The sequence below is a fragment of the Lepeophtheirus salmonis genome, chromosome 14, assembly GCF_016086655.4.
Source record: "Lepeophtheirus salmonis chromosome 14, UVic_Lsal_1.4, whole genome shotgun sequence".
In the NCBI taxonomy this organism is placed as follows: Eukaryota; Metazoa; Arthropoda; class Copepoda; order Siphonostomatoida; family Caligidae; genus Lepeophtheirus; species Lepeophtheirus salmonis.
In genome coordinates, this window is record NC_052144.2 from 11,023,041 (window position 1) to 11,095,129 (window position 72,089).

The following is a 72,089-nucleotide window of genomic DNA, read 5'->3' on the forward strand; positions in this document are numbered from 1 at the left end:
CCCTGCTAGTTATTCAAATATACAGTATAAAATATGTCCTGCTGTTATGTAAAAATAAAAAAAAATAAAAAAATTAACGTGACAATCCTGACAATTTGAATAATGTTTAAGTAGAGAGCACCTTAAATGTCATAATGTTTTAAATTAGACTGAAGAGATGTGTAAGAATTGATCCAGCACGTTTGAAATTTGTGAAGTACATTTATAAATCAGTTATCTTTCAAGTTTCATAAGTTAATAGTACATAGTACCTAGCTAAAATTTACCTCAAACTATTTAGAAAAAAATAATGTAACAAACTGATGATGAATATGTTTTATTCACATAAATTATAATAATTTTTGTAGCCAGAGTCTGAGTCGGTACAATTTTTCTGACACCTGACTCAATCAAAACGGGTAGCCCTGCTCCAGAGCAAAACCTTAATGTGACTCTCTGTCATTCATGATTCTGTTCAGATTGAAGCTACAATAAGTGTTCCCACTTTCTAGGACATATTTTATACGCCTCTACCCACGAAACTTGATATCTTCCACAAAATTGAAGGAACACCCACAGACACCCTTTTTACGTCTTTGTATATACAGTGTGGACAAGGTAAATCCGGGATAAATTTAACGGCTAACTAGGAGACATGTATAAGAGATAAAAAGATCATTTTTTATACATTTGAAGGCTACATTAAATGTAAAATTATTATTTTTAGTGAAGACCTTCGTTCTCGATAATGATCTGTACACGGCGTCTGAATGCGAAGTATCCCTTTGCTACATCGTGGGGATCCATGTCATTCATTCTATTGACGATTGGGGCCTTCAAGGCCTCAACTGAGGCATGAATATTCTTGCAAGCAATCCTCTCTACCCTGTCCGACAGGTAATAAACATAGAGATTGAGATACGATCCGTTGGCGGGCCGATAAAATGGAGGTCAAAAATCCGGCATATTTTGTCCAAAGAACTCTTGGATAATCTTGCCTTTTTGAGCAGGTGCTGAGTCTTGCTAGAATGTATATGGTTTCTCATCAGTGTTTTCATTCATTCATGGGATGTCCATTTCCTTGAGAACATCCTTGTATACATACATACAGTAAAGATATTTCTCTTCAGAATATCAGATTTGTGCTTTTAAATTAGTTTATCAAAAACAAAGAACTTTTTATCAAATTATATCATTAACAAAAAATAATTAAATATAATTAATTTAGTCAATATGGAACAAAAAAAGTATTCATTAGGATATTTTAATTAGATTTATCCAATGAATAATTATGATAAAATAAAATATTAATATAATATAATCAATTCAAACGTATAAAAATACTAATTCAGGTAATCAATTTATCAATTTGCTTGTTTGTTTTCTTTTGGGGGGGGGGGACGAATGAATCTGATATTGTTTTTTTAAGGACTTCAAATAGAGCTTTTAAATCTAGAGTTATCATACTTGAAGTTGGTTCCATTGAAGATCTAAACAAAAAAAAATCAATAAAAATAAATACATACGGCCTGACTAAAAACTTGTTATCATAATTTTTGCAATTAAAAGCATTTTGGATTCCAAATTTTGTCGTCTCTAAAAATTTTTATTGGTTAAGTTATTTTAATTTGACTTTTCTAAAAAAGAAAGTTTAAAAATACAAACTTGTCTATTTTAAAATAATTTATTTAAAAAGTTTGTTGTTAAATTTGTCTTTCTTAAAACAAATTGGCAAAATTCAGCTGTTAACTTTGGTATGCTCAGGGGAAAACATTTCGCCGAAACTGTCATTTTACGATTAATTGTGTTAATTATTTTGGAGAGGGGGGGGAGGTCAATTTACACAGTTTTTCAGCTTATGAGAGAAATTGATCGATTCCACTCATGTTTGTCTTATTCCTCTCTTATATAAGTGTTCAGATTTCAACTACACCCCGGTAAGTCTTAAAAAAGTTATTCAGGATGTTTATCCAAGCCATAAATACTCTAAAAGACATTAAACCATTTGCAGATTAAAAATGGGAATTATGTAATCCCTATACCAGGTGTAAACTTGAAACTTACACTCTGGGAAAGAAAAAAGAAAATAACCTGTCATTCTTTAATTATACATTTAAAAAATATATATTTATCAATCTTTTTCTGAAACATATCCAATCTGAAATGGTTTTATTCTACTCAGCTGTATGAAGACAAGCATCTTACAAAAAGAGTTGCATGTATTGCAAATGAAGTTCGGGTCCATATCCCGTCGTCGACAGAGCCCTTCATCGCTTCAACTTTCGGTTGACGGATGCTACAGGCCCTCCCCGATGTGCAGCCAGATTGAAAAGTCGAGGGAATTAACATCTGGACTGTATTGTGGTCACATTATCTTGATACAGAAAGCGATGTTGTTAGCTAAGAAGATCTGATTAATTTTGATGTGAGAACGGGACTCATCTTGTTGAAAGAAAACGTTGCCGTCCGGAAAATTTGCATGGACCTAGGGGAGCAAGTTGACCTTAAAAACGTCGATGTACATGGCATGGGGGTGCAGATACTTAGTTGTGTCCTTTTTTATTGCGCCCTTGAGAACATTTGCATTAATTATAGACCTTTTTCGGACCCCTCCTTTGGAGTCGTTGTGGTCTAGCATCTTTTTAACATTGTAGAGGACTTCTGAGCCATTCCTGTCAGCCTGGCCACCTCTGTTGGAGTGAGGCCCGCACAAAGAAGAGTTTATGGCTCAAGCCTTGAATCTCACTGCGATGACCTTTCTCATCCGATTAAAAAAGCATAATCAAAAAGCAGCAAGTACTTGAGATACATGGCACAGATAGTTTTAATTTCCCTAAACCGGACCTTTCAAATCAATTTAATACTAGCGTGTACTTTTTAAGTTTCTACCCGGTATAGGGACGCAGGCTACAATGTAATGGCAATAAATTATGAGTCGTAAAGTTTAAGTTCTACAATTTTAATCATATACTTTATGTAAGCATTTACCATCAAAATATATTGCCTTTAGATGATTACATTTATGTATTATAATTGGTCGTAATTTACAGAGTCAATATTTTCATGTCGGAACATCAACCTTGTATTTAATTAATAAAATATTATTTTTCAAGTTAGAGCATGTTTAATAGGACATGCCATAAAAACTGCAAGGATTTATTTCATGTCTTCACTACAAACACATACATCAACGTATCCATGTGTGATAAAAACTTGTTTGATCAGTTATTTAGTATGCAATAATTAAATCTTCCAAAAATAAATAGACTTGTATTAGGGAGTGAGTAGTCCACGCCTGGGCGTTCAAAACAAGTTCATGTTGGGCACTTTTAATTTTTATCATCTTCAAAGTCATCATTATGAGGATCTGTAACCAGTTTAAGAGACGTTTTATTGGAATATGATGATGATTTTTGTTTGTATAATTACATCAGCTTTTAATAAATATATATATAACAACCTTGAGAAATGATTCATTCAAAATGTTGTTATAATAAGAATCACAAATCCTTTGTTTGTGAGTATTTTTCTATTTTTGTTGGTGGGAGGGGTCATGCAACATTTTTTAAAGGGCATTTATCTTCTCATAATCAACTCTCAATCACAATACTCATTATGCAATCATTATTTCTTGATGGACAATTACAATGGTTATGTATATAATTTTCAATAGAGCGTTTCATTGACATCATAATTGAAGGCGATGGCATCTTGAGGAATTATAATTCCTTTGATTATTTTATAAAATAAAATAACTTCCAATTAGACCTAGATGAAACTTCATCAAATGGCTTTAATAATAATAAAAATCTGCATTGATTACTATTTGATGCCAATGATTTTATAATTAAATCAAAGAGATAATCATAGGAAATTTTTATGATATGGCTAGATTTGCATAATTATTATTTTTTGGATAAATTAGGGACATGAAAAGTAGAATCATTCATAGTGATGCTAATCGGTTGCATATTTTACCCCGTATTGTGTGAGTCCTTAGTTATTAAGTACAATCCAGTCATAAAACTGGTCCTATCATACCTTAAAGACTGTCACAAGTGGCAACAGTTTTCTAAATCCGTGATTTGATCATCAGTTAAGGTAATCCTGGATGAGGAGCCTGACATCTTCAAACGATTTATATTGAGAAGAACATTTATTTCCCTCCCTTATATTTTATTTTTCATGAAATTTATCAATTTTTTTATTCTGACAATCGATTTCGGTTGCTTTAAGTGCAATTTTTAATAATTTCAAAAATAAATTGATGATAATTCGTCGAAGAATTCACATAATTATTATTTATCATGCTTAATTTTGAGAAAAATCATAGCAGCTTGCTATTTGTTGATGGTTCAAATATAAGCACATGACACTAATTTGATGAACCAAACAATTCATGATCAATTTTATTTTGTTTATTTTTGATAATTGTTATTGTTAATGCATTGGTATTTTCAAAAAATATATATTTTTTACAAGATATTAAGATCATAATCCTGTTTTAAAACATGATCCTTTCCTGTCCAAGGAAGCATTTATAATTGATAGATTCTCAAATGGATGTATAATACTCACTTATTTCTTCCATCAATGAAACTCTCTCCCCCCCAAAAAAAAAAAAAAATTAATCGAAATAATGATAAATGTTCATATCAGAAAGAACCATCCGTTTTTTGTAACCTGTCCTTCTAGGTGTTTCATTTACCTAAAGAGACAAAGAGACTCTAAGGAAAGAGGAACCAAGACATTTGAAATAATTACAATAGGAAAAAAAAGGTGTATATACGTACTTCAATTATGTTACTTTTCACGCAACCTTGATCAAAAAAATATAATAACCAGGAATAACAATGATTAGAGATTTTTCATCTATAAAAACTAAAAGAATATAAGAGTCAATATATGTATTGTTAAAAACTATTAGAAATTAATAAATGAGGAGTGGACATGCGTACCAAATGAACTTTTTTTAGTTCGTGGCAATCCTTTATCTTTTACGTCTAAGTTCAACCACATATATACAAGGTTGGTCAGCAAAACATGAGCTCTCGAGCCTCTTGGCCTTCATGGCCTTTGTCAGAAGATTATGCAGGGTAATTGTATATGAATGCAATCCCAAATTGTCCTTTACAGTACTCCAGATGGTCCTTGCAGGTACGAGGAAGTCATTGGAAATGCCATTCATCGACTTCGTGAGGTCTTCCTTGAACCTTTTCTCCGAGCTGAACTGGAACTCCGGATCTCTCTTTAAAGTGTTCCCTCCACTTTCTACTTTACTGGAGAGATCGTCTTCATCATTCTTCATCTTGACCATCTTGAAAACCAGGCACCTAGATCACTTCACAATGTCCATAATCCTAGCCACTTCAACTTCAGGATTTAAGGTTTTTATATTGACCACTGCCAGCAAATATGTCGTTTATCAAAATTACTAACGTATACTTTTCTTTTTGAAATTGTCTAACAAGGATTACACAATTTTCCCATCCCTGTCAATGAAATAAAATAAGATCAAAATATCATTTGTTATATTTTTATTGTAAAAAACGATCCAATATAAATAGGTGACCATATACCTATATTTAAAAATGAGGCATTTGATAACCTTGATATTGCATATAAATAATTTTGTAAAAATTGTGAGTTATGACTTTTAGATCCCTCTTTTTTTATATAGATATGTATTGGGGCATTTATATTTTAATAAATACATTTTTTGTTTTGCATAAAAATATGATAAATGACTATCTGAATGTTGTCATACTTTAAATGACATTTGAACACAAAAAAACACACTTTTTAATGCATTTTTATGAATGATATAATGTGACATCATTAATTTTTAATTACGACCAAAATAAATTGACAGCATAATTTCATTTTTTGACAAACACCGCAGTCTTTTAAATAAAATACTTCGATTTGATAAGATACTTAGATATCTAGGTATCTTGGAATTTTACAGCAATACATAGTCAAAGACTATGTTACTAGAACAAGGTTAGGAAACAAGAAAATGGCTGGGTAAGCACAGCAGATTTATTAAGTAAATATTTCTCTTTCTATTTCTGGTGACGTCATTGGGACAAGTTTTGGTTATTAGTAAAACATAAAATTTATACAGCAAAAATATGTGGTTACTCGATATTTCTTAAGCAATATTTTACTAAATATAATGCCAAAAGTTTAAATTTCATAAATTATTAAGACATAGACGCAACACATTTTGATAATGAATATTTTGAAATATTTTTTGATTTTTAAGATATTTAATTTAATTAGGTAAATAAAATTAAAAAAGTGCTGTCTCTGTTTGTAGAAACCCAAAAGGCGTTTCATACCACCGATTCCCGAAAGACCTTTCAACAGGGAAGACAAATTTAGTACTGATGAAGCCAAAATTTGTGCTCATCATTTGTGATCCTTGTTGTATGATCATTTATTAAATAGGAAGAGAGATATTTATTACATAAATCTACTGTGTTTGCCTTGCCATTTTCTTGTTTCCTAAATTTGTTCTAGTAACATCGTCTTTGACTATGTTTTGCTGTAAAATTCCAAGATACCTAGATCTCTAAGTTGCGATATTTTTTTGTACTTGGCAATTTCAAGAGTCTTTAATTTTATTATTAATGCTTCATTCTTGAAGAAAGAACATCTTAGAATTAAGTAATCACAAGTGCGTGTGATCATGAGAGACAGAGAGTAATATTAAGTATTTGTTGGAAAGTGATAAGTGTAAGACCCTTTTGGAATTAAGATTAGAATTGAGGATCGACAAGGGAGTAATTCCTACCTATACTATTGTTACGTACGGAGTTGAATTTGGGTGTATTTCCTTGTTCTGAGACACTTTTTCCGTTTAATTGTTTAGTTTTATTCCATTCATTCGTTCATTTTTGAACTGTAGAAAAAAATGCGAAATAATAAAGTGTTGTGGGAAGGATAAAACTAATATTCCCATGACATGGCAACAAATCCAGTCAAGTCAGATCTCGTCAATATAAGTGTACTAAAGCAGTGGCTTCCAATTTCCAATTCCAATTCCAAACGAACCTTAAAATATGTGGTTAGACAGTGTGCGACCTATATAACTATCATTGAGAGATGAATATGCAATTTGGAGTGCATATTATTCAAATAGATTACTTAAAGGCTATATCAGCCCTATAAAGTTTAACTCAGAGGTAAATAATATACGTTATTTGACTATGAAGAATTTAATTTTACTTATATAAGAAATAATGTCAACGACTAAATAATCGAATATATTATAAATATTAAATCGGCAATTTATGTCCAACTTGGAATCATTTCTATATATTAGTGGATGAGGAAATAAGTTTATAAACGAATCAAGGTCTTAATGTGACGGATGTGTTCTCTGTATTGAGCACAGCATGCAAGCTAAAATGAATTCGAAATTGAGGGCGGATTAAATTTATATTCAACAACAAATTATCGTCAATTTCTATCAATAAATTATTATTTTAAACTCTTTGGTTGTGCGGGAAATTGAAATTAAATTCCCTTAATTTAATTGCCATAATAAAGAAAGAAAAATTGATAGATTTTTACTCAAAAGTGGCTTTTACAATAATTCTTTGAAATTAAATAAATGTGTATTTTAATTCATCCAACAAATTTAAATACAAAGCCAATAATTGACCCAAATAAGTCGTTGTAATAATTGGTTGTCTTTACCCTTTACTGCTAAAAAATAATTAGGGATTTTTGGTATTCTTGGTAGGAATTCAAGATTATTTTAATGCTAATGTACCAAATAACTACTTTCCGTCTCTTTTTTTAATCTAAAACGCAATGCTTCATCTACCTACGATCTTCCAAATGTGTCCTTCACAGTCAGAGAGACAGACAAACTTTGGCTAATTTTAATATGGGTAGTATTAAAATTAATGATAGAGCCCCTGTTATAAGTTTTCTCTATAAATATATATATTTGTGTTCTGGGGCCTCTGAAGATGAGGTTCCTGTTCATAATGAATCCGACATGACAGTTTAATATCCTCTGATAATACGGCACTGCTGTAAATATTATAATTACTAAAGAGGAAACTTTGCTCTAATCAGAACTTTTTAACTAAAGAAATCACTCAGTAGAATGTTTTTTATCATTATCAAAACTTTATTCCAGACTTTAGAGGCACTTAAATAAGATCGGAAGTAAATGAACCAAAAAAAATATATGAGATTATTTAAAAATTTTGCGAACTTATTTATTACATCCTATTTATTTATAACATCTGCCCTGGTGATACATAATCTGTGACCAATCATTTTAGAGCACCCAAAAATGCTACTTTACATATTCACAAACATCTTTATTAATGTGTTAGATTTTACACTACAGTGTCCATCTTGTCTTGAATAAAACTCTAATTTTATTAAAGTATTTAGCGATAAAAATAAGGAATGAATGTATATGTAGAAAATTGCACTCTAAGCTTACATAGAATACCTATTTCATCAACGACATTTCCGTAGTCTAGTGGTTTGTAAAGGGTGTATTCTGAGACATTTCATAGGTAGTAGTCAAATACTAGCAAATAGTCAATATTATCATGCCAATACCAGAACTTCCTCCCCCCGTAAAAGGAAAATTGAGGCAATCGAAGGAAGATAGTTTTAATTTGATCATCCATATCATGAGATGTTCGAATTTGTCCTTCGAATTCCACGAGGCACGACGGGAGAAGAATTTATCTGAGGAAAACTTCCAGATCTTATAAGGGAGAAGAACAGAATCCTTCGGAATGGGATACCAGGATAGAAACAATAATGCGACCCATTCACGATGAGTAGAGAATGTTAATATTTCAAAATGGGATCACTTATAAAATCCAAAATAGGACAAAAATTCTTGGAGATGCATATTTTTTAAATAGATTTTTTTTTTTAAATTATACATTAAATATTTATCTATAATAAAAGTTATGATATTCTACATCACTATGTACCATGTATAAGGGACTAAAAGAAAGGTTCGTTTTTCATCATTTTTCAGCCTAAAAATGAAAATATATCGAGTTTAGAACAAGATACAGAATCAATCAAAACACTTTTTAATTATAAAAAAACACTTTGAGATACATAAGTTTTATTAATCCTACTTTTAATTTGGGGATTGTTTTAAGAGTAAAACATCACTCTGAACGATAGTAGTCCCGAATTAGTATAATCCCAGATATTTCAGAATTCCGATGAATGAGATAAAAAATGAGATCAGTTTTGGATTCTGCACTGAATGATTAATTCCTTTTTTGACATGAATTCTTTTATACAAAATGAGTTTTCCCATCTGTAATGATTTCCCGTTGTATATATTTATATATATTACCTGTATCTTCAAAGACAACAAAATGAAAGCCATATAAATCTTGTGTTGGAAATGTTTGCGCGCCAGAAGAACCCAACCGAGAAACCAATGACCTTAGGATCAGCCATACGGCCGTTTATGGCATTAAAAAGCGTTTTAAACCCAAGGAACGGTAGCCAGAAAGTATAAGCAAAGTCGGAAACGAACAATACGAACAAAGGCCATGATTACCTATGCGTCTCAAAAACTGCCTTTCGAGAAAATCATTGACAATTCGTGTTATGGCTTAGAAGTTGAATGGGAGAGAAGTTCAAAGGATCATTAAAGATGACTCGGGAGCAACATCAAGAGGAAGGAGTAAGAAGCATCTCATTACGACCACCACAAAGGAGAAGTGGCTGTGTGAGCCGAGCCTCTTTTGAATATGTCCAAGAACATGGTACCTTACAGGTCCCCCGATCTTAATCTTTTTGATTATTACATCAAGTCAAAGTTCGAGGGAGCTTTCTACAACATGCCTCACGAGTCAATGAGATCTATGAAGGTCACATGGGCTAGTTTGTCAGAAAACTATATCCGTAAGGTTTGTGTGGTCTTCAGGAAGAAGAACGAGGCTCTCATTGAGTCTGAGGGAGGCAATATTAAATTTAAAAAAAGTTGATTTCCGTTATAATTCACAGGAAATCATTTTAATTTTGTTTTCACTCTCTACAGGATCTAGTTTCTGATAAAGTTGAAAAACTATCTTCAGTTTAAACTTACATATGACGCATGGGGTATAAATTATAAAGTCATGCAACTTGACCATTCCTTTTATCCAAAAAAAAGAAAAAAAAAAAAGTGGAAATTTAACGTTGTACGATTTTTCATTTTTAAGAACAAATCTAACAAAAATACATTAATTCCTTTTTTTAAAAGCTTTTGATTAAAATTATATGTACACCTATAATCATGTGAGTTGCAATAAAATAAGTAACTGATTTCAAAACAGGGTTTGTACTACTTTTTAACATAAAATAGTAATTGATTTTATTTATCTCTGCTGATAAAAAAAGGATTAGGTATACAAGTAATCCTTAAAAAAACTGATGTCAATAAGGCTCTGTTTTGTTACATACAAATGTATTGAAAGGATTTACTCTTTGACAGGTTGACATTTAATAAACATAATACAGAAGAAAGTAGATCAAACAAACTATTCCTAAAATGTTGTACACTTCTATGATGCATAATCTAACGTTCTTTGATTGTAGGAAACACATCGGCTGAAGAGCTCCAGGCTTCACACGTAGATGTTGCTATTTTTTTTTTATTCATCTCATTTTCAGTGTGTGCCAGCCTTCAAAAGACAACTGGCAAAATTTCATAACAATAAGTTCTTTAGTCTTTGAGTTGTTATGCTGATTGTGACGTTACTTTTGTTATTTCCAAAAGAATGGATCCATAAAATTTCGTGTTTTAAGTACATACTCCTTCTTGATGTTAAAAGATACCTTTCAAGCTATACAATGGCTTAAAAAAATGTTATAGGGACTCACTTTGCTTCCTAAAGTGAATGAAATATATAAATAATAGTAATAATTGGAAAAAAGCCAATTTTGAAATTTAAAAAAACGTGTTTTATTCCTTGAGCCCGGGACTTTTTGACCCACGTGCTATACATATAATCACTAAACTTAGGGATTATGAGCCACTTCATTTGCTCGAAATGGCTTATTTTTTTAGATTGGTGTGAAAAATTAGATTCGAGTTAGATTACACAAGAACTTTGATGATTTTTTGAAGATATTTGTGGAGGGGAAATCCACTTGCAACAACCCTCACTCATTAGGCGGGAAAACCATAGAAAAAAAATCCTTTTTTTGGAGGTCAAGTTATGTATAAGTTGCAATATATTGATAAAGGGCCAAAGTCATCAATGAATGTTATAATTGTTTGGAGTAGTTTGTAGGCCAGACAATGCAATATACATGTTCGAATCGGTAAGTAAATATGAGTTTTATAAATCATCAAAATTGTAATACGAAAATGGAAAATTTACCTGATTGTTTCACCATCGGCATAACATAAGCTCTAATTAATATTTCTATTTAATTCCATTACAAAAATTGATTTTCAGTAAGTTATTTTATGCGATGATGAATTTATGGATCGATTTGTGAAGGAGTATGTCCATTATAAAAAAATGTTAAAATTAATTTTGAGAAGGAATTTTCAGATAACTCCTTAAATACGGTGAAATAGATCATAGATCATCCTAAAATGATCTTTTAGCACTTTACAAAAAGTTTATTCCTGTTTTACGATAAATTTAGACTTGAAACCTTTATTTTTCTCAGTTCTGTTTGTTCTCGAATAAATTAAATGTTTTTTGATATAATAAAAATAAGCATGCTTACATAATTAAAACACAGGGAATTTCAATCGAGTGTCGGCAGCTAAAAAAAATTATTTTCGGAACTGAAATTTTATATACCGTTTTTTAATAGTACGTATTAACTTTCCATCACTAGCCGTTTATCAATTTCCAAAAAAAGTAGGTTTTACACCTCAAAAAAGCCCGCCTGACTCTGGAGTAGCATAATTTCAAAATGTTGTAGTCAAATAATTTTCAATAGTGGGTGTCAGATTTGGAGTTGAATAATGCAAATAAGTCAAGTCGAAGTTGCACAAAAATCCTCCGATTCTACAACCTTGTTTTAAAACTTATATTTAATATAAATATTTATATTTACCCCTATACTGCCCCTCTTAATTAAAATCTTTCTATTTCTCAATTTTGTATAGTGACAATCAATTTAGTTATTTCAAGTACAATTTTCGAGACACCCAAAGGAGGAATATAAGAAGAATTTTTTTATAGAAATTGACGATAACTCTTTAAAGAATACAAATGTATATGATACGAAAAGAAAAGAAATATCATTGGACACAAATGAGTCCGTGAAAACTATATATTCTATAATATAATATATATATAACTATATATACTGTACTCAATATTTGCTTTTTTGAGGTTATCTATATTTCTTTTTGTTATGTATTTAATATGTCCTTTCTGGTTTTTATCTTCCTGTATATTCGTTTATGTATTTAAGTACTGAGTTTTATGTATTATAAATAGTGTCGTCTTATGTAAATATATTTAGAGTATAATTAGAATACACATGATCTAGTGTAACATTATTCCTCCACGTGAATTATTCTCCTCCTGTCTCTTGGTCATCCTGGATCTCTCCTATTATAAATAAGCTTGCGTCTCTGTCAAGACGCAACACTTTTGATAGTCTCGAGAGGTTTCATGAGTTACTTGACTCTGTAAGTACAAGAGTCGTTTGAAAAGTAAGTGCAAAGTCCGGCGCACAACTGGTGCGTAAAGAGGTTATGTTTAGTTAGGAGCATCTGTTGGAAGTACACACACATGTTTTCAACCAGATCGGTCTATCTCTTTATGTTTGGGATTCGTTTGAATCGAGGAATTGGTCGTACAGATTATGGCGACTGTCTTTTGGATTGGCAAGGAATAATCCTCATCGACTATCTGGAAAAGGGGAATACTATTACATGTGTCTTTTTTTAAGGATACTAAAAGGTCATGTCATCTACAACTTTCTTTATGAGCAGGCTTAGAAAAACGTGATAACACTTCCGATGTGCAAACAACAACTATACGTTATATGCAAAGGTCCAGTGGATCCAGTGTGGAATAGGCATATTAAAAAAAATAGAAACCGAAAATCAACATGACAACCCTATAATCTTTAAACTAAGTAGCGAAACGCAACCGTTAGCCTGAGAAAATAGTATGGTCAGCATTTTTCACATTTTTTTAGTAGATGTCGATTTTCCTGTGAATTCAATCCTTTATTTATACTGAAGACGGTAACACCTGTTTTTTGTTTATCAATATAATATCTTATATCCAAAGTTGATAATATTGTAGAGAAAAACGCGTGCAAGGGGAAGGGGGAAAAAGACATATGGTATCATTGTTTAAAGTACTGATGTGATTATCATCTGCCTGCTTTATTATGATTTTTGAGGGGGTATAACGAAAGTATTTTTTAGCAAAAATTTTAATGAAGATATACTACGTATAGTTGACTTAGACGTTTTTATCCGTTACAGTAGATTTGAAAACGTCACACTCCATGAAATTGTAATTCATTCTGAACCTTATTCTCAGAATAATAGCTAATGAAACGACAAAGTAATGTATTTCGAAATATATTTGAAGTTCAAAGTTTAAAAAAGATGGCTTTAATGAAGTATAATATACATACTAAAAATATACCATCATACATTTATCTTAAATATACAAAATTAAACAATTGGAATAATATAACTAATAACAATATATTACATATACAGAATATTGAAATAATAGATTGATCAAAATCATATTTTCTTGTTCTGACATCGGAAATTAAAAATCACCCTTACTTATATCTAAGGTTAATAATTTTGGTAAGAATACAAAAGCGTGCGAGGAGAAGGGAAAAAATACTTATGGCATCATTGATTAAATAATATACATCTTTTTCTATCAAGAACGTTATCATTCCCACCTTTATTATTCAATATTAATATAATATTAGATGCTGATAGTCGATAGAGAACTGAATAAAATACCTAAAATAACGTCGCCTTCTGTCTGGATTTATGAAAATGGAGGCCCAGGAATTTGAAAAATACTAATCGGATGAAAAACAGATGGATTGTCGGATTTGTCGATATAAATGTACCTTTAGGCCCCTGTCTATAATTACATGCCACTCATTATCCTCATCTCATATCAAGAGTATGGATATTCATCTATAAAATCAAGTCAACGATGAATACTTCAAGTCAGACTTTAACTTTTATCTCATAAAGATGCTTATTACATGTAATATAACCTTATCCATTGCTAGTCATCCTACGTTCAAAAAATGTATGGAGAAATACACGGGTACATTCTTCCCTTCCAGAGGAACAATCATTAATTAATGGAGGATGTTGGTAATAATGTCATTTATAAAAATACCCCCATTGTAAATTGTGAAATTAAAATAATTTTCAACATATTTAGAGTCATCCACACCAAATTACGAAATGGAATTCTGAATTTTGTACCATCTAACAGTAAATATTCATATTTTTTTAAAAATCTAATCATAAAATATGATTCTATTTTTGCTAAAATTATCAAGAATTATGATACACAACTCATTAAGTGGCAAAAACAAGTGCTTAAATGGTCACAGCAACGGTGGTAGTTGCATTGGGTGTAGTATTATAATTAGCAATTGTGTGTATCCTTCATAATAATAGTATGTTGTTATACAAGCATAAACGGCGGGGGGGAATATCTTTTTTGATGCCCTTAATGAGTAATATCGCTGGACATTACAACATAATTAGCTTCTGCACTAAATCTTTACGATGGATTTAATTCTAACATTTTTTTTATTAGTATATTTATTGTCGAATTTTATTATTATATCTATCCTGTTAATAATTGTAAATAACAACTTCCATATTAGGGAAAAAGGGTGATGATATTTTTGATTAAACTCCACGTCTGGCTTGCGTTCCGCAACTTAAAGTTATGACATATTTAACTGAATTCTAGGCTACACTAAGTTTTGCCAGTTGTAATTTGACATTTCCTTTGGTAAGTTTGACATTTTTGTAGCTTAATCGTATTCAGAAAGTTTTGGGGTTAAAGCCCTAGGTTTTACGTACGACCATCATTTGTGTTGTGTACGGTGACTTGAAAAAATTAATTTGGCAAAAAAAATGGAATTAACTTTTGATCATTTTCGTGCAATCATTTATCACAACATGAGTGCATTGATGAGCTTAAATCTTTGTATGGCGATGAAGCACCATACTGTAGAACTGTGAAAAACTGGTTTAATGAATTCAATCATGGCCGACGTTTGCTCAAAGACGAATTCCGTGAAGGTCGTCCAAAAACAATGATGCCGTGCGTGAAGTGATTATGCAAGATCGTCATGTAACATACCGTGAGATAGAAGCATACTTAGGCATTTTTTCAACCAGCATACACTCGATATTGCATGCACACCTGCCCGTAAAAAAGGTTTGTTCTCGTTGGATCCCGCACAATTTGACAATCGCCCAAAAAAAGGCTCATGTCGATTGGTGCAAAGAAATGTTGAAAAAATACGCTTGCGGTGTTTCAAAAGACGTTTATAAGATCGGCACAGGTGACGAATCATGGATCTATGACTATGAGGCCGAAAAACAAAAACATTCGACCGTGTTGTTCTTCGAAGACGAGCCAAATTAGCACATCGGCTCAAACCAGCTCCTTTTTTGACCGGCCAAAACGTCGAGTTGATAGGTCATCCGCCGTACAACCCTAACTTGGCACCAAATGAATTCTTTTTATTACTGCATATCAAGAAAAAAAATATGTGGTCAACGATTTTCGGCGTCAGAAGATGCTGTCGAAGGGTTTAACAACCATGTTTTAGAGGTGTCTCAATCGGAGTGGAAAAAGAGGTTCGACAATCGGTTTGAGCGCATGCAAAAGTGTATAAATCATGTTGAAGAATACTTTGAAAAACAATAAGACCATTTTTGATAATAAATATTGACATTTTCATTATCAGGCCAGAAATATATATATAGCAGCATACGTACGTACACATTATGCAGCCTTAACATTTTTTTAAATTTTATGTTCTTTATTTTATGTTGTATTCAGAAATAGTGGTTTTTTTAAAATAGAAAAACTCTATTTACAGGCCATCATGGCCTTGAAGACCAAATTTTTTGTTACCACAGCCGTTTTTGGAGCCTTATAAGCTACCTGAAAAAGTTCAGCAAAATCCATTTTTACGTTTGTGCGTAATTCGCGGACAAAGAAACCCACAGACATTCACGTTTAATATATAGATTAATGTGTATATAGACAAACCCCTCAATCAAAATCTTCTCTCTATAAAGATACCTTAAGTCTAAAAACTATTTTTATTGTTCTTCATGTAGATATAAACACTGGAAATCCAAAGCTAATAGGAAAAGAATCAATAAATGTAGTAAAACTCTGCAGATAGATGATTTAATACTGATATTGCTAGTCCATCAATAAGCTATGTTATTTAAAGGCTCCAAATATGGTGTCCGGTAAAATGATTGTGGTAAAAAGTTTACTTACAAAAACGTTGGGGTAATATTATTGTCTATATTACCATTGCGGACAAAAACGTTGTGGGTAATATCATCGTGAGCAATATGATTGTGAGTAATTTTATTGCAAGACAATATTATCGTATGCAATTTATATTATATTGGGACAACAACCTTTTTACTACAATAACTTTAGAGTTAACCTCCAAATAAACATCAATAATTATTTCTATAAATAAGTGCAATACTTAAGTACATTGATAAATACGTACTAAAAACTGTCTACTTTGAATGTCGAAAAGAACGCATTTTTATTTAAGAAAAAAGAACAATAAACATGATATTTGTTGAAAATTTGACGTTAATGATATTTATTAACCTATAAACTCTTTATTTTACTAAGTAATGAGTTACAGTTTCTTAAAAAAGATAAACAATTGATTTATTTAGAAATATTGTCCTCTGGATAAACAAAACCTTCTGAATGAATGTTTCCAACTGTTACCTTATTATAGAATACTGGTTTAATGTATATAGCTCCAGTAGAAGACTTGAAAAATACATTATCTCCATTGTATGGATTCCAACCCTGACTAAAACGCTCAGAATCAAGCGCGTCCAACACATGATCAATATTAATAATCTCCTCAGCCGAGATGATGAGATGTTCAGCATCCATACTATCCGTGATATTTCCAAAATTAAGAACATTTCTCAATTCATTAAAATTGGTTACTCGTCGACGAATCTTTTCGTATTTATCCTCCACCTTCAAATCCCAATCATTTTGCTGCAAATCACCAAAATTATGCCAATCTAAATCAAGCCTCTCCATATCCTCTACAATAATCTCATTTTCTCCAGGCTCATTCCAATCATATACAAGAACCAAGGAATGCTTTTTAGCTTCATTCAAATATTCTCTATTGAGTCCAAGGGATATATCATTCAAAAAGCTTAAATTATCCCAAACTGGGTCTTTGACAGCAACTTGTCCGGATCCATAGGTTTTTTTGAGTGTATCCGAGGTTTTCTTTGTATCAATGTCCAGATGAAGAATGACATTGGGTCGTAGGAGATCTCTATGCTTAATTTTAACAGTGTATTGGAATAGCTCTTTAGTAGAGGGACTGATGTAGTTGGAGCGAAGGGCGGCATTCATATGAGCAAATGAGGAGAAGGGATTCCCTTCCACCACAACTCCTTCTCCCGTGTTAAACATGTGTCTCATGGCAAAGACATAATTCGTGAACTTCACCAGGTAGTCCAAATAGAAGTAGCGATCTGCTGCTCCTTTGTACGATCCAAAAGGAGCGGCAAAGAATTCGGGTTCGGCATAGGGCCTATTGCGAGGCATAAAATGCTCATTATGTATACGAAAGTCCTGTCGATCCTGTGTGCGAAAGAAATATTCATCCACTGAAGGTGCTGGCATGTGCGCCATTCCAAATTCTCGAGCCAGGGCCTTGGCCAATTCCGTCTTTTCGGGGGATGAAGATCCACCTTCCACCATTATCAACTTGGTATTCTCGTCCCATCGTAGCGTTGTCTTGTCAATGAGTTGCCAAAACCAGTTATAGTTCCTTGTTAAGTAGGGGAAAGGACTTTTTCTCACGAATTTGGGATCACGGAAGGCTTTAGAAACCAAATTCCGACCAGGAACCCAGACGCAAGAAGCCATTTTCCCTTTTATTTACAATGTTCATCCATTGACGTCAAATCTGAAGGAAAATTCTTCTTTTCTTTTCCTTTCTAGCTATGAAACAGCTGATCATTTGTATTTAGCTACAAGCTAGTTGATATACTCTTCATTTTATATTTAATAATACGTCATTTGCTATTATGACATAGTAATACAACACATATTCTCCTTAATAAATCAAGTACTTGAACAATATTGCTTTAAAGGGAGCATTTTCACTTGAAGCAAAACTATATAATAATTAATAATACTCAGTGAAGAAATGAAAATGGCACTGTTAATGTCTACTATTAAATTAATATATTAATCATCATTCACCCCTTCGCTCGTCTATCTTTTTCTTGATTATATTAAAAGAATTACGTTATATATATGTATATCCTTTGAGAAAAAGATTATTCCTAAATTAATTAATCTATTTAATTTTGATAGTCAAGACTATTTCACCGTATTTAAGGAGTTATCCAGAAATCGCCTCTTTTATATTTATTATTATATCATCTACAATTCATATAATAAATTAATCTACTAAAACTCATTGTTATACAATTTTTTTTGTTATAGGATGATGAATCAATATACTATGAAAATTATTTGTAAGGCATAAGTCGAAACAGTTAGTCTATGTATTTATTTTAATTTGAGTATTTGGTAGAGATATGTATTTAAGAATTAAATAAATTGTAGATATTGAATAAGAATCTGCACTTAATTTTTTCATTAATTTTTATTAAAACTATCTATAAGGTTGCGCAGTAGATCCGGTGCCACTCCAGATATTTATGAACTCATTGCCACATTTAATAAGATCCAAAGTCTATTAACCTTGAGTAAAACCCAAGGTCTATTAACCTTGAGTAGTACCAAAGAATATATATTCTTTCAGTATAATTAAGTGAATATTACTTTACAATGATATTATAAATATTGGTGTCTTTATACAAAGATTGTTTTAACGTGCCGTGAGCATTGTTCATGTCTTCCATTTTTGGGCCTAAATGACCCAAGTTTTTTTAAACAATGAAAACTATTTTTCATTAATATTAAGGAAAATAGTGAACTAAAAAGGTTGTCAAAATTTTAGAGGCAGTGAAATGCTGTATTGAGCGAATTTACTTTACATTACAATTTTGATGTTGTCCATTTTGGGGGCCTAAACAACCAAGTTTAATAAGAATTAAGCCCTTTTTTTCAATTATATTAAGGAAAATAGTGAACTATTGGATGTCAAAATGGATCCAACAAATAGAAAAACTGAAATCTTACTGTCAAAAAAAAAAAATTGTCGTTCAATTGTCTTCTTATATATATATATATATATATACGTCTTAAGGTCACACATATATTATATCTATATATATATAATAGTATATATACAATTTAAACTTTTAAAAATGCTATTATAAAAGAGAGTAAATTAGTGTGATCAATAGCCTCATTCATCAATCATCAGAGCACATATAAGTTGAGTGTTCAAATTAAAACTTATTCTAATTTCAAATCCATTTAACTTTATGCGTAAATAAATGCAATTTACTTATCAATTGAATGCAATTACTTAAAATGCTTATTCTATACCAAAAACACAAAAAATGTTTTTGGGAGCTCAAAAAGACTAAATAAGAGGTTGTGAGCTGTAAATAAAAGGTGACTGGCGTCTCAAACAACAACTATACGAATAAGTACATCTGCTAAATTCATTCAAATCCAAAAAAGTGATGCGCAAAAAAAAAAAAAAATGAAATCGGTGAAAATTGTACTTTCGTTTTCTTCAGGTTAAAAAAGGGACTTTAAATGGAATATTGGATTTGGTGATAAAATAAAGTTTGTAGAAATTTGTCTTAATATTTATTTCTTTGTTTTGCAAAATTAGTGTAAAATAGCTTGTCCATTTTCTTCACGAATTTCGATTTGGTAATTTTTTCACAAAAGTCAAAGATGGACTTCTCATCGAGGCAATTTCTTTCATACATGAATATTGGTATGTTATTTGAAGTTTATAACACATTTTTTTTAAATTCATAATAATAAATATAATTTAATGAAAGATGAAAATTCTTTGCAGAATAGGCTATGAATAAAAAAAACCGAAATCAATATGCTAACCCAGCCAATTTGAATTATGTTTTGGACATAAAGAAATAAATTATGAATGGTTTCAGAGGGAGATAAAGAATAATGTTCCTGACTTTCATTTGATTATCTGTGACAAGAAGGAAATAAACAAGGATATTGGTAAGAATTACTCTGATATCGCACCCAATTCTACTCTGATTCCAAAAAGGACTTACAATTATAAATCTGCAACAAATCCACAGGGTTACACTCCGTCTTTTAGGAGCACACAGGAATGTTCAATCAGATTTTGAATATAATTGAATCTATTTAGGAAAGGAGGTTCACTACACAGGAATTAAATAATAATGACAACAGCGAAGGAAAAGAAAATTCATTCTTCAGATTACCAATTATAAAAAAACAAGCCAGCTAAAAAAATTCAGGCCTACATTACTGATTATAATGCTTACCCGCACCGAAGGGGACATACCCATAAGAAGAAATAATATTGTATTGACCAATATTAATATAATTTTCCGCTTTCTCCTTGGCCCGAGCAATTTAGGGTACCCTTTACTAGTATTTTATATTATTTGAATGAAACTTAACTTACTACATAATCATATACAAACACTATCTGAATTTGAATATGATTTATTTTTAAAGGGCAAATTCATCAGTACAAATGATTAGTTAAATAATTTTAACTAAAAGTTTACTTTTGAAAAACCTTTGACATAAATATACTTTGAAATTGAGTTGTATGCATTAGGTCAACTCATAACTTTTTTCCTAAAAAAAACAATTTTTTAGATTTTTAAATATTATACTAAATGTAAAAGTTCCTTAAAATACCAAGTCATATTGTATAAAATTACAACTACGCCAAATATTATATGCTTATTTTACCTATAGTTCAAAATTATATGAATTTATCAAGTTAAATTTATCATCAAAGATGATGGTTTTCTCTACAAAAGGTTGTGTGATTGGAGCTTGTGCTCCTCCAGAGTGTATTAGACCTAATTGATATTTAGTAACTATTTATTGCAGGCCTACAATGTCTTGAAAGAGATGAAAATAAAAAGGTGAGTATCCTATTCCGGGTATGCAAAAAAACACGAAACCAAAATTTACTCGGTAACCCTGACAATTAAAATAATATTTTGCAGAAGAGTAGCTTTGCTGTCCTAATGTTTTATTAGAATAGTTGGGAGCAGTCTGAAAGGGCTGAGAAGACCCATTCTCAATAAGGCCTCAAGAAGGTTCCATTCAAGTAAGCACATTCTTAGGTTGCTCATATTTAATATATTTGTAAGATGTTAAAAAGCTTGACAATAGAACAATTACAAGTATTGAAGTAAAAAGTCTTAAAAACGTTTTTGGCTCCAATTTCTTTGGGGAGATACTAAAGATTTTTATTATCGATGATGCAGCTGATTTTATAAAAACAGTCAAAAACTTTAAGCAACATTTTCCAATGATGTTGCCTGTCACTTGTCTCACTCATGGTCTTAACAGAACAACAACGCTTTGTCCTAATTACTAAGAAAATACCAATGCTTTTATCTCGGAAATAAAATTCTGTTCATTCATTCTCGTTATAGAAAATTTATTGAATACTATTCCGAGAAATTTAATTCAGTCTTAATGGTATGGATGAAAACGGTGATGCAATCAATAAATCAACAGCGGTAATATTATCGATCCATAACCAATATGGACCTTTTTTATAGGGAAATTTGAACACTCAACTTATGTATATGTGCTCTGATGATTGATGAATGAGGCCGTTGATAACACTAATTTACTCTCTTTCATAATAGCATTTTTTTTTTGTATCTGTAACTTTGTACAAGGGCGGGTTCCAGATGTTACCGGCCTGACTAAGAGATGGGTGTGGTTGTTTCATAAAAATTACTGTATTCAGGGGTGCACTCAGGCTTACGTAATGGAAAAGCCTGTGCCTCCCTCCCAAATCGAGAAATTTGCCTCAAAAAGAAAAAAAAGGTTATGCAGAATTATGTCTTCCAAAAAAACCCTCGATAACTGGTTCATTTTTGCAAATATTACAAAAAATATGTTAATAAAATGTTCCAGAAATTGACATTACTTTTTAAATTTCTAAGTTTGGGGTTAAGATTTTAATTTCAAAATACATCTTTTTGTGGCATTTCTTCTTAAAAATTGAAAATTGACAACTTTTTTTATTAGGAATCAGTCATAAAAACGTCCTTATTCGTATAGTTATTTATGTCAGTCACTTTGTATTTGTAATTCAACAGCCTTTAGATTAAAAAAACCACCCATGCAAAGTTCCTCGTAGGTACAACAATGGGGTCACTCATATAAATAGAACTATACTAAGACTCACTATCTTTTAAGGAAAAACTTACCCGCGAGAATTTATCTTTGGAACACTTATATTCTTCCAAAATTAGCACATTTTCTAGGAATGATCCGTATTAACAAAAGATCTCCTGGAATATGGTAAAAATTATTCCATAATATGGAATATGAAATATGATAAATATGGACAGAAAAATAACATGAAATCTTATAACTTCCCCGAAATAACACAAAGGCTTGGAACTGATATCCATCAAATTATTTAGAAGAATATTACTTTTTTTCCTGGTTTGGGAGACTTCTATGATAGTTCAGCAAGTTTGAAACGTTGGAGAGGAAGAAAGGATCTATCAAAAGGTCCAAACTGGACTTAGAGGAGTTAAAGAAAACATCCCAAGACAATCCCTGCATATCCATGAGAGTCCATACAAGATACCTTGGAGTTTCACAACAGACTGTCTAGAGAGCTATCAAAAAAGTGGATGGAAAGAGCCCTGCGAGGGTGCAGAGGCCACTGTTGACATCATCAATGAAAGAAACCCATCTCCTCTATTCCAAGAACCTTTTGAATAAGTATTTTGAGCTCTTTTTTGACACTTTTGGCCCCACTATAGCCATGATGCCAACCCCTTAACTACTTCTTCTGGGTGCATGCTGAGAGAAAAGACCTGGAGTCTCCGTCATCAAAAAAACTGATACCCTAAAAGCCACTGTCAGCCAGCATTAGGACGCCATGACATAGGACTATATCCGAAGTGGGTACCAGGCCTTCTGCTCCCATCCAGAAGTAATCATTGCCGCTAAGGCCAGCTACATTAATGAATAGAAGAGCTCAGACCCACATCTATTTATATTATTAATTTTGTTGAAATTCTATTGTTAATTCATAAATTATATCTTGTTGCATTTTTAAAATTCAAAGTGTTCAGATTTCGATGAACCACTCAGTATTTTCGTTAAAATCCATAATTGTTTCTTAATCATGTGTTTAATTAATGTAACTATTGGATACTCACAGTGATAATTTCTTTACACATGATAAGACGAAATTTATTTTCCAACAAATGGTTTTTTTTGTACGAAAATTATGAGACGACAAAATGAGAATTCTGTTTTGATTAATGATAGAAACATAGAAAGAACCGTGATATATTACATTATGAGTACGAGCCACTGAGAAGTGATATCCATTTACCCTTATCCCTTGCCCATGTATCGAGCCTGTATCCCCATCCCCTTGACGTGTCATAAGATTCAAAACTTCCTCCACATGTAAGTATATGTATATCTTTATTCTTAAAAGGTTGTTATAAAGAATTTCAACTTTTCCCTTTCTCAAATATTAAGATAGAAAAAGAAAATATGACGTTTAAGCAAACTTGTAAACCATACCCGGAAATGTAAGAAAATGAAATTGACACTGGCTACTTATAAAATATTCTCACCATAAATTTCTTAAATTGTTTCATGAAAATTATTTAGCAGTTGAATTTCAAATTCTTTTTTTGGCATGGGTATTATGTATTAACGTACACCACAATTGTTCTACAAAAATGTTGGTAGTTTTAACAACTTAATACATTTTTTAAATAATATATAGTAGTATTTTTTGGCATAGATGACACCATTGTAAAACCCACATTTCCTCTATCAAAGCTCCCCCTAATCCGAAATTAATATAGATACCGGGTGAAGAGTAAAAAATCCCACACTCAATCAATTAAAAATTTAAAAAATCCTATGCATTATAGTATCAATATAATATTGACTGTCAGGAATGTTTACTTATTTTTCAATTGAGATACGAGTGGAATCAAAGTTGTACGTAAAACTAAAGGTCACAGCTTTGATTCGTGCGAGTCACATACTCCAGCTGATATATCAAAGCTAATTGACCGAGAAGACTTTAAATAACGTAAAAATGAGGATGGAAGTGGATGGGAACGTTGGAAGATGGATTTCAGTTGGAGGAAACATATTATCAATGCAAATAACCTTAATAACATCATTGAGCATGACTTAAGCCTTAATACCTACAAGAAAACTCTTTGTTGGTGATTGAAAGTCTTTGGATTGAGTAAAGCGTGTGGGCCAGTGCAAAATCCGACTTAACAAGCTTACAGTACAAGACTCTTGGTCTGTTCGTAGTCCCCTCCCTCCTCACACTTTGGTTATTTTTGGGGAACTGAAGGGGAAGCTTTTGGGAGTGCGGTACACAATTAATGACCAACGAAAGGTCGCCATCATTACTACTTGAGCCGAGCATGGTAAAAAACTGCTGTGCAAACTTCCGAACCAGGCTGGAACTGGTCAAAAAGACAAAATGCTGCTGTATTGAGAATGTAAATAATGTTTCCCTTGATTGTATTTTTTTAAATATAACAATTTTTGTAATTTTCAAAAAGTGTTGTATTTTAGACAGAGGAGCCTGTATAAAACATTAAAGCATGAAGTACAATCTATGCATTTCTTTGTTGCCCACCCAGTATATGTAGGAATGAACATATGTGTGTTAAGTATCGAACTTAATGTTCATAATGCATGACCAAATTCGGCTCAAGTCTATAAAATTCAAAAGACGTATAGAGGCGGAAAACATATGTTATTTTGAAGGAAAATATAAGAATTTTTTGGTGTAATAAGCGATTTTTCTAAAAAAATATTGAAATTCTGCACATTCAATTTTTTTAGTATTCATTTTTTCCAAAAAATATTCATAAAATAAAACCTCCAAAAGGCTAACAATGGGGTTCGAGAAATTCTTATTCAACTATTTTAAATATATTTCATTTTTGATATATTTAGAGTTCCTCGAAATGGGCTGGTGTGTGAGTTATTTCTTCCTTCCATTTAGTTGAATGATCCGAAAAAGCCGTGATCTATTTATTATCTCGCAACCTTTCCACCCTAAAGAAAAACAACTATTAAATCATTCGTTAGTAGAGATGGATTTAGGATATTAAATTTTAAACACGGATAATTGAGTTTAGGTCATGGGTAGAACTAAATGTTTTATTTTTTAAACTGAATAGACACGGTAGTTGAACTTCAGACTCTGGTAAAACAGGTGTTATAGTATATACGAGTAATTTGTACTTATATAGTCTGAATTAGAAAGGACATTCAAATTTATAGAATTACGCACAAATTCAACTATGTCTTGTATGAGTAATGACTTTTTGAAAAACTGTCTAATAACAATTTTGCCGTCAATATATGACTTCATTTTATGAAAATGCACGCCCCCTCCCCAACCAATTTTTGAATTAAAATTTTTTTCAAATACTCAATTCAAGATAAAATAATATAGATTTCGGGTAGCAATAAAAAAAGAGAGCATTCTCAAAATTTTGAAGTCTTTTAACCCCTGGGGTATTCTATGTGAAGTTATACACACTCTTACGATATTATCATCACCAATTTTGATCATTTTTCATCGTACTATCATCATAAGTCTGAAATTTCAGAAATGGTAATGACCATGTCAAAAATTTCCGAAAAACGTGTAGACTTGAATTGGAATTCCCCCCTCCCCTGTCAATTGTACAAGTTAATAAAAGAAGTCGATTTTTACACGCCAAATGCCCTTATTGACCCTTTTCTTATAATAAAGCTATATAAGAAAGGAAAAAATAAGGCTGTGACGATAAAATTACATAATCCATGTTGTAACTTGTAAAATCGTATCCGTACATGATAAAAATGCGCGTATTTTCAATTCTCTATTCCTATGTCGCATAGCTTTATTTTTAATGCAAAAAAATGAGCGCATTTGGAATTTTTTATTCAACTCTTCTATTAACTTTAATTTGCTGTAACTTGAATCACCAAATTTATTGATTCAATATCATAAGGATAGTTATGCCAGGGTATCATCTGATATTTTGTTAAATATCGATATATCATTATAAAAATTATTCGATACCGAATATCATATTGTGATACAATTCAAATATTGTGGCAGCGCCAATAATTACCCGCAGAGTTTTAAGGGTAAAATAATTCCATTAAAAAAAAAAAAAATGTTCTGTGTCCGGGTTTTGACTGGACATATCCCTACATGGTAAATAATCCATATAACCCATTGGTGCAATTATTCTTCAATTAATAACTAAAAAAAGTGTTTACAGCTTACAGAGAGCTTATTCAAATTCAACTAGTCAATAATCATGAGAGACAGGCTTTTAAAAAAATAAAAACAATTGACAACAATTAATGTTAATATAGTTCTAATTATGACAACATTCATTTTTTGACAAATTTGCAACAAGATTTTAGTCAACAGAGGTAAAGATGGAACGGATCCACATTTTCTGGGACCCAGGTCGGTTCAGATCTTTAAACGTAAATATTCGACTACATTTCGGGCACTAGAACTTTTAGATCCAAATCTTAAACCAAAATTAGACGGATACTTATGTCGAACTTTATGAGTATTTTACCCTAAGTTCATTCCTTAATAAAATAGGATATGGTTGAAGGTTTCATTTCTAGTGCTTGTGAAAACATGAATGGTTCAATGTTATGAGAACATAATTATTGTTATATGAAAACGTTCTTTCTTTTATTCGTTCTCGCAAACTATCCTCTTAAAAAAACTGAAAAAAGTCCCAAAATCAATTGGTAGTGCATCATAATTATTCACAGCTTAATAATACCTAATTTGTATCCAACATATCAATGCCAAGAGCATTGACTAGAGGAAAAGAAGAAAAAAATTCTACCTGATAATCAAATACAGTAAGCATTTTTGTATTAGTAGGGTAACGCTGTTTGGAACAACCACGCGATGTAATTATTTATGTAGATATCACTCCATGCACTAGTGGAGATAAATACAGGTGTAACATTCAATTTAAATTTTAAAAATTGTGGAAAAAGTATATGACGATGATATTCTGGAAGTACTTTAAAAATAAATAGAATTTAGTATGATTGACTTGTTTGCCTAACTATCAAATTATTTTGTGGCATTTTTTGTTTCTTTTTGGGTGGGAAAATTGTAGGATACAATAAAAGTCACTGGCTTTATCATACACATTACACAAATATGAGGAATGAAGGTATAACAAGTAATACAATTTAAATTCAAAATATTATAGGGATAAGACCATCTCCAGAAAAATATTCTTTTTTAAATATTTATCCAGTGGTGAATTAAAATCCTACAAACTTTGAATTTTAAACTTCAACAAGATATAGTTCATTAATGAACAAATTTTCAACAAAATTAATACTATCAACAGATGTGTGTCAGTGCTCTCTTTATTATTAATGAAGCCGCCCTTAGCGGAAATGATGACTTCCAGGCTGTGGAGGAAGGTGTGGCACCAGCTACGGATGTATCCCTCTGTCATAGCGTCCCAATGCCGGATGACAGTGGCTTTGAGGGCCTTGGTGTTTGGATGGAAGACACTGAAGGCCTTTCCCACGACATGCATCCAAAAGGTGTAGTCGAGGGGGTTGGTATTAGGGATGTAGAGGGGTCCAAAAGTTTCTAAAAAGAGTTCAAAAGAGCACAAGAGACTCATTCAAAAGAATCTAACGACGGAGGAGATGGGGGTCTTCCATTGCTGGTGTCAAAAGTGGCCTCTCCACTCTCAAAAAGCTATTTCCACACACTTATTTGATAGCTCTCTGGAATCTGCTGTGAAACCCCCTGATCTCTTGTATGAATTTGAGGGGATTGGTTTTGGCTGATTTCTTTAACACATTCAGATCCAGTTTGGTCTTCTTGACCGATCCCTTCTTCCTCTCCAACGTTTCGGACTTACTGACGGCGTAGACGGTAGTCCTGAAGACGCCCAACTGCTGGAAGTGCTCGAATTGAATCAGTAACTCTTCAGATTTCAATGGACCACCAGGTATGTACAATCATTCTTGAGATACTTGATCAAAGAAATAACAATACAATTGAATGTCGTGTTTCTTTTTTGGTATATAAAAAATCATGTTCAAATAGCAATTACAAAAACATGGCAATCTTCAAATTTTGTATTGTTTTATCCTTTTGGTTATACTCAATGCATTTGATATTTTAAAAAACAAAAGGCAAAATTGTTTAAGGTGAAAGTACATAGAACCAGTAAGGACATATAGGTTGAAATGACTTTAATGTCGATTCACAATTTTACTCAAAGTTCAACAAACACTTACAATTATAAATCTCAAATAAACCCTCACTGTTAATTTCCGTCTTTTATGTACACAAGCCCTAGTTATTACTTTGTACCTATATTTTCCCTAAAAAATAATTTAATAATAAAGATAACATCTTTCGAAATTATAAAAAACCTTTTCAGATTAACAACTAAAGAAAGCCTTTCCAAAAATTTAATAGACATTTTTTACATACCTAATTGTTTATAATCTTCGTAGTTCTTTTTCTTACGATTACTATCCACTTCTCCATATGGACTTCAGTGATTATTTTATTCAGCAGCCTCCCAGGTATTTTTTTGTTACTCCTCTTTCCCCTCAAAAGGTAAATTAAATTAAAATACAGTAAACTCCGGGCGCTTATAACCTTTTTCTTCAAAGACAAAATATTGTCAAATAGTCTTTTTTACTATATATTTCACTATATTTCAAATTTTAATGGTATTTTTCTTTAAAAAAGAATCTTTTATCAAAAATTTTCTTGTATGAAATAACAGATCGCCGTGGTTTTAAATAACCTTCCTCCCTTCTAAAAATAAATCTGAGGTTGGGGGAGGCGGTAATCAATTAATAACTAATCAGTTAATTCATTTTCATAATTTTAAATTTTCGAAATTATTTTAACTACAAATATTCAAGCTAGAAAGTGAAAATTAGCACCATTTGTCATGTAAGGATTCAAAATTGGTCCAATTTATCAATATGGAGTAATTCAAACCGGATTTATTCCAGAAAAGACAACATTCTTAAGAACTTTGCATGATCACCAATATCTAATTACGGATAATGCAGGAGCATCCGCAGAGGTGATGGCTGGAAGGGTGTACCCCCAAAAAAATGAATTTTTGTTTAGTTTTTGCGGACACCACTGCAATGATGTTATAAAGCTTTTTGTCATGTAAAGATTAGGTATATGGAGCCGTATTTAGACTTTTAATAAATAATGATCTTATAAACTTATCATGCAGAACTATAAAATAACCAAAAATTTAGCGTATTTTTGAATAAAAAAAAGTTATCCCTTAAAACCTCTCAATGGAAAGTTATTTAAGGAGAATAGCTGTAGTTTTTTTTAGAGTGGACTTCTCTCTCGTAAGTGGCCTTGTGCTTTTTGGTTTGCCCTGTAACCAAATATATCAAAACAAGAACTACAAATACTAAATTATTTATGAATTATTAATAATTTCAACTTAACAAATAAAGAATATGAGCTTAATCTCTTGAATATTGACACAATTTTCTTTATTTATAGTCTAATACTCTATTAAACGTATAATATTATCCACAATAAAATATGACAGAGTATAATAACAGTTGTAAAGAATAACGTGGTTTGTCTTTTATCAAAATATTCGACCCTTTTTTCCTTTCTTGTATTGACTAATGTTACTAGTTATCAAAAGGGATCCGAAAAATATATGAACACATATTAATTTTTTCCCCATATATTTATATACCAGGTTGTCCATTGAAATATGAATACTTAATAATTCAATATAAACATGAATTTAATTATTATATTTCTTCTCAATACATACACACACTTTAAATTAAATATCACCTTAACACAAACATCAAGTACATGTAATTTATCAGTTATAGTTAAATTAATCCATTAATTTCCATTAAAATGATTTATGTGCATATCTATTATATATAAAATTACTAATATCTATATAATTAAACTAGACCAATAAAAAGTACAAGTTTGCCTAAAAATATATTACAATATTAATATATAAATTTATAATAGAATAATTTATTGTGGGAACACAGGTATTATGCTGCAGATGTTATTTAAAAATAGTTATATTACTATTTATATCATAAGGATTACATGTACATAGGCACATATGAATGCTCTCCTCAGGATTCTAGGATACCGTTTTCACCGATAAAAATGATAAAAAAAAATATCTTTCACTCCTTGTCCGTTTAAGATCAAAGAGACTAATTTAAGAACAAAGTATTTAGATATTTCTTAAAGATAATTTACTTATGTAAAAAAAAAAGATATAAAAACATTTATATCTTATATGCTTGTTGTTGGAAGATAATCCAAGAAGTAGACAAATTTTCGAAAAAAAAGCACATTAATGATCAAAAACTTTAAGGCCGTATGGCGACCTCTAAAACTTTTTTCTAAATTTGGTAGTCATTGTTTTTAGCCAAATGCATATTTTAAGCCTATGAAGGCTGAATATTTGCAAAAACAGTTAGAAATGGACCAATTTAATATAATATATATTTACAGGGTGAGGACAAAAGAATTAGAATTATCTTCGAGGCCGTGTAGCCTCAGTTCTAAAAGTCTGATTTTTGATCTCCTTCTCGCACAAGTTCACAAGGAGTCAAATGATAAATGATCACTTTTTCATTGAATTTTCAGTGAATGAAGTTCAACGGGAAAGTCAACACGGACGTCTACTACAAGGTCCTCAAGTACCATGTTTTTCCAAGGTTGAAGAGAACTTTCACACGGACAACTATGTGTTTATCCAGGACGGCGCCCCGGCAAACACGTCCAAGAAGTTGCAGTATTTCTGCAGGGAGAACATGGCTACCTTCTAGCGGCAGACTTCTGGCTTTCAATCTCACCTGATGTGAACCCCTTGGACTTCGCTATTTGGTGCGTCTCACCCGAATGTCGATGCCCTGAAGGCCGTGATCAAGGAAGAGTGGGTCAACTTGTACTCGAAAATTCATCAGTTGAGCTTCTATTCGTCCCCGTATTGAAACCATCATTCAGAATGGTGGGCTACATATTTAATATAAATTGCAGAAAATTGTTGAATTACCAACTTTTGTTTCAAAAGGTTGCTATAAAGATGGCAAAAAATAAAAATATGGAGAAGTAAAAAGTCTTTTAAATTTTTTAGTCCCTAACCCGTATATATATATATTGATGTGTCGTAATTTTTTCAAAAAATTTCCAAAAATTAAATTTTTTGTTTCACTACATAATTTGGTCTTATGAGCAAAATTTTTTATCCCTTGTTTTCTCATGAATTTTTATTAGATTATTCTATTAGAGCCAATATTTTTTATTCTTCAAAATAAAAATTCCTTCATTTGGGGAAGGGGGGCGTGCAACAGCCCTACATCCCATAAGTGAAGGTATGGTTAACCGTTAAAATATTTACGCATTCAAAAATAGGAGACATAAAAATGTGTATTCAATTAAGAACTGACAAATTCATTTGTTTTATTAGACAGTTACCATAAAGGATTAAACGGATATAAAAGCTTCTAATTATGATATAAAGTTTATACCCTTGGCTTCATATACAATTCGAAGACAAATAAAGTTTCCTGGGAAATGAGTCACCCTAATAAAATATAATAACTTCTTTAAATGTCAAGTATCTATTGTTGTAAGTCATTTATCTATGTTAAATTATAAGCACTGCCTTTAGCATTGTACTAATTATGATATCTTTAATCATAAGATCATAAAACTTTAGATTACAGACATATCATGATTTTTTTTCCGTTGTTTTAATTTCGTTCTTACATATAAATACCGAAGCAGTTACATAAAGTGCATAAATAAATAAACACTTTAGTTTAAAATTAAAGCTTTTGGGTAAAAAATACGAACATAAAACTGGTAAAGTTAATAATATTACAGGTAAAAAATTACGGCATTCAAAATGAAACATTGATAATTTATGAAAATAACAAAAACAAGGCTCAAATTAAAATTTTATATTGTCATAAGACCTTTTTCAAGGCGGTTAAACGGTGTCTTGAGGGAAGGTAATTAATTTCTTCTCCAACCAAAGTCCACGAATTATTCCCCAAAGACGGAACTTTAATGGAGAGAGCAGCATATCTTGCATCAACCATACCATTTGGACAAGCCAATTTTTTGCTTTTGAGTTTTTCGTAATGTAGGACACTATTCGGTCCTTGGAGAAAACCTGATCATCTAAAGAAGCCGTGTATCTTCATTTTCATGGAAAATTTAACCTTTCAGTGTCTACAATTTGTTGGAATTTTGGAACTTTCTATGAAAATGATTCAGGATATTATCTGTACTTATTAGAATCTTACTGTCAAAAATGATCTTCTTAATAGTAGAAGCCTGGTAATTAACCTTCCTTGAATGCAACTTTATTCTTTTATTTCGATCATTATCCCCAATAACCTTCTCTTCCATATCAGCTTCAGCAACTTCTGAGATTCTGAAGGAGTTGATGGTGTTAGTAATGTATGTCTGCGTAGAATGAACTTTAATCCATTTTTTTGGTTTATATTGTTGATTTCTCTTTGATTCTTCACGTATCCTAAAGCAGTTTGTTGAATAACGTGACATAGCATAAATGCTACTTGAGTGGATCAATGAAGAGGGTTGAATCCACCTAACAAATTTTTGTTCAGCCTTTCTCTGAATTTTTCTTTACTTAGAATGTACTGGAGGAATCTAAACTATCTTGTTTTCTGGAAAACTTGGAATTCCAGCTCCACTAAATAATAGTCTGAAGATGGTTCAGGTCTGTAAAAAGCTTGTTTAATTTGAGAGAAAAGAGAAGAGAAGACTAGAGCCAATTCCATAATCGATGATTGCTTGCCTTTTCTCCAAGAAATATTTTGCCGAGGACTCAATTTAATGCAATTTGCCATTATGCCTATTTTATACCTGTCACTTTTTTTTGAAATATTCTTTCAGCCAAGATATATTATTAAATTTATTTCTAACAAGAGTTAAAATTCCTCTCTCTGAATTAGATCCCATAAAAAAAGGAATGACATCTTTTGGGCCGGCAGACCGGGCAATTGACATTACCAGAAGAAGACACCTCAACCCCAGTGTCCTGAAGACAAATTTTGTCTAGACTAAATGATAGTATATGACTCATTAATGTATGTCGACGTTTTATATATAAAATGTTATTCATTAATTTTATATCATCTGAGATTACTTCAGGGAAAAATTCGGTTATAAGCATGTAGGACCTACTCAAATTAGGAGGAAATTAATTATGGTACTGTGAAAGTACAATTTCTTATATATAAGTTTAAAAGTACAAAAAACCAATTTCCTGAGGATTTTAACTAATATTACAAAATATTGTAACAAATATATTATTTAGTTAAGATCAAATGCTCAATTATAGTTGCACCATGGTATAAAAAAAATGAATTAGTTCATAAAAGTGATTTCCGATTATGTTAAACAAATATATTATTATTACAAATTTTATATGTTAAAATAAAAATTGAAGAAAATATTGTTTTATTAGAGGCCGTACTCATATGGGCTTTGTAATATCCCGCTCCCTCCTTGGCCGATTAATGCCACGTAATCCTTTGCTAGTATAACAGATACGAGAATGTTATGAATGGAACTCATAACTGAAATACCTTTACCTAAAACACAAATCTTTGATAATTTTAAAAGGAGGAAAATTGGTTATTTATGCCAATGGATCTAATGATCAGCTATACTCAAAAAAATAATAAATATCTGATTATTTTCCAAATTCTTGACTACAAATAACCCAACTATTCAATTATTATACTAGTTAATGCTATGGCAACTTAATTCTTAATATGATTAAATTATAAGTAATATTTAGTATACATAATTGGTTGAATTGTCAGTATATAATTTGTTAATCACCATCCATTTCATTAATTGAAGTGTATTCCAGAATTCAATAGATACATTTCAGTTAGATAAATACATATGAATATAAACTACGTTGCATCTAAGAAACTTTGTGGTAATAAGTATTAGAAGAAGAAGAATAACCAGTATGTTGCTTAAATTAACTAAATCAATTACTGGAATATGTATGCGTATGAGAACCACTATAAAAATAGAAGAATTTACACAAATTGCCATCATTTTCAAATAGACGATAGACCCATTCACATCTACACAAAAAATGTGTACAAAAGCCATTCTTATTTTTACTATCATTGCATGCGCATATGGAGACAAACCTCCAGCAGGCTATGGTGCTCCAGCCCCTCCCCCTCCTCCTCCCCCACCACCTGCTCCAATCCCACCATATGCCTACAACTACGCTGTTCTTGATGCTGAATCTGGAAACGACTTTAGTGCCGAAGAAGAGGCTAATCATGGAGCAGTCGCTGGCCAATACAAGGTCTTGCGTGCTGATGGCAAAATCATGACTGTTTCCTACACTGTGGAAGGAGACAGTGGATTTGTTGCTGACGTAGTGACTGAGCTTCCTCCACCTCCTCCTCCAGCATATGGCGCCCCTCCAGCTCCATTGCCTTCTTATGCTTAAATTCCTTCTGACTACATTATTTCCATCAGCAAAATTGGCTGAAAAAGTTAAAATATTAAAACATAAATCATATCTTAATTGTAATTTATGTACTAAATTTAGATGTATTTTGAATCTTTGGTACAATAAACTACTATGTGCATAATTGTTTTGTTGTTTATTTATGTATGAATTGAACACTTTCTTTCTTACAGTCTATTTTTTATTGACTGTAAAACAATATTTGCTCCGAAGGTGGAGATAAAATATAATAATATTCAATATATTGGAATAATATTTGAGTTTCAATTGTCGATAGGCTTGGTTCTTGAGTTTTTAAATTTAGGACAAAAATTATAAAAATGATGTGGAATATCTATTTGAAAATGAATTATGTGCTTAAGTTTGAATAACCCAAAACAAAAGAGTTTTAAACTTTCTCTTCAATACATGAACTTACTTATTCAAGCCTATACAGGTTATAAGTTATTTTGAAAATGGAAAAATATAAATGATATTCTCAATATTTGCAAGGAAGAACCACAAAGCGCATACCACCTTATTAACAGATGTCCATCACTTTCATATGAGAGATACCAAGCCTTGCAAGAAGAGGATGAAGATCTTCGTATTCTTAAATTTATTTAATGTACAAAAATGAAACAAATTAGTGATAATAACTATAAAACTAAGTCGGACTTAAAATGAATTTCTGCTATACCCCTTTATATGGTCGTGTTCTTTGCCATATGTATGATAGTTATGTAATGTATACACATCGGTACTATTCTATAATGTATGTATATACTATAGTAAACAGCAATAAATTCTTAACTATGTGTTTAAGGTCTTTGTCTCAGTATAGGGAAGAAAATGTTGGACTGACCTAAACCGTGTTCTTAACAAAAGATTTTGTGAATAATCTGGTATAAATACCTTTTAAATAAAAAAGTATACGGGAAAATGACATTGAGGAAAAATATTACTAAAAAGTATGGACCAAACCCAAAAAGTATTAAGTTACCAGTGCTTCCATTTTGAATGTATTTTACGTTGCTGATTTTACGAGACATTAAAAGTAGGTGTTTGATAGTCCAATCTGTGGTCCTTCATGTTTAAATATTTATATCAAGATGATCGTTCAATCATTGGAGAACTCATATTTAAACTCTGGCGAAAGCTGGCTTAGGTATAGAGTCCTTTCTTGCACTTTAGAAACTATTAGTTCAATGGAAATACACAGATAAGATATAACCGTATCAGTAGACATTTTAGTACTAAAAATAATCAATCTGTCTTGGATTATGGAAGTCAATCAACATATTTAACAGCTTTGGTTAAAAAGTCTTTTAATATTTCGATATCCAATTAATAACTCAATAATAGTTCAGCTGATGAAATTAAACACAGTTTTGTATATTAATTTTTTTTAATATACTTTATTCATTTAGAGAAGTTACATACAATTATATAGGTATATTAATAAACATTTAATCTTAAAGATAACTCTCTAAACCAAAGTAAAACAATTTGGACAATTTTAAAACAAAATAAAAGGATAAAGCGTTGACAATAAGCATACTGAAAATCCAGAATAGCTTTTAAATTTATTATAGTTGTATATATATAAAGAGCACAATATTTTTTTTAATCTGTTTATTATGTACCCAGCAAAGTTCCACGATCTTTAAGGAGAATGTAGAATATCGGGCTGCGGGTGCAACCAAAATAGCTCTGATTTCTTAGACAATGATAGGTTCCACAACTCCCAACTTCTCTGCAATCATGATTTTACTGCTTGAGAAGTCAAACTCCACTGCTTTTTTAATTTTATTTAGGTGTACTCTAAATTTTTTAAGGAGAGACTAAATAAAATTAATGGCATTATAAATTCTTCCATTTGTGAATATAATAATTTAAAATTATTTTAGTTGGGTCCAATTTGTATAAGAGCCCTTTACTTTACCATTTAATTTCTAAACTATCGAGAAAAAACAATTTCCGAGTATAATCAGGTATTTTATGTTCTTCAAAGGGATTCCGTTTACCTAGGGGAAGGATGACTGTCTTCTTATTGCTAATCTTCAAACCAGACTTTTTTTTAAATTCCTTAAAGTAGTTCATTACAACTTAAATAATCGCTGTTAATATGTTTTCTGACTTTGCCCCTTCAGCAAAACAAATCAAGTATAATGTTTCAGGCTTGTGAACGGAACGCAAAATTCAACACATTTCAAAAAAAAAAAAAAAAAAAAGCTTTGGCGCCCCATACATACATGAAAGTGTTCTTGTTTGTATATGTTCAATCTAATTTAGCTAACTTTTTTACCACTCAAAAACAGCTTCATTTTACGAGAGCGCTAGTGTTAGTATATATACTTTACACGCCTGAAATGTTTGACATTCTTATATGCACTCCAAAATCACAAACATCTTATTTAAAGAATTCCCAAGGTCTTTAAGTCCAGCAGCAAAAAGTAGAAGAGCTGAAGTACAACCCTGGCGACAAATTTTTAATAAAATTAATAGATCACTTTCTAGATCACCTAATGGAATAGTCAACGTACAATTGAATTCAGGAACTCTAATTAGATTGACAAATTTTCTGAAAAATCGTATATTTATTGCTATCATAATATTTACAAGTATGTAAAATGATATCAAATGTTTTCCAGAAGTCAATTTCAATTATTGGACCAAAGGATTCATTACTTGGTACACCCTCAATCCCAGCGTGAATATTTCTTGATATGTTGGAAATCCTATTCCCCTTCAGGAATCCTTTTTGTTCTAGGACAGGCTTATAATTTAATATTAGCTGCAAAAGTAATAGATAAGATTCAGTATCTTAAAGTATATAAAATATCCTCACTAATTTGATCTCCGATTACCTCAATAACGACCTCCAAGAGGAGTTCTAAAGACATACACACCTTTTACGGTCCTTTTCAATATTCTCCATATTTTGTTTTCAGAGGCCTTAAGGTCTTTAAAAGTAATATGATGCATTTGGTTGGCTTTATGGATGACAAAGTTATTTCAATCAAATTTTCATATTTTTTACCATTCATTACTATTCAAATATTGCTTAATATATGTGAATGTTTAGGAGAAACCTTCTCTCAAAAATCACTTAAGTAGTCGTCCACTGTTTATTAGCTCTTCCATAAAACCATATTGGTGGCATTTCGTGATACAATATCTAGCACTAATACGTGATATTTCGTCATTTATATGTAGCAAATTTAAATAGATCTATCTTTGTACCAATTATTTTGTGGATTTATTTAGAGAAAGTAAATAAAATTCTTAAAAAAAGGTCAATGTGTACTAACAACGTTCGAAACAAAGTTTATTGTGGCTTTGAGATAGGAAGAATTTATCTAAATGTCTCAAGAACTTAAAACTGGCAGCATTAACATAATTATACAAGGGCAGAATACAAGCAATTTTTCTTGGCAAGTTCAAACAGGATCATTCATGGATTTTCTTTTAATGCTTAATTTATTATCTCAAAAATTCAAATCAAATTTGACCAGTAGTTCTGAATCAGGTAAATCCTTCTGGCTTATTTTCTTCAATAAGTATTTTCATGCATTTTGTATCTCTTGACCAATCAGGCTTATCTGTAATTCAATTTAATAGTAGGACTTTAAAAAAACTAAAAATATTAAAAATTTTATTATGTACATTCTTTAGGTCTCATTACAATTTTAAAAATTAGTCCTACGGAAGGTTGGATTAAAATGTTAGATCGGTACAAACTGTTCTTGCTAACAAAAGGTTTTATGAATAAGCTTTAATTAATGCCCACAAATAAAAATGTACCTTAAACATAATTTAGTATTCAAAGTAAATTTATCAATAGTAAGAAAAAGTCATAATTAGAGAAGGAAAAAGGAGTTCATTGTGGAGTAAAAATTAACTGCGGCTCTTTGAACTTATTAAATCTCCTTGTAAGTAGAAGTTGTAGCTTAAATATAGAAAAAAAAAGCATATTACCGTCATAGTTTAGCTACTTTGTTTTATAGCTTTAGATTACCCTAAAGGTAAAAATCAAGTGTCGAAACGAAAACCACGTGATGAATATTTTTAGAATGAAGTGTTCTTAGAGACACTTTTTTGTCCGCATTAACTAACGCATGAATTTATCCTTAAAACTGAAATAGTAAGGGAAGAAAAAGTTGAATAGTGTATTAGGAAAATGAGGTCAAATGACATAGCGACATAATTGTTAATATCAGAACAAGCGACATCTCGGGTGGGGAAAAGGGATAAAAGAAATAGAATGAATCATTATTACCTAATGGAACCAGTGCAAGAAAATAGACGGCGTACTTATGTATCGGATAAGTCATTCAATAGAAAGACAATTTCCTTTTGTAGGTTTTTGATGCAAACAATTAGTTTACGGCAAATGATATTTTAGTAAGAGTTTTAAAGAAAGTTGATTTTAAGGGAAGATAAATTAGCCAAAGTGATTGTTTTGCTAGATTTTTAAAAAATGATTAGAGACAATAGGCTGATAATTACTTTAATTTGTAAAAGAAAGAGTAATCAATTTTTAAATCAGATAAAGAGAGACAAAAATAGGGGTTGCTTTAAATGCTCAGTAGGAGATATTATCTGATGGCTTACTAATTAATTTTAGACTATTCGTTGTATGGGTTAAAGGACAGAGTGTTTACCAACTTGCTTCCTTTAGATAGTGTACATCTAAAAGCATCGGAAGAGAATGCATTTTTCTTTTGTAAGAAATCACTGCAGATTTTTGATCGAGTGAACTTATATAGTTTATATAATGGACCAATTAATTAAGATTTTTTTCTCAAGTTTAAATTGACTCATACAGGTTGAAGGAGTTATTTTATTCTTACATCCAAACATTACTTACATTAAATCTAGAGGAAATTAACTATGTTACTTTAAAAGTACAATTTCTTATATGTTAGTTTAGAAGTACAAAAAACCCAACTCCCAAAGGATTTTACTTAATATTGTAACAAATATGTTTAGTAAGCTCAAAAATAGTTAAGTCACAGTACAAAGAAGAATAATTGGATTTTAAAAGTGATTTCCGATAATGTAAAGTCCCTAGGCTGGAATTGGATTAGTCTACTTTATGATCCTCACCTCTTTTTGTTGGTTGACCATTTAAATTATTAGAATTTAACAAAAAAATATTTTGCTTAATAATGTATGCACAGTGGAAAGATATTGGTAGAATTGACAAAATTGAGTTAATGCTGATAACCAATACTTCGAAAATTGCTGATGTCTACCAATTCTGATGCATTGGTACATAGTTTAAAAAACCCATTAATTTGTAACTTAGCAGAGAAATACCACCACGGGATTGGTTGCATTGTGCACGGGGCATTGCAGTTTGGAGCACTTTACAAAATTACCTGTAATTCTTCAATATACAGTCAACCATGTATTCAACGGTCAGGCAGGATAATTTAAAAAAAAATACTGCTAATAGCAGGTTTTCAAAAACTCAAAAAGAAGATAAATATCTGTAACAAAGGAGCAAAAAAAACAATTGAATCTATAAATCAAATTTTGATAACATGAGACTAACCTATAAAATGAAACAATTGCTTCATACTCTACATCAATACATTGTCAACAACAAAACTAATCACAAGTTCTAGGAGCGACCAAGATAGGAATCTTCGACAATTGCATTTAATAAAGTTCGTGGTAATTAGCATTAAATGAAGAAAAATAACCAGTATGTTGTTAGATCAACCAAATCACTGACTTTAAAATGTATGTGTATGATAAACACTATAAAAATAAATTTTTTTTGATAAATTGTCATCATTTTCAAATCAGCGTTAGAAGCATACACACCAAAAATGTGTTTAAAAGCCATGCTTATTTTTGCATGTGCATATGGAGACCAACCTCCAACAGGCTATAGTGCTCCAATCCCTCCCCCACCCCTCCTCCTCCTCCTCTAATCTCTCCATATGCCTACAACTACGCTGTTCTTGATGCCAAATCTGGAAACGGCTTTAGTGCCGAAGAAGAAGCTAACATAACAATTGGATAATTTTTTTTTATCCGAGGCTATAACTATTTAACTTCTGGCTTGTCTCTTTATATTTTATTTTGACAGATTTGTCATCCATTCTCATTTTTTGGCGTACCTTAGAACAAGTTTCATAGTGGAGAAATGGGCCCTAAGCCATTGTTCATTTTAGAAAAAGAAGAAAATAAATCATTCATAAATTTACATAAGAAATTATTAAATAAATTTTATAACTAATTCAAATTTAATGCTTATCTCTAATTTGCTTTGAAATTTAAGTAAATGGAGTCTCCTAAAAAAAGTGGGAATAACCAAAAAATTTAATAATTCTACTCATTAATGTTACCACAACTAATGTCTAAGTATGATTAAAAAGATAAATAATACCTATATGAAACATAGAATTCGTTAACCACCATGAATTTCATAATTTTGTAAGTAAATCCAAGATTTCAGTAGATACATTTCAGATTGATAAATCTAAAACCATAAATACATATAACGTTGCATCTAAGAAATGTTGTGGGTATTAACATTAGAAGAAGAAAAATAACCAGTATGTTGCCTACATTAACTAAATCAATGACTTGAATATAAATATATATGTATGAGAACCACTATAAAAGTAGCAGAATTTTGATAAATTGTCATCATTTTGAAATAGACGTTAGGCCCATTCACATCTACACAGAAAAATGTCTACAAAAATAATTGTAATTTTCACAATCATTGCATGCGCATATGGAGACAAACCTCCTGCAGGCTATGGTGCTCCAGCCCCTCTCCCTCCTCCTCCGCCACCACCTGCTCCAATCCCACCATATGCCTACAACTACGCTGTTCTTGATGCCGAATCTGGAAACGACTTCAGCGCTGAAGAAGAAGCTAAGCATGGAGCTGTCTCTGGTCAATACAAGGTCTTGAGAGCTGATGGCAAAATTATGACTGTTTCCTACACTGTAGAAGGAGACAGTGGATTTGTTGCTGACGTTGTGACTGAGCTTCCTCCACCTCCTCCTCCAGCATATGGCGCCCCTCCAGCTCCATTGCCTTCTTATGCTTAAATTCCTTCTGACTGCATTATATTCATCAGCCAAATAGACTGAAAAAGTTAACATAAATCATATCTTAATTGTAATTTATGGATTAAATTTAGATGTATTTTGAATCTTTGGTTGAATAAACTACTATGTGCATAATTGTTTTGTTGCTTATTTATTTATGAATTAAATAGTATTCAAACCCAGTATATTTTTAAATTATTACAAACCAATGTTTGCTCCAAATATGAAATTTTTGTTAAGACCAGTATTCCCAGGAAATAAATAGTAAATTTCCACCTGTAGTTTTTAATGCACATTTATAACAGTAGCTTTGATGTGATGGGATGGAGACAAATTCTGGGAAAATAACGAAACAATAAACCTTACTTAAGACTATTTGTCAAAAAATGAAAAACTATATGCAATAAACAGATACAAAAAAATTACCAGGAAAATCAAGGTTTGAATTTTCATAAAAAATAAGTATTCTGACATCCGGATTACCTATTCTCTTACTATTTTACACAGAGAGTTCAAAAGAAGGTCGTTCACCAAACTTTGTAGCCGCTATATTATTACATACTATACCTCAGATGAGAATGGTGAGCGATAAATAAAGCCCACTGACCGTTCAGAACTGTATATAGAAATATGCTCCATTATACTATCAAACAGATTTAGAAAAGCTGTACTTCAAATAATGCACATAGGGATTTTATTAAGTGTATGATGTACTGATACCAAAGTGTCCGCCGATTTTGATACCGATTCTCTAATATGTATAAAGAAATTACCATATAATAATTGCCAAGATCTAGGCATCCCTGCCTGGGATTTAAGCCTAACCTTCAACGTCAACAAAAAGGCTCTCAAGGGAGCTGAAAGTTCATCAAAAGACCATGAAGGAGTAGCGGAAGGAGAACTTTCTCTACAAGTTAGTTTCCAGGAAAAACATCCCTGGAATTTCTAATTTTATGTCGAGCCACCAAAAAGAATTACAAATTTCAACTATACAGAAATATATGGATAGCTAGAGATTAAACATCTGAAAAGGGAATTCCATTTTCTTTTTTTCTTGTATTGATTCTTTTTGTGTACCTAAGAATGAAAATATTCTCATTCTATTCAACTTTATTACTTCTAAAAAATGAATTAACACTTGGTTGAGTTTAAACTTTGCCTCTAAACTTGATTTGCTTAAAAATTACTTTTCCAAATAGTAATTTGAATAAGATTTAATTTGTGTAAGGGTAACTATTAATTGATTTATAAATGACTTGATAAAAACTATTCCAAATCATTCAAATATATTTCACGGTTTAAATGCGATCATAAATACATATTTGCAAATATTAAATCATCTATGGCAGGTGTTATATATTAATGAAGGCAGAATTAGACATATGTGGGTAAAGGTGCAGGAGGAGAACCATAGGCTGGAGGAGGAGGTGGAGGAAGCTCAGTGACTACGTCAGCAACAAATCCGCTTTCCCCTTCAACAGTGTAGGAAACAGTCATGATCACACCATCAGCACGCAAGACCTTGTATTGACCAGAGATGGCTCCATACTTCGATTCTTCTTCGGCACTGAAGTCATTGCCAGATTCTGCGTCAAGAACAGCGTAGTTGTATGCATAAGGAGGAGGTGGGGGAGGGGGAGGAGGTGGTGGCGGTGCTCCGTAGGAAGCAGGTGCAGATGGAGCTCCTTGAGCAATAGCAAAAGCAAAGCAAAGAAAGCTAATTTTCCAATCATTTTTCCTTGAATTGTGGTTAGTCTTGTTGTTGACAATGTATTGATGTAGAGTATGAAACAATTGTTTCATTTTATAGTTAAGTCTTTTGTTATCAAAATTTGATTCATATATTCAACAGGTTTTTATTGCTCCTTTGTTACAGATATTTGTCTTTCTTTTTTTTTTTTTTTTTGAAAAAAAGGCGTTTGCATTTTGTATTAGTATTCATATATAAATGATTTCATTCTTTATGTGTCAAAAAAACAATCATTGGAGAAATCACAAGAATTATTTTTTTTAAACGGAGTAATTGGTGAAATGATTTTATTTAAATTTAAATCATATCACAAATAATATTTATTTATTTTTTTAGAATTTTAGATTCAGAAGAAGTATGTTTCATCTTCTTAATTATGCAAATAATGTAGTTTAAGAAATATTGGATAGTAAACTTAAAACAATCCAAATGGTTATTTCAACTAATTTTGAATAATTTTGAAGTGAATCTAAAGTATTGACATTCTGTGCTTTAAATGGAATGAGTTTGATGGCAATATAACAAATATATTACCAATTATAACTATACATATGTATTTTTGCAGATTGGACATCATAAAAGCGATATTTGTATAAAAACAATTTATTTTTATATAAAGTTAAATCTGCTACTAGAAGCTGTATAGAAATTCCTTATTTCGGCCAACGTATTTCTGTGATGGAACCATCAACCTTACCAACAGTTGGTTACCAAAGTTCATTTTTTAAAACATTTATTTTAATCAAATACCAGGGAAAGAAAGTGTAGATATGAATCCAGCTAGAGTCGCTACAATGAAGTCCTATTGTTTAAGGAAAGGTGCCGCTTACCAACAGTTACAAAAGAGTGTACTAAGAACATACTTATCAATTACTACAAGGAATGTCATACTTTGAATAAATACACAGAATGGACATTAGAAGTTCATTTACATGTATATTTTTTTGATATCTCTAATCCTAAAACAGAAGAAATACTGCGTTCAATGCTAGGAATAGATTAAGTTTAAGAAGATACATAGCTTATAAAAATTAAAATTAAACCCCTGGAGGTCGTTATGAATATTGTTTTTTGACAGTACTGTTTATTGCCTACAATATTTCATATTCTGACAAATGACCATCAATTAAGTTGATTTTTTCCCTTGGAGCTTTTTCTCCTCATTTATCCCAATCACAACACATCAAATCTGCAGTTTTATAAGCGTATTTTTTTCATTCCGAATGAGAATTCCGATGGGGAATGAAAGGATTTGAAACTCTATTGTTCGAAATTGTTTTTGCAAAATAAGTATTGTTGGATGGTCTAAGTAGTACTTTTGTAATCTGTATCATACGAGAATAAATTTAGGTAAAAATAAATGTTTCTTATGGGGCATGAACGTTGTTTTCTTATATTCCTTTGTTGACAATGCGACAAAGAGTGAAATCGTTTTGTGGCAATATGTGAAATTTTTTAGAGAACGAAGATCGCATACTGTATTATAAATATTTGTTAGAAGGCCATATGTGCATAAAAGTGTAATTTTTTATAAATAGTAGACTGCATTTAATTCACACAATGAATTCAAGAAGACAACCCAATTGAAACACTGAGGTGACTAATTAGTCACGTGTTCATATTTTCCGGACACCCAGAATTTTTTGTTTTTTAATACAAATATTAACTATCCACACCTTAATATTCATTTTAAAAAATATATATATTTTTTAATTCCATTTGAAATTTAATTGAGGGCGTAACATAATCGAAAATTAATATAATAATCCAATTAATTTTTTTGTTCCATGGTACAACTAAATTTCTGCTTATGATCTTAACTAAGCATGTTTGTTACAATATTTTGTTATATTAATTAAAATGCTTAGGTAATTGGGTTTTTGTACTACTAAACTTATATTTAATAAATTGTTTATATACAGTAACATAATAAATTTTCTCTTGATTTGAGCCGGTGAAAGAATAAGAAAAATCATTAAGCACGCCCAAGGCTCAATTTAAACTTGACAATAAAATCTTAATTAATTGGTCTATTATATTAAAAGTATGACTAAAGTTGAACAAAACTGTATGCTTGTCTCCAGTGATTGTTTACAAAAGAAAAATGCTTTCTCTTCAGATGCTATACAATATTCACTACCTAAAGAAAGCAAATTGGTAACCACTCTGTTCTTAAACCAAACTAAGGAATAGTCTAAATATTCTATTATTAAACCCTTAGATAATATCCCCCACTGAGGCTTAAAAGGCAACTCTATCTTTTTTTATCTTTATTAGATTTAAAAATCTAATATAAAATCAACTTTCTTTGAAACTGTTTATAAAATATATTTTGCCATAAACTTATTGTTTTTATATAGAAAAAAACCTACCCAAGAAAAGTATCTTTCTGTCAAATGACGGATCCCATACAGGCAAATCATTATATTTTAGATATTAATTGTGTATTCTTTATTTTAACTTTCTCAGTCGATTTTGCTAATGAATATAATACAGTCAGAAGGAATATGAAGGAATTTATTTTACAAAATAAAAATATAGTTACAAATAGATGGAAATGTTCAATGGGTTCCATCTTTATTTGAAAAATCTCATAATTCTTTCATGAAATGAGGCTATTGAAAGTCTTTATAAAACCAGCTTCCATTACTTCTATTTTAAATCACTACCCTCTGCATCTAACAATGAAACCTTATAGCGATAATAAATAAATAAAAAAGCTATGTTGATAACTTTGAAAAATAAAAATCTGTTGTAAGAGATTTATAAATAAATTATAATGCTCCTTGTTCACAAATACGTTTGTACTTTCTCAGTTGGAAGAAATAATTAATAAAAGCAATAATATCTTGCAGGTTACCAACATATACATTTTTATAGTAAAATTTTGCATCTATTTTAAGCATTGTAGTTAGTCATTTATGAATTTTTATAATCCATAATGTTGAATTAATTTTATCACTTTAATGTGGGTATATTGTTATTATTTGAATCTCTGAACATGTCATCACTGAAAAAAAATCATTGGACAAATTTCTGTGATGAGAGTAGCAATATAAATAAAACTTATTCTATTTTATTCAATAGTTTATTTATAAATAAATGGTAAAGGGTTTTGATTTATTTATGACATATTTTTCTTCACAAATAATGTTAATCTTTTAAACATATGTAATATCTATTCATACTTTCATTCAAGACAGTTTTTTTATAAAAAAATAACATCCGAAAATGGAGTCTAACATTACAAAGTATTTTTTCTAAGAAATTCATACGATAATATATGCCAATATGATAATCCTAGAACAATACATTAGGTTGCAACTAAAAAAAACTATGGGTAATTAGCATTAAAAGAATAACAAGTATGATGTTTATATTAACCATAGAAAAAATGATATAGTGACGTCATCTGTGATATTATCATAAGTGACATCATGCGTGGGAAAAAGGAAAAAAGTTATAGAAGGAATCCATTTAGCCAATAGGGCGGTTTTCCATTTTTTAGATAGATTTTTCATCACCTTATTATAAGCAAAAAAGCCATCTAGACATATTTGTAAATACAATGTCAAGTTAAATGAATGCAATTACCGGTTTACTCTTCATTATTTATAAAAAATACCAATTGACAAAAAGTTGATTATTCTAAGTTATTAGATTACAGCCAAAGTATTAATGAACGGGGCTCAATTTTGCGCCACTCGAAAATCTTGAGTGAGAGTGGAAGGTCGCTCGCAATTTTAGAAGAGCGATAAAATCCCTCCTATTTTAGATAATTTATATAAATTTGTATTACTTTTTCTGTTTTTACCTCTTATGAGATAACATCAAAAAACATGGTATTTAAAGAATAATTTTAAAGATTTTGAGAAAAGACGTTTGAACTTATGTCATAAGATAAGCTGGAATATTTTTTTTCCATCCTATATCTGTGGCTCTCTGCTGTCTCTTGTTGTCAAGTTTACATCTCATGTTGATACTCTAAGTGGACTCAGACATAAGTTCTCTCAAAGACACCACCAGCTATTCGTGTCTGAAAATTATGTGGGAAGATAAATTTTTCTTTTATTTAAACGATTTATCCCAACAGAAAAACGATTTTCTCATATTTTTATGAAATAAATTGACATAACATCGTAAAATGCCACGCAAAAACGTCAGAAGTCTGTTTTCAAGCTCAAGCCGATTATCTGACTCAACTCGATTATATTGCAGGAAACCTTATAAATACATGTCCACTAAGACAGTGGTTCCAAAAAATTATGTGCCCAAGGGACACAAAAAGAAGAATAATAATTTATTTTAATATATGTTAATTAAACCTAATATATGCATTCTTAATGCAAGTAATATATGTGTTGTCACATTACGTATGATACACTTGAACTTGGATATATTGAAAAATGAACCATGAATATACATTATGTTGCATCTAAGAAACATTGTGGTAAGTAACATTAGAGTAAGAAGAAGAAAAACGAGTATGTAGTTACATCACCCAAATCAATGACTTTAATATGTAAGTGTATGAGAACCACTAATAACTTTATTTGAATAGGTTAGGTTTATGCAACATTAATTGGCAAAATAAAAAATAATATATAAATGAGCATTCAGAATGAAAGAACTAGAACAATGAAGTTGCATCTAAGAAACTTTGTTGTAAATAATATTGTCTAGAAAAAGATGAATAACCAGTATAATGTTTAGATAAACCAAGTCAATCTCTTGAGAATGTATGTAAAATAGGAATACCTATAAAACTAGGTGAATTATAACAAATTACCATCATGTTGAAATAGGCTTTATACCCATTCAACTCTTCACCAAAAATATGAACACAAGCCATTCTTATTTTTACAAACATTGCTTGCGGATATGGAGAAAACCTTCCGTCAGGCTATGGTGCTCCAGCCTCTCCACCTTCACCGCCTGCTCCAATCCCACTATATACCTACAACTACGTTGTTCTGGATGTCGAATCTGAAAAGGAATTCAGTGCCAAAGAAGAAGTTAAGGATGGATGGAGCTGTTGCTGGTCAATACAAGGGCTTGCGTGTTGATGGCAAAACCATGACTGTTTCTTACACTGTTAAAGGAGACAGTGGATTTGCTGCTGACGTTGTGACTGAGCTTCCTTCACCTCCTCCTCCAGCATATGGCGCCCCTCCAGCTCCATTGCCTTCTTATGCTTAAATTCCTTCTTACTGCATTATATCAGCGAGAAATATCGACTGAGAAAATTAATGTAAAGAAAAAAACAAATTATATTTTTAATTTGATATATTTAATAAATTTAAATGTATTGTTAAACTTTGGTTCAATAAACGTGCTGAATTGTTATGTTTTTCAGTTCTTTTTGAATTAAATAATTCATTTTTTATTATATAATTTTATGATGTTGTACAAAAATGATTACAAAAAAGATAGAGCAAAAATATAATATACGCAAGATATTACAGGGATATTTCAGTCGCAATTGTTGTGCATAAATTATGTTTTGTAATCATCTACCAGATTAATAATATCTTCTTTATCAAGAAGAGTACAGATTTGGTCATTGGTAAGACAACTATTTATTTGAAAATATGTTTTATCGTCTTTCTTTTCCATTCTATATATTTAAATCAACTGAATTTATTTAATAATCATCAGCACAGAAATGGATATTCTCCTGAACAAAAAATTAATTTTACGGTTGATGCATTGATAAAAAAAAACTCCCTTTATACCCAGAGGATTGGTCATTGTTCCAAACAAATATTCCATGCAAAATATTCTCTGATTGAGAGAGGGAAATATATCGAGAGGTAAGTATAATCTTTATGTGTCGCTAAAATCGGTAGATTAATCCACGCTGGAGGATCAAGGAAGAGTTTGAGTCCATTACATTTTACCGATTTCTAAAAATTCAACATTTGTATTATACGTATTGCTACTGCTTCTAAATTAAGTTTTAATAAGTTATAAAAAAGTACCTGCACTAAAATACTTCAAATGATCCAAGTTTGTTTACATATGTATGGACAATTTCCCAAAGGATGAAATTTATTATTTTTCTCAAATAACAGAAACTGAATCATTATGAACATATCTATAATTTTTTGAACATTTTATTTTAACAAAATACATGTGTAAATCACAATCAAAGATATTACTCCATGGATGGAAGGATTCTGAGTAATTGATTTATTGATGACAGAAGGAATTTGATAATTAAGCATAAGAAGGCAATGGAGCTGGAGGAGCACCATAGGCTGGAGGAGGAGGAGGTGGAGGAAGTTCAGTCACAACCTCTGCAACAAATCCACTGTCTCCTTCAACAGTGTAGGTGACAGTCATGATTTTGCCATCAGCACGCAAGACCTTGTATTGGCCAGCGACTGCTCCATCCTTAGCCTCTTCTTCAGCACTAAAGTCGTTTCCAGATTCGGCATCAAGAACAGCGTAGTTGTAAGCATATGGTGGGATGGGTGCAGGTGGTGGTGGAGGAGGTGGAGCAGGTGCACCATAGCTGGGTGGAGGAGGAGGTGGTGGAGGTGGGGGAGGGGCTCCATATCCTGCTGGAGGCTTGTCTCCATAGGCACAAGCAATGACAGCGCAAAGAACGACTAATTTTCCGTACATTTTGATGTGGATTGTTTGTTCTTCAGTTGTAGACTGATACTTATTTTTTTCCATTCCTCCCTTTTATATTGATCTGGTTATTGTACTGTATATGAACATAAATGTACTGGTTTGAATACTTGAAGAAAGAATAGCATTAGTGATTCTTGTTTGTCTTCTTCTTTATGTTTAAAATATATATCTTTACTGATATATCTCATAAATTTAGTTCAAAATTATTCATAAATAAACCACCAGGCGTTTTTGAGAAAATCAAAGTTAGATTTTATTAACTATGTATAAAGAAATGGTCTTTTTATAAAATAAGAAGAAATTTTGTTCCTTTTCTCTAATTTCCTTTTTTATAAAAGTATAAAGAACAAAGAATATAAATTTTTAGTAATAAATGACCAAATTAAATTTCTTTTGGGGGATGGATATAAAACATAATAGAGAATGATTTTAATGAAACATGCAAATTAAATAGTTTGAAAGATTATCCAATTCTGAAAGACGCTCATTAAAATTAAAGAGTTAACATCATTATTTTGTAAATTATGAAACTTTCTTCATACTCAATAAATGAAGATTAACAAATAACAGATAATATTTGAACATGCCATTTAGGAAGATGGTTTGATAATTTGAGCTTTAATCTCATATTTTGAATTATGTGAACTTTTATTTATTATTTTTTAAAGTTCAGGTTGATCAAATAATCATGGCATGACATAAAGCCTGGATTTATTATCTTTATTAACATCTTGATATACTAAAATATCATTATGTGGTGTTTTTAGGACTTTATCTGTAAGTCTAAATTGATAGTTTTGGAACATTTGCGTTTTTTGGCGTCAACGGCCTCAATTCTTCTAGGTTTAGTCTACTTTTACACTTTTTCCCATAATCTAGACTTATTACAATTAAAGAAAAAGTAACGCTAAAATCCTCACTGACATAAACATAAAGACTATTATGAGTTAATGTCCTCTTTTATAACTTCAATGTAACACTCTATATAAGTTATAAGAATCAAAAGCTAAAGAGGAGTTATTGTCAGTTTTGAAGACTAGTAGTTTAATTTTCATTCCAGACTAAAAGAATATCTCTTTTTAGCTTGACAAACTAATATTTTGCATAAATCATTAATCTATCAGAGAACTCCTGCCTATATCTTTGCTAATTACAAAGTGGGATTTGTATTTATTGATTTTAATTTTATAGTTTATATAATTTTTACATGAAAGCTGATCTGCTCCACTTCCAAAGATATATCAAATTGTCAGGATTAATTTGTAAGTTTCGTTATTGTTTTTCATAAAGGCAAATATATTTTCTACAACTCTTAACATTGATTTTAGAAAAATAACTTTCTAGGGTCTATCAGTACTTGTTTTTTAAGTTTGACATTGATGATTGAACAAACAAATGGGTCTAGTACTTTTTGTAAAATAAAAGGGTTGAATGTTCTCAACAAGGTTGTAAAATCTTATTTACGTCAACAAAAGGATGCCCCAGAGGAGGAATTTTATCTCCATTCATGTGGAACCGTACTTTTCAGCATTTAATTCTACCTAAGTCTAGGATAAAATTAACTATTGCACTTGTAGAGGATATAGCCGTGATAATAACTGGGATAGATCACTCAACAGTGGATTATTTTATGTGAAACGGGTGAATGAAATAAGTCAGTGTTTGGATAAGATTTGTCTTATGTTTTCTAAAAATAAAATAAAATGCAGGCTATTTACCGGGTGTCAAAAAGTGAATACAAAAATACTGTATACAAGTAGTAAATGATAGAATGGGTAAGTCATAGAATAGGTAAGCCATAGAATGGGTATGTATCTTGATTTAGTCAGCCTCTGAAAATTGAATGGGAAAACGCATTTGGATTACACTATCAGGAAGGCAAAAAGCCTTTATTTTATACTAGTAAAATGATTGGATCTCAGTATGCTTTAAGACCATTATATGCTAAATGAATACGTAAAGCCTATGTCGAATCTTTTTTGACTTACTGAGCAGGAATATGGGCACTCCTAATAAAATGAAATAAGATTCAGTTTTAAAAGAAAAAACAGGTTAAACAATTTTGTTTTGTTTTGTAGTATAATAAAATCTACTCCAATTAGATCTATGAAATTCTTGCTCAATGTAGAACATATACAACAAAGTATAAAAGGACAAGCAATATCAACCCATAGGAGAAAGGAAAAAGTTATTCGAATAATCTGGACTCCTACAAATAAATAAAGGAGGTGCTTGGCTCATGAAGGAAGAGTTGAAATCTATGTTAAATATTTTTATAACACCAATAATGAGAACTTAGTGAAAAATTGACATAATTTTTCACTTGTTAAATAGAAGGAAGCAGGAACGATTAGTTCACCTTTCCTCAACGTTTATACAGATGACTCAAAAATCGATGTCATAGTTGGTTTATTAAATATGACGATACTTGTACTATGGAAAACTGTGGTAACATACAGTTACCCAAGCTGAACTGGAGGTTTTTTTTTTGAGGCATTATGTGCTCTCTGCCATTTGAAAAAGTTCGTTCCTATGACCATCAAAATGTTTTTTTGCCAGTACAATTCTAAAGAGAATCTAGTTATAGATCAAGAATGCACTCAAGAAACATTGAATGAGGGAAGTCCTTTCCATGGTTATTTGATTATAGTTGTCAGTTTGTCTATGAATGACGCATGAACCACACCCATGCTTTTCGTGACGTATAAGCTCTTGAGTACATAATGTTGCACTCCTTACTTTAATGAACAAATACCTGTAATTGTTTTCTTGTTTCCTTTTTTTTTAAATGTTTGATGGGTAGACATGGGGTATCCCCTTTTCTATGTCCAGTTATTATAAGAACCGTGCCTAATTTCCCTTCCTGGCATGCATTTGATTCATGTTCTGTCATTACTGCATTTATGTTTTATTTTTTGTACATATATTATTTTCATGGTGGTCTCACGGCGCAAATTCCGGTAAATACAGCACGTACTTAGATTAATAAGAGTACTTTGCGCAGAGCATGGAGCTAAACCCAAAAACCTTTCTTTATAACATTTTTGCCTAAAAATATGTTTTTTGTTGGCAACTTTTCATGCAGATTTCAAATTTGGATTCCAAATTCAAAAAAAAAAAAAAAAACTTAAGTTTTTATTGATACAGTAAATAAATTATTTAAGATTAGTTTTTATACGAGAAAGCTTATTTTTAATTGAAATAAGCTGCTTTCGCTCTCCCTCTTTCGTTCGAATTTTTCTGCTTGTTTTGTAAACCCTTGCCTTCTCTGATATGATTTATCAAGGACAAATTGAGAGCGAGTTTTTCATTGATCGAAGCTTTCCCAGTAGATCTGATCGGTCAATGTCGTTCCATAGATGTACTATCTTCTTTTTTGATATTTTTGTAACGAACCCTTTAGTGTTGTTCATTTTTGTGATCGTCGACTCGACAACAGACGGTACCAGCAATGAAAATCCTTGAATCTCTCTTCTTTGAAATCACCGAATATTGACAAACAGAATTGGTTCGAGAAATTATATTTGTATGTTTAGGTGATTGACTGTACATATGTGTTTGATGTCTTTTTGATGTTTTTTCATAACTTCTGACAGAGTAGTTTGAGCGGAAGAGTTGGTTCCATCTTGAAAGACGTCTCCGAGGCTGGATGAAAATTTGCTTGAGAAAACTAAACCTTTATTACTAATTTAATCATTGTATTAATAATTTTTTCAACTTACTTTATATACCTTGACAGGTACAGCTAGCAGAGAATGCACGCGTTACCAGTGCATCGAAGGAGTTTCGGTGATTTAGAAGCTTCTTTAGCTTCAAGCCGGCAAGATTCCAAATGACATAGAATTGCTTGAACAGTACACTCTCCATTTTCAGATTTTCTGAGAATGGGACTACAGAAAGAAGTCCAAATTATATATAGTATGTAGATTTCCATAATTAGTTCAGTTCGTTTATCGAGAAGTTTCAGTAGACGTTTCAGCATTCTGTCTTGAGGCTCCAATGCGGGTTCCCATGTCAGTGCAGAAGGGTTGACTCCTCTGCAAGTATCCAAGTTGGGTTTTTTTCCTTATCGAAACTAAAAAGAACATTATTTTGGTGATTTTATCATTTTATTTCTCCTCTGATCATTTTATTAATACTATGATATATACTAGAATTCGAGCCTACCTTTTCTTGAAGTAATTTTTATGGACGCCTGAGACCTTAACTGAGCCAAAGAGCTTTTTAAGCTCAACGAAAGCAGACCTAACCTTTTCTGTGAGACCAATTTGACCTCTCTTTTAAGTTGCTATCAAAGCTACTCAATGCGAAAGTTTTCATCATTTTTCTTCTTCTTCATATGCTCAGTTATTTCCCTATTCGCTGCCAATTGACACAGGTAAGTATCCGACAGATTTAAGTCTGTTTTTCACCAGATCTCTAGCCAAATCTCTGGAACATGATTGATGCATCTATGCAGAGCTTTTAATAAGTTTTCAGCTGTATTTTCGTATGCTTGGATCATATCGTACAGAATCTTCTCGTTGTATTCGTTGATTAAAACAGTATTTATAATTTCAACATTAATCTTTACAGTTGTCTAACAAAAAAGATCAAGTTTATTAATAAAATTATTAAGCTTATTAATAAAATGATCAAAATAAAGAATCTTAAGAATTAAGAATTTATTATAATCGATTTATTAACAGTATCCGGAAAATGACTGACCCCATCAGTTGGAATAGTTAATCACTTCGCCTTTGAAAGAAAATTGCGAAGCTGGTAGATTGGAGCAACAATTAGATTTGCATTGAGCAGATATAAATTACTTGGGGAAGGTAGTGATCCTTCTCGGGATTCGGTTGTATCATTGAATCAGTCAAAGAGCTCATAGTAATACTTTGACGTCTTTGCGATGGACAAGATTAGTGTGCCTAAAGCGATTTGTTCAAGAATATCAGGTTTGTATTAACTGACAGCCGGAGATTGTTCATTCATTTTCCTTAAATTCTTATTCTCCATGTAGGTTAAAGAACTAGAGATATATTTTTGTGGCATGTTTCTCCAAGTAGGGTCATTTCACGTCAACTATACACACACTCATGGCATGCCCATCACCAATTTTGATGATTTTTGATAAGCTGTCTTTTCTATATGAAATAAGAAAGTTGTTGAAATATTAGGGTTCTGTGACTCACCTGGGTTGTTCTAGACCCGCTCAAAGTTGAGCCTGGTGCGTTGGAACTGTATTGTTTAGAAGGGCATAATTCCACTCATAGAGGCTCGATTTTAATACAAGTTACGTCAAAAGATGCACAAGAATACAAACTTTAACTTATATTCAATTATAGTCTTATTTTAATCCAAAATAAATATTTGGGGCTCTGGTGCAGCCCTCAAAATGGCGTCCCTGCCAAGTAGCAAACACGATTTTCTTGAAATTTTCGTGGAACATTTATCAGTATATGTTTTCAAACATATCCAAAATTAAAAGTGGGATCGAAATGGGAACACTTCCAACAAGAGCATTATTTAGAGTACATAGAGCCACTTTGATAGCATATTAGTATTATTGTTCTATATTTAAACTCGTACTATACATAATATACACATTTTCTGTTGATTAATAAAATAGAATAGGATTTTTATTTGAGTATAATATAACAGAAAATTTATATATTTTATAAAATAACAATATGATTGGGTCAACATTTTCATTTTAAACTTAAATTATATAACAAATTCATCTTTTGACTCCTTCAATTAACTATACAAGCGAACTCTTAGTGATTGGTCTAATTCGGGAATAAATGAATGAAGTTTTTGTGTACCATAAAGGGTTTTTGCAGAAACATACCTTTCTTGTAAAATAGTCTTTTCTTTTTCATAATCTTCTTCTGTGAAAAATATTATCTTCATATTTTTAATATTGTCCGTTCATATTCGAATAAATCATTCGGCTTTGTAATTTGATTTTTATAAGGACATCGGAGACAGATATATATATATATACTAGTAAAGGATGGCTGAAGAAGAGCGTAATATAGGGGAATAGAAGCAAAGAATGAAGGTAGATGAAAGGAGACAGAGAGAGGGATGTAAAAAATACAGAGGGAGAAAATAAATTTGGAGAGACAGAGAGAGGTAGAGAGATACAGAATGAGATAAGGAAAATGATGTTTTATTTCGATCAAAAATTGGTTCTTAATGAGCTCGGAGGCTCAAAAAAATATCATAGGTACATGCTTGGTTATGTTATACGTCTACTTGCTAAATTTCAGACTAATCTGTTTGACCATTCAGGATTCAATACGATATAACAACAGAAAAAGACTTATAAATATTTCCATATAACACATCGGTCAATAAGTCCCTGGCGTAGATAGGAAAACAAATTTTTTTGGCCAAACTGTTTATAAACTATGTTAAGAGAAACTAGTTGTACATTTAGAATTCACTCAAGAATATTGTATGAGGGAAGTCCTTTTCATGGTTACTTGATTATAGTTGTTAATTTGTCATTTCACCACACCCATGTTTTCCATGACGTATAAGCTCTTGGAGTACATATTTGTTGCACTCTTTACTTTAATATCCAAATACCTGTAATAGTTTCCTTTTTTAAGTTTGTTGGGTAGACATGGGTATCCCTTTTACATGTTTGTCATATGAACCACGCCTAGACAAAGTTGTGGCTAATTCCCTTCCTTTCATGTACTTGATTCATGTTTTGAAAAATATATTGCTGGTGCATCCGTCATATACAGTGAATTTTTCCTCATTATGTTTGTTGATATGCGTTTGTTTCATTTCTTTGTTTTTTGTTCCGGTTTCATTTTTAAATTAATTTTATATATTGCTCATCATATGTTAGACACTTGTGACAAATAGTCTTATGTCGTTTATTTAATTCATCTAACTATGTTTTACGTAGGAATGAGAAAATAGTCTACAGTACGCTGAGAAAACAACGTCTAAATAAATGGTATGAAAAACATGAAAACTTTGAGGGAGGACAAATTTTCTGGCGTTGAGCTTTTTATAAACGTTTAACCTCAGCTGCATATGTATTTCTCCGTAGAAAACAGGTCCTGTTGGTACTCCTTTACCAAAAGTTAAGAAAAGAATAGCTAACTTTCTATCCATTTGTCCCTGAATTGGATTACTCATGTTGCTGACCATAAATGGATTTAGAATATAAACAATTGTCTCATTTTATAAGTAAAGACTTACAATAAAAAAATTTCGCTTCTTTTACTATGAATATTTATCTTTTTTCTTAATTTTTGAAAGGGTGTTTTAATTTTACATTTGTATTCCCTAAAAAAATTTCATTCTTTATGTGAAATACAGGCCATTGTTCATTTGGAAAAAGAGCCAAAATTTTGTTGTTCAGTTCTTTTTAAATAAATAATTATTTTTTATTTTATAATTTTATGATGATTACAAAAAAGATAGAGCAAAAATATAATTTGCACAAAGATATTAAGAAATATTTCAAAATCGCAATTGTTATTCAAAATAAATTATGTTTTGTAATCATCTACCAGATTAATAAAATCTTGATACATTTAAAATAAGAGGAAGATTTGGTCATTTATGTAAATGGAAAAACCAAATTTGAAAATAATTTTATCGTCTTTAATTTACCATTCTAATTCAAATCAACTGAAAAGATTTAATAATCATCATGACACGAAAATTTTCGTTAACAACCATTAATTTTACGTTGATAATTTTGATAAAAATATCCAAATTAATAGTACATTGTTCAAACAAATATTAACCATGAAAATATTCTTAACTTTGCATCTAAGAAAAGTTGGTTGATTTCTTAGATTTCTTTAGAAGAAGAAAAATATCCATTAATTTAACTCCCTACATTAACTGAATCAATGACTTAAATATAAATCTTTGGTTCAATAACTACTAAAAGCCTCATTGTTTTGTTGTTTATTTATTTATAATTTAATAGTATTCAAAGCCAGTATATTTTTAACTGATTGTAAAACAATATTTGCTCCACAGGTGAGTATTTTTGTTAAGAAAAAGAAGTACATAGTATAGTTACAATTTTATTTGAATGAAATGACGTAAATAGTGAAATAGTTAGGTAATATGAATGATTATCCACCTGTAGTACAATTAAATTTAAAAATGTAGATTTTATGTGATGGGATTGAACAATTTATGGGAAGATAACGAAACAATAAACCCTACTGAGGGTCATTTGTAAAAAAAAATACTATAAGCAATAAACATGAACAAAAAAAATCACCAGGAACATCAATGGTGAATTTTTATAAAAAATATGTACCCTGATCAGGGTACTTTCTTTAACTATTTTACACAGAGGTTCCAAAAAAAAAAGTCGTTTTCAGAAACTTTGCAGCCGATATATTATTTCATAATTAAAAGTCCCTTAGATGAGAATAGTCGAGCTTAAATAATGACCACTGACCAATAATAAAAAAAATGTCTCTGAATGATATTAGTCACGAATTACTATAAAAAATCAAACACATTTAAATGAAACCTGATTTAAAAGAGAAAAAACAGAGATTTTTTTAATGAGTTCAGTTTAAAGATTTTACTATAAATGTTATGTATTTTATTGAAATAAATATGTTCTGGAACTATTCTAACACTTGATTTGCTACATGGTGTTAAAGTAAAAGCCCTGAAGGTCAGATATTATTTTCTTGAAGGACAATCGTAGGTTTTGTAACGAATAAAACTATACATGAGGCTGGGACAGGCTGCAAAGCAAGAAAATCCCTTTTCGGTATTATAGTTGATAATCAATATGAATATTTTTTATTTCTTCAATATTTATATATATAAAGTTTGTCATTGTAATCAAAGCACTTCAGATGATATTACTAATTGAATGTTACAATTTATTTTAAAATAAGAATTGGAAACCCCTTTTAGTACAACGTTTTATCCATGAAGAAAAAAGTCATTTGGATCATTTCTAATTTTGGGGTAATAAGTACAATATTATTTACAAAGAATATCTATTTCATAATGAGTAATATACTTTAGGTCTCCTTCCAATTTATAAAAATATGTCTTACAAGAGATGGAATAAAAAAATTGGAATAATGTCAAAAGTAGGTTTTGTGAATACGCCCTGTTACAAATAATGTCAAAAGTTTAAGTTTTGTGAAAAAGCAGGAGAATGCCATTGAAACCAAAATATTTATTTTTATTTTTTAAGTATTTTAGATCTGGTTTCAGAGAAAAACTCGAATTGGAGAAAACATTGATATGAAAAATATTTAGCTCCCAATGGTCCCATAAGAACATTGAATAAACTCTGTCGAAATATGTTTAAGGTAGTGAGTCCATTCTGGTAATCTAGAAGCATTTCACAATTGGTCCAATACACGGTTAGATATAACCGTATTTGTTACATTTTAGAACAAGAATTTATCAATATAACTTGCAACACTGAAGTCAGTAAACATATTATATATGGTGTTTAAAAAGTCTTTTAACATTTCGCTATCAAATTAATTGTTATATCCTAATTCACCGAGAATCAAGTATTTTTAGTTGCAAGTAGAATCAGTTACGGAATTTAAAAAAAAAACAGAATTTTCAGGCTCTATAAAAAAGCAATCCGTTGTAGAATGAGTGTCAATGATGAAAGTTGAGAAAATGAGAATTGATTATATACGTGTAAGAATCTGATGAAAGAGGCCACAAACATATTAATCGGAAAAATAATATTTTAAGTGTATGATGTACTGATCCCAAAGTTTCCCCCGATTTTGATACCCTCTTTATACGCTATTCCGATTCCTTAATATGTATAAAGAAATTACCATATAATAATTGCCAAGATCTAGGCATCCCTGCCAGGGATTTAAGCTTAACCTTCAACGTCAACCAAAAGGCTCTCAAGGGAGCTGCAAGTTCCTCAAAAGACCATGAAGGAGTAGCGGAAGGAAATTTTTCTGTACAAGTTAGTTTCCAGTAAAAACATCCCTGGAATTTCCAATTTTATGTTATGTGATTCACCAAAAATAATTACAACTATACAGAAATATATGTATAGCTAGAGATTAAACATATTTTCTTATTTCTTGTATTGATTCTTTTTGTAACCTAAAAATGAAAATATTATCTTTCTATTCAACTTTATTACTTCTAAAAAATGAATTAATACTTATTTAAACTTTTAACTTCACTAAACTTAATTTGCTTATAAATTACCGTTCCAAATAGTAATTTGACTCAGATTTAATTTGTGTAAGGGTAATTGTTAATTGATTTATAAATGACTTTATAAAAACTATTTGCAATCATTCAAATATATTTCACGGTTTAAATACGATCATAGATACATATTTGCAAATATTAAATCATCTATGGCAGGTGTTATATATTAAAGAAGGCAGAATTAGACATATGTGGGTAAAGGTGCAGGAGGAGGACCATAGGCTGGAGGAGGAGGTGGAGGAAGCTCAGTGACTACGTCAGCAACAAATCCGCTTTCCCCTTCAACAGTGTAGGAAACTGTCATGATCACACCATCAGCACGCAGGACCTTGTATTGACCAGAGATGGCTCCATACTTAGATTCTTCTTCGGCACTGAAGTCATTGCCAGATTCTGCATCAAGAACAGCGTAGTTGTATGCATAAGGAGGAGGTGGGGGAGGGGGAGGAGGTGGTGGCGGTGCTCCGTAGGAAGCAGGTGCTGATGGAGCTCCTTGAGCAATAGCAAAAGCGATACAAAGAATAGCTAATTTTCCAATCATTTTTCCTTGAATTGTGGGTAGTCTTGTTGTTGACAATGTATTGATGTAGAGTATGAAACAATTGTTTCATTTTATAGTTAAGTCATTAGTTATCAAAATTTGATTCATATATTCAACAGGTTTTTATCGCTCCTTTGTTACGGATATTTGTCTTTCTTTTTTTTTTTTTTTTTTTGAAAAGGCGTTTGCATTTTGCATTCATATTCATAAAAAAATGATTACATTCTTTATGTGTCAATAAAAAAATTATTGGAGAAAGCACAAGAATCATTTTTTTTAAACAGAGTAATTGGTCAAATGATTTTATTTAAATTTAAATCATATCACAAATTATATTTATTTATCTTTCTAGAATTTTAGATTAAAAAGAAGTATGTTTCATCTTCTTAATTATGCAAATAATGTAGTTTAAGAAATATTGGATAGTAAACCTAGAACAATCCAAAGGGTTATTTCAAATAATTTTGAAGTGAATCTAAAGTATTGACATTCTGTGCTTTAAATGGAATGAGTTTGATGGCAATATAACAAATATATTACCAATTACAACTATACATATGTATAATTGCAGATTGGACATCATAAAAAACAATTTATTTTTATTGAAAGTTAAATCTGCTACTAGAAGCTGTATAGAAATTCCTGATTTAGGCCAACGTATTTCTGTGATGGAACCATCAACCTTACCAACAGTTGGTAAAGTTTTGAAATATTTTCATTATTTAAAATATGTTTTAGTACACTATAATCAAATACCAGAGAAGGAAAATTTAGATATGAATCTAGCTAGAGTCGCTACAATGAACATTACATTTTAGTAAGAGATTCTAGTACAATCTATAGGATATTTACATTCAACTATAATAAATAATTAAACCAATATTCTGTTTACCTTATTAGTTATCTGCGGTTTTAAGCAGATCAGTGTGGACAAACCCCCTCAAGAACACTTCATGAGAATCTGATCAGGTACGACAGAAGCATAATGCTCAATTAACAACAACACTGATGCAAAATGTCACTATTGTCATGCAATCTACCTATGGGAATGCTACCTGGACCCATCGACATATTCATTACCCCAAAAATCAAATTTGAAGTGGATGATGCCACATGACATCATCCATAGTTCAATGGTAAAATTTATAGGGTTAGACAGAGAAATAAACTTTCATTAGAAAGGGCCTCTGCAAATAAAAGTGCGGTGGATTAGGTTTTATTTGCCCAAAATGAGTACACATTAGATGGTGCAAAAATATGAAATACGGAAGATGTTACGAGAATATTTCAGTCTCAATTCTAGAGATGTTTGGTTTTTGTATTTCTAAATAATTTAGAAGGTTGTTTATTGGGCTTATTTTATTTTTTAAATCTGTTCCGTTAATAATTTTCGAAATAATGTAAATGTTTTCTTCAAGGCTTAAATTAAAAATTAAATTTACCTTCCCCAATTGGACACTGTGTTCAAATCTTTGGTACTCAAATTTACCAAAATAATTTATTTAAGTGGTTCTTAAGAAACTTTATCGAGGAAAAGGAGTGCTCCAAAGGTCTTAAAATGTTCCTTTTCATAAAAAAAAAAGACAATAAAAAATTTGAACATAATCTTGAAACATTTTACACTTACCCAAATTATATATATCTATTGATTTTTGAATGAAGCTGGCATATTTTCATTCAATAATATAGTTACAAAAATATAAATATTTCAGATGAGAATTTGATATTAAAAAATATTTTTACAACTTCTCTTCTAATTCACAGAGTCCCTAAGTTATTGTGATTTTAATGGGTGTTGTGAATAGCTATAACCTAATTTTTTTTTGGGTCTTTTTTTAATAATATATATATATATATTATACAAAATGCATCATACATACAAGATCAAAAAATTTTGTACCTTATATAAAATAAATGGTCAGTTAAAAGAGGGCATTTTTAAAGATTTAATTACTTGTGTACTATAAAATTAAAATTGATCTGAGCATATTTTTAATAAACTAATCTGTAAAACGACTTCCTATTTCCTAAAGTTACGTCATATTTATCTCACATAACCCAGGGGTGTACAAACTAACATCTCATATTGTAAGATATAGCCCTGATAATAGTGGAAGATCAGTCAAAAATGTTTATTATATTATGTAAAATAGGGTTCGAATGAAATAAGTATGTGTTTGGATAAGATTTGTCTTGTCTTTGCTGAAAATAAAATAAAATGCAGGCTATTCACCAGGTGTCAAAAAGTGGATACAAAAAATACTGCATACAAATGGTAAAATGATTGTAGAATGCCGTGATAATAACTGATACATGTATCTTGATTTAGTCAGCCTCTGAAAATGGAAAGATTTGTCTTATAAAAATAAAATAAAATAGCAATAGCTATTCACTGGAAGTCAAAAATAATCAGTCGTTATTTTATACTAGTAAAATGATTGCAGTAGGCTTTATGACCAATATATGTTAGATAAATACGTAAAACCTATATAGAAACGTTTTTGACTTACGGAGCAGGAATATGGGCATTGTTAATAATATGGCATAAGATTCAGTTTGAGAAGAAAAAACAGTTGAACAATTTTGTTTTGTTTTGTAGTGTAATAAAATCTACTCCCTTTAGATCTATGGAAGTCTTGATTTATGTAGAACCTATACAACAAAGCATAAAAGGACGATCAATAGCAACCCATAGGAGAAAAGAGGAAGTTATTCGAATAATCTGAAATTCTACAAATAAAGAAAAAGGGGCTTGGCTAATGAAGGAAGAGTTGAAATCAATGTTAAATATTTTTATAACACCATTAAAGAGAAAAATTAATATAATTTTTACTTGTTAAATATAAGCAAGTAGGAACAATTAATTCAAAATTTTTTAACACTTATACAGATGCCTCAAAAATCGATTTGGTTTATGAAATATGACGGTACTTGTATTTTGGAAAACTGTGGTAACATACAGTTATCCAAACGGAACTGGAGTTTTTTTTGGAGGCATTATGTGCTCTCTATCATTTGAAAAAGTTAGTTCCTATGGCCATCAAAATATTTTTTTGCCATTACAATTCTAAAGAGAATCTAGTTATAGATCAAGAATGCACTCAATAAACATTGAATGAGGGAAGTCGTTTTCATGGTTATTTGATTATAGTTGTTAGTTTGTCTATGAATGACATATGAACCACACCCATGCTTTTCGTGACGTATAAGCTCTGGAGTACATAATGTTGCCCTCCTTACTTTAATGAACAAATACCTGTAATTGTTTTCTTTTTTCTTGTATCCTTTTTTTTAAATGTTTGATGGGTAGACATGGGGTATCCCCTTTTTTATGTCTGGTTATTATAAGAACCGCGCCCAGGCGTAGTTGTTGTAAATTCCCTTCCTCGTATGCATTTGATTTGTGTTCTGTAATTACTGCATTTATGTGTTATTTTTTAAATATATTATTTTCATATTAAAGGTTATCTTTAGGGATTATCACGGGAATGTTAAACATAGTGCATTTAAAAAAAAATTGTAGGAATTTTCTTATTTATAATCTTCTTCTGTGCAAAAATATATCTTCTTATTGTCCGTACATATTGGAATAAATCATTCGGCTTATAAAGACGTGGGAGACATATATATACTAGTAAAGGATAACTGAAGAAGAGCGTAATATAACGGAATAGAAACAAAGAATGAAGGTAGAGGAAAGGAGACAGAGAGGGATGTAGAAAAATACAGAGGGAGAAAAGAAGTTTGGAGATATAGAGAGGTTGAGAGATATAGAATGAGATAAGGAAAATAAGGTCTGATTTTGATCAAAAATTGGCGATAATTGGCAATACAAATACGGTTGAGACCAAAAATATTCGTAACCTTTCAATATTTGCCAAATCTATTTTGAAAATTGTTTTTAATTTTATTTTTAGGAATGTATTTAATAATAAGTACATCAATATAACATTTTTTAGAAAGGGAATTAAAAGGAATTTACCCTTTTCCATTTTTATTATATTATTTAGACCTCAAAAAAATTATTGTTTTATTTTGCCTTTCAATAATACTATAGCATTTTCCCACTGAAGCCATATGGAATAATTATCATTTCCTTTGATATGTTCCCAATGATACCATATGGCATCATTGAAAAAAAAATTGTTCAAACTTTCTTAATCATATTTTTTTATCATTTCTTTACTTAAAAAAAAAAGGATTTTATTGGCACCGTACTGGGCATCTTGCAAATCCATGGATGATTGAGTTTTAAAAATGCTATTATATACTTACAGTGCTATTTGAAGTAAATGCAGCCCGTCCAAATTTGGAACTGATCCGTAAATTTATTATCGCCTTTGACAAAAATGAGAAACTCCATCATTACTTTTTCCCATGATTGCAGCAGATCAAATTTATAAGAATAATTTTTGAATTTGTAGATCATAATCTTTACAAGATATTTGCCTATGCCTAGAAGGCATAAATTTGAATTGAACTTCACTCTTGATGACATCCAGACTCTTAAGAAATACAGCAAATTATATAGTTCCAGATCCTGCACTCAAAGATAATAACATAATTGAATTTTATTTATTTGCAAAAAAAAAATTGGAAAAAACGAAGTTATTATTTGCAACATTCTCTTTCCATGAAAAATAATTGTGAAATTTAAGCTAATCTGTCTAGAATCTTAATTTCAAAAGACGGATTCACATAAAACTAAGAACGTTATTTTAGTTTGAAAACTCTGTAAGGGATAAAATTGCAAACGAAAGCGTATGATTCCATATAAAGGTTTAGCTTTTATTTTTATCTAATAATTCTTAACAAATCAAAGATAGTAATCATTTTTGACAGATTTAAATAATTTTGGGGATACAGTTTATCAAGTTATGACGTGAAAAAAAGAATTGATTTTTTTTTTTCAAATCTAAGTAGAAATTTGAATCCCAATAGGAGCCAATTAATTAATTAAGTAAAAAGATCAGTTAGTTTAAAAAAATATATTTGTCATTAAATTATTTATTTAACTTAAAAATGTATTTAAACATATTAAGATAGGTTTATTCTGTAAATATGTTTTCTTATTAATGTATTTCAGAATAAAAATATTCTCTTTCGATTCGACTTCATTATTTCTAAAAAATTAAATAATACTTGGATGAGTTTAAACTTTTAACTTTACTTCCAAAGCTAATTTGATGTAAAGAACCTTTCCAAATTGTAGTATTACTCAGATTTAATTTTGTGTAAGGGTAATTATTAATTGATTTATAAATTTGAGTAAGACTTTATAAAAACTATTTACAATTATTCAAATTTATTTCATGGTTTAAATGCGATCATAAAATGCGATCATATTTGCAAATACTAAATCAACAAGAAGTTCATCTATGGGAGACGTTATAGCTTAAAGATGACGGAATTAGGCTTATGTGGATAATGGTGGAGGAGGAGGACCATAGGCTGGAGGAGGAGGAATCTCAGTGACTACGTCAGCAACAAATCCACTTTCACCTTCAACAGTTTCGGAAACAGTCATGATCACACCATCAGCACGCAAAACCTTGTATTGATCAGAGATGGCACCATACTTAGATTTTTCTTCGGCACTAAAGTCATTTCAGATTTTACATCAAAAACAGCGTAGTTGTATGCATAAGGAGGACGTAGATTGTATATAGTGCTTTATGATTTAAATCATATAACACATTTTGATCTAGGAAATAACCATTTGCTGCAATATTTATAAAATAAACAGCTCGCAGAAAAATTAGATGCTGACCACCGGACTATACGCTATACGCCAAAAACACCCAAAATATGAAACAAGGCAACACAATTTAATTTTCCTTGATGACAACGCACTACTGCATTACTCTATAACCGCCCACCAGCTTGTTGAATAGTACAAATGTGAACCTATTGCTCATGTGGCTAACTCACCAGATCTGGCGTCCTTCGATTATCACTTGTTTGCATCGATGGGCCAGGCACTCAATGATTTACGCTTGAATTCACACGCTAAAGCCGAAAAATGGATGGATGGCTGGTTTGCAGGCAAAGACAATGCATTTTTAGAAAAGGCATCGATAAATTTCCTGAAAGATGAAAAAATGTGTGGCTAACGGAGGTACATACTCTGAAAATTAAATTTGTACCATTTGTACTGAACAAATAACTGTCCATTAGCATATTCACTTTTCTTGTTGTCAAGTTGCCACATAATGAGAGTGTCTTGTATGTCTCCATTTGCTCTCTCATATGATTCCTGAGTTTGTGGGTGATAGGAATTTCTATGTAGATTTATAATGGATTTCTAAGATACTATAAGGGATTCTTGATACCCGGGATAGCGGCAGCGATAGATTTTGATCACCCTTGTGGACCGGCTTGTATTATAATATATTCGAAGGGGTCCTTAATACTCAGGATAGTGTTTACAATAGGTTTCGATCCACCTTAGGGACCAGTTGTCCACCTGCACAGGCTGTTGGCTGAGGTATATTTTGTAAAATAAAAATTCTCTTATGACCATTTTCTTAACAAAGTGATCAAGTCTGATTTATCAGGGATGTTAATATAATGGGCTGCATTATTTCTTGAAATATTTTAATGGGGCCCAGAAACTATCCTGTTAAATTTCATGAAAAAAGGATAGATAAAAACCTTTTTAATACAAATTTATTTCAATTTTAGACCAAATATAACTTAAAGCCAAATCTAATTTTTTAAAGGTAATACTACTAAAAAGCTAGTCTGGCAACTCTGTTAAAGTCTCAGAAAATAGGAACCACTGTCAATCTTTTTTAATGTGTGTACGTATTATGAGAGTTCTAAGGAATTTGCTGATGTTGCGACAATATTGTTAAAATATACTATTTGAAGTGAGAATGGGTAATGCACCTCACCTAAACATTAGGCAGGCCAAAATTCAGCCCATGCCCCACAGGTTGGTAAGATTATCAAATTGCTAGCAATGAAATTATATCTTAATCAAATCCTTAATGAACAGAATATAAAGATGCCTATGCATGTATAAGGTTGAATTTAAATTTTAATACGGTTATTTTTATGTTGTTATTTTAGGTCTTACATAATTAATGTTATAGTTTTCAGAAACTAGTTTACAACTCCTATTCGTTCCAACCCATCAATTTACTTTTGAAATAAGTTTGGCAGGATCTTAAATATATTTTGCAAAGTAACATGTACTACGACTTTGAGGTGTAGTATATTTTTAATGGAGTAACCAAATTATATAAATAAATGAATAATTATTTTTAATGGATACTAGTCCGTCGTTATATCACAAACTGAAAGGATGTCTTTTTAAAAAGCTATGGCATGTTGTGTGAGCCTAGGAGTTATTATAATAATGTTACGAGTATAATTCCTCCTCTTTTGACTGATTTTTCCAATATTGAACAAAATTAAACTTTTTTGACAAGAAAATACAACATTTAGCGAAAAATATTTTCTTCTTATGAGGACGAGCCAAGTATTCAAGATTTCTTCTAATATATCTTCTTCAAACTCCAGATCTTGATATTCTTCTGCAATAGGAATAATATTACACTCTATCCAAAATGATCAAGGTTGGTCTCTACAAGAATATACCTCAATAACCTAAAGGGTTTCCTAAATATGTATATGATTTTCTAGAATTCTTTATAATATAAAATATCTTTTTAATAATTGCGTCAATATGACCTGTAAAACAATCTTTCTACACACGTGCATTTCAGAAAAAATAAAATAGTAAAAAGGATTTTTTTCTAAGGTTAATGTCTATTTAGGAAAATTCAAGATATTTGCAGGCTAAAAAATGTCAATAAGAGGTATTTTTCTTAGATTTAAGAAGGAAAACGGGTAATTTTGATCCAGTTTTTAAACCTCTCAAAGCAATGGGATTTAGCCAAACAAAAAGAAAGATCAACGTAAGATTGGACAAGCATTTGACTCGATTCTGTAGCATTTTTTTTATTTTTTTTCAAAGAGTAACTTTAAAATCAATTTACCTGGTTGCTCAGGTAAAACTGGATGAAATTTAACTGTATCCTTGTCATAAAAGGAAGCAAATAAAGGTTTGAAATTTTATTTAAAAGTTATAACTATACAAAAGAAAATAATTATTCAATGTTTCTGCCATCTTCTCCAATCATTCTTTCGATTCTATGCCTTGGCATTTAAGACGTCTGCGAGGCAGACTTTGTCCCCCTATTTAAAGATCCAGGGCTTCAAGGAGTCGATACTGCTGTGTGAATTCCCAAAGATCTTCCTCTCTAACTCCCCTTAAAGAAGTAATCCATGGGATTCATATAGGGGTAGTTAAAGGGTCAGGTGTTGGGGTCCACAAATTGCACCTTCTCTTCTTTTAACAAGTTTTGAGTCTTGCAGACCTTGTGAGAGGGGTCAAGCGGTAGGAAACGTTGTAGACGGTGCTGTTTGGGTACCATAGTATATTGTTGATTTAATCCTGGCTGCGTCGGCGCTACCAAGTTACATGATAGTGTTCTTCCAGGTATCCTCTCTTGTAAATACTCGTTTTGAATGAAAAGTAGCGCAATTAACATAAAAGTACAGCTGAATCTCTCACTTTAAAATTAAAATAACAAAATTCAAAGCTTTTCTCATTGTTCAGGATGTAATTAATGAGGGTCCGGATTGACTCGAACGACCCTGTATCATTAGTATAAGAAAAAAAGATTAGAGTCGAAATTATATGGTCTTGAGAGATATGAGAGGCTTAACTTGTTTATAAATCACATGGGCTGGAAAGTCCCAGGCTCCATACATAGATGGCACTATTTAAAAATGCAACCTCACTTCCAGTTTGTACCAACCTTCAAACGACAGCTCACAAAATTTCAAGACAATCTGTTCTTAACTATTCTTTAGTTTGTGAGTTATTGTGCTTAGTGAAATAATACTTTTGTTACTCAAAAACTATTTTACACTGTTTCTTCATGATTAAAAATACCGCACAAGCTACGCAATGCTTTAAAAAGTGATGTGGGAACTCTGCTACATCAAGCGAATAAACAACAAAGTGTTTCACCCCATATCTTATATAAAACTAAATAAAATATAAAATTTTACAATTAATGGTTTCTTTTGGTGTAGGTAGATACAAAATTGAGATAATCTAATGATTTTTAACCAATTCACGTGTAATGTTCATAATGTTTGAAATCCCATATACTAACAAAAGAATGGAATAAAGGGTTTCTCATCTTCGACTTTTTAGCAATAATGTTGATAAATTTTCATGAAACAGTTTGATTACTTTATTATTAAGGAAAAATTGAAATTATTATTACTCACATGTAGCAAGTAATTTGCTATCTGCAACCTGTTTCATTAGGCAGTTATTGATACATTAGATGACGAATAGCATTGCATAACAAATTCTTGAAGAAGGATGTGCCCACTCAAGAATGTTATTAGGTTTGCATCAATGCAATTATTTTAGTTAATTGACAACATATAATGTGATTGGTCCATCTTATTCCTTTCTTCAAGAAACAACAATACTGTATGCATATATATATATACATAAATTTTCTTTTTAACGGGCCAGATTTCTTTTAAGGATTACATGATGTAATGTAAATAAAAAAATAAGTATGATGGGTCATGCACACCTGTTGCAAAGACAATAATATTACAGTTGTCTTTATTTAAATTAGACACAAGCATATATATTCTTTGAAACATTTATTTTTAAGTAAAATATTAAAAAATGAAATTTATATGGAAGAAAAAGTATTTGACTACATTTAATCATAATTATATTTTTTGTACCAATATGTGTTTTTTTCCAAGATTATGTTTTTTAATTTGCCAGATTATTAATAGTCATACAAGCCCTAAAGACAAGAATTGGATCTGTTAAAGGTCTTGAAGGTCATTTTTGTGTTTAAGACGTACAATAACAATAATAAACGTTACTTCAGAATAAGAAAACCTGAATTTCGTAAACTAATTATTGTAATTATAGTAACTATCGTTTGAGTGTACGTCAATGATATACCCCAAAGAAGAGAGAATAAGCAATATTATACAGTTTTTCTTCGATAAAGGCGAAAACTTAAGCCAGGCTACTGAAAATTAAATGGTTTTTATGGTCTTAACAGTCTAGCAGCCAAAAATTACACAATTTCGGGTTCGTCAATTTTCTTACGGTAAAATTGATGTAGAAGATACACCACACCCTGCAATGTAAATTGTCGAAAATGTGGATAAAATAATTGAAACAGTCAAGTCCTACTGTCCTGTATCTACTGATCTGATTGCCAAGGAGATAAAAATGAATGATTTTTTTGAAACTATTTGACAGTATTGAGTTTATTCCGATATTTCATACAAGCTGGTTCTTGCCAATTTCAATACTGATTCTGATGCATCAGTAAACTCGTACTTAAATTATGGTAGCTTTAAAATTTGTCTACTTATGCTTTGTTCATTTTTTGACTCTCATTAATGTTAGACATGGTACTTTTCTAGTCATTTTTTTATCATAGATTTTTGCATAAGTGAAAATAATTTACTTGCTTGTTTTTTAATTAATTATTGTTTCAACCGTCTGTTATCCCCTTATCTTAAAGTGCTTTAGGTAAGACTAAATAAAAATTGGTCATTCCTTTTTTTCAATATAGAAAGAAATTCATAAGTTTCACAATATTTACTATTTACTAACAGTGTCCTGCTCAAAACACAATTTCCAGTAAAATGAGGGACCTCATATGGACAATTTCATATTGCTCAGTCCATTGCTTCATCCTATTCTATTACATGTTCAGTTTTCTTCATTTAAGTTTAACAACCACTGATTCTTATAAATTTTTACAATAGTTTAAAAACTTTTAGTTATAGGTAATAAT

The 72,089-nt window shown here is 30.9% G+C and overlaps 6 protein-coding genes across 6 annotated transcripts; 2 read left to right on the forward strand and 4 right to left on the reverse strand.

Moving 5' to 3' along the window:
- Window positions 1-16,805: 16,805 nt before the first annotated feature.
- ND-42 (NADH dehydrogenase (ubiquinone) subunit ND-42) lies at window positions 16,806-18,216 on the reverse strand. Its single transcript, XM_040724743.2, has one exon. It carries the CDS (start codon window positions 18,141-18,143, stop codon window positions 16,905-16,907), a length of 1,239 nt encoding a protein of 412 aa, XP_040580677.1. The 5' UTR covers window positions 18,144-18,216; the 3' UTR covers window positions 16,806-16,904.
- A 16,350-nt stretch (window positions 18,217-34,566) lies between these two features.
- On the forward strand, window positions 34,567-35,038 carry LOC121129480 (cuticle protein 7-like). The gene has a single exon (XM_040725205.2). The coding sequence runs from the start codon at window positions 34,625-34,627 to the stop codon at window positions 34,991-34,993; it is 369 nt and encodes a 122-aa protein (XP_040581139.1). The 5' UTR covers window positions 34,567-34,624; the 3' UTR covers window positions 34,994-35,038.
- Window positions 35,039-41,650: 6,612 nt separating this feature from the next.
- LOC121129479 (cuticle protein 7) lies at window positions 41,651-42,211 on the forward strand. The gene has a single exon (XM_040725204.2). It carries the CDS (start codon window positions 41,708-41,710, stop codon window positions 42,074-42,076), a length of 369 nt encoding a protein of 122 aa, XP_040581138.1. The 5' UTR covers window positions 41,651-41,707; the 3' UTR covers window positions 42,077-42,211.
- A 1,105-nt stretch (window positions 42,212-43,316) lies between these two features.
- LOC121129478 (cuticle protein 7-like) lies at window positions 43,317-43,883 on the reverse strand. Its single transcript, XM_040725203.2, has one exon. The coding sequence runs from the start codon at window positions 43,877-43,879 to the stop codon at window positions 43,451-43,453; it is 429 nt and encodes a 142-aa protein (XP_040581137.1). The 5' UTR covers window positions 43,880-43,883; the 3' UTR covers window positions 43,317-43,450.
- A 6,025-nt stretch (window positions 43,884-49,908) lies between these two features.
- LOC121129569 (cuticle protein 7) lies at window positions 49,909-50,507 on the reverse strand. The gene has a single exon (XM_040725291.2). The coding sequence runs from the start codon at window positions 50,454-50,456 to the stop codon at window positions 50,046-50,048; it is 411 nt and encodes a 136-aa protein (XP_040581225.1). The 5' UTR covers window positions 50,457-50,507; the 3' UTR covers window positions 49,909-50,045.
- A 10,246-nt stretch (window positions 50,508-60,753) lies between these two features.
- Window positions 60,754-61,271, reverse strand: LOC121129477 (pupal cuticle protein Edg-84A). The gene has a single exon (XM_040725202.2). The coding sequence runs from the start codon at window positions 61,216-61,218 to the stop codon at window positions 60,859-60,861; it is 360 nt and encodes a 119-aa protein (XP_040581136.1). The 5' UTR covers window positions 61,219-61,271; the 3' UTR covers window positions 60,754-60,858.
- Window positions 61,272-72,089: the final 10,818 nt, after the last annotated feature.

Bases quoted from the DNA above. Each gene is read 5' to 3' on its own strand.
- ND-42 (XM_040724743.2), bottom strand. From the start codon at position 18,143: ATGGCTTCTTGCGTCTGGGTTCCTGGTCGGAATTTGGTTTCTAAAGCC.
- LOC121129479 (XM_040725204.2), top strand. From the start codon at position 41,708: ATGTCTACAAAAATAATTGTAATTTTCACAATCATTGCATGCGCATAT.
- LOC121129569 (XM_040725291.2), bottom strand. From the start codon at position 50,456: ATGTACGGAAAATTAGTCGTTCTTTGCGCTGTCATTGCTTGTGCCTAT.
- LOC121129477 (XM_040725202.2), bottom strand. From the start codon at position 61,218: ATGATTGGAAAATTAGCTATTCTTTGTATCGCTTTTGCTATTGCTCAA.
- LOC121129480 (XM_040725205.2), top strand. From the start codon at position 34,625: ATGTGTACAAAAGCCATTCTTATTTTTACTATCATTGCATGCGCATAT.
- LOC121129478 (XM_040725203.2), bottom strand. From the start codon at position 43,879: ATGAAACAATTGTTTCATACTCTACATCAATACATTGTCAACAACAAG.